A 68494-nucleotide genomic window follows, 5' to 3' on the forward strand; every position below is an offset into this window, starting at 1 on the left:
ATGGCTTGAAAATTAAAATGCATGTATCAGAGAACAGATGGATCCATTGATGAACATAGAAAATATCATGAGATTAAAAAAAAAAGAGAGTTTTGAAAAATGGGTAGATTCAACAACAGATCAATAGATATGTTTTCAAACTGATTAGTTTTACATATTCTCTTGATGGGATACATGTCAATTGGACTTTGAATTGAATGGAATCTAATCATATTGTATAGTATACAAATCAAGAGCCGATTCATATTGATAACTATGATCTCAACTGGATATGTCAATAATATCAATTTACAATTTAAGATAGATATCTCTACCCATGGATGAAATAAGGTCCTTTTTCTATGGATACCATGGCATGTTTTTTTGTCTAAAGATGCAGTTAGTGTACCTGGTTTTGTGGCAACATTCCAGAGTAATGTCTTGAACCGGTGAGTCGCTGGTGTCACCACCATCAAGAGGGAAGAAAAATCATGTTAGCAAATTATCAAGTGGTGGCCAGGTGCTATACAAAATGCCCACGTGGGGAGTTGAGACGGTGTTCGGGCGCATGAAATGGAAGCGACGTCTTGCTCACGTTTTTGTGGTTTAGTTCTTGCATTGTGTGTAGAATGATTATTCACATAAACAACTAATCAATCAAGAAGAAACGAATCCATATATGATTGTTAAACACCGAGATCAATAAATACAGCAGAATTAAAACGTATTTGTATGAGCCATTGCTTTACTTGAAGAAAAATAGACCACTCTGATAATAAGAGATCTATCGGAATGCCAGATCTTCCTCTCTATGACCTATTTTAGTATAGCAGTTTTCAATAGGATTAAAGCAACTGATAGGTATAACTTACCATTTTATAGGCTAGAGAGAGGACCTAGCAAACCCTAATCAACATCGTGTTAACTGGGCTCTTCCCATTATGGGCTTCAATTAAACACAATTGCCTACACTTTACTGCTCAACTAGGCCCGTTATTAATAGATGCCAATACCCAATTCAATTAGATCACTATAAAGTTCAATAAATATTGTAATATCCATTAACCCGATTATTTAAAATAGAAAATCAATTAATTAATATAAGCCCACATTATAGGAAATTTCTAACATTGTGATGAACGATGAAAACGAAGAAAACCGCGATTAAGAAAAAGACCAATAGGTGTATCCATTATACATTAATCGAAGGGACAAGCAATATGGAGGAAAAACGACAAAGCAGCGTCGAGGCACCTCCTCAGTTTCTTCTCATAATTTCTTTGGCTCCCGTGCTTTTCTTTGCAATTTTTCGTGCAGTTAACCATCAAAGGGACCCAAAATGACAAAAGATGAAAACAAGAAACCAAAAGCGACAAAGCAATAGGTGGTCAGAAACGCGAAGCCATGAACCAACCTCACTAGTTTTCCGCCATTCTCTGTAGAATTCCTGTAATACATTCTCCGCTCCAACTGTTCATTTCTTCTTTTGTCTTGACAGTTTCTGTCTACTATTGACTACCCTCTCCTGTGCGTTTGTCTTTATTAACATTTTCTTTTCCTGCAGTTGTCCGGGCGAAAGTGTTTGCTGCAGAAGTTGCCTGAATCTTGAAGTGAGGAGGTTTTCCTTTCTCAAAAAATTTTAATCATTTTGATGATGAGTCACCATTAATTTTTCAGCATGCTAGAACTGCAATAACGAATATTAACAAAATATATGATGCTAAGTGATCGCTAGTAGTATTAGCCGATGAAAAACGAATGTTTTGACAGCACATAAAACAAAATTGTATCATTACCTGTATGTCGTTGTCCATAAATAGCTAGCGGTAGAGAGCGATGATGATGATAATGGTGAGGATGAAGATGATGATCTCATTGAACCCATCCCAGTTTTATTGTTGAACAATAATCATTCTGCATTATAGTTTCCAGTTACTCCTAGAAACAAGTTCCGGCTCAGTCAAGATCAGTAGCTGATCATAAGGAGAGATCTACTTCAGTGGACAGCTCGCTGACTAATACTTGATTTTTGTTTTATCCATTCTGCTTTTTAGTTTGATTTTGTTCAGACAAACGACAAAGTTGCCATTAAGCTTGTGAGTGGCTCTTCTCCCTGTTAAATCGATCGTTTTGTTCTTCTAGCTTTTGCCTATTTTAGTTAAATTTTAGTATTGCTGTGTCAATGGATCAGTGTTTTGTTGATTTAGAATTTTGATGTTTTATCTTTATGTTCTCTCAAGCGACATGGATTGTGCTTTGTTCCGTTTCTTTCTTGGGTTGTGCGACTGGCATAGATATTGATAGTTTCACTTGTTTCCAGCAAGCCAGCGGTGGTAACTTCTTTATTTCAAACATGCTTTGCGAGAGTATGTTTAATGCTGTGATGCGTGAATTGATGTCGTGCTTCTGCTATAATACGATTGTATGCCCAAGTAAATGCCCCTTCATCCCTTGTTGAGTATCGACTTTTTGCCTGAAAGATTACTTATAAGAAGAAAGATCGATTTTTCGCTTGAGACATGTATGTTTTGACTTAGCGAGATCAATGAGGGGCGTGCTAGGGAAACAACTGAGGCAACTATAGTATTCTCTTTTGATGATGTGAAGAAGCTCTGTTTATCAATTACGTAGGGACTAGTGAGCGACTTTACCGGTGGAGGCCGACAGAGAGAGAGAGTGAGGCAACTATAGTATTCTCTTTTGATGACGTGGAGAAGCTCTGTTTACCAATTACTTGGAGTGGTGAGTGACCTTGGCACAGAGAGAGAGAGAGAGAGAGAGCAATTGCAATAGACCTTGTGGTCATGCTACAAGTGCTTTGTGAAGTCTTCACAGCTTCCAATGCCGTGCATTTGGGATTTGAATTTTTAGGGATCTCGAAAGCTTTATAAGTTATGGCAGAAGCTAAATTATGAAATGTGAGGTGTGTGGTTAGACCTAAAATCCTCTTGACCTGGGCTGAAAGCTTTGGGACAACTATTATGTCCATAACAAAATTTCCACACACTTCGAAGATAACAATGTGATAGAGTTCTTCCACATGTCAATCACTCAACGGTAAATGTGTACTTTAATTCTCACACTAATAATGGATCTAATAGAAGTCCAAACCTTCTTTTTGTTTCTTTTAGTACGTATTTTGAACTTACGAAAAGCATGCCTTCTTTATTAATAGGATAACACAACACGTATAAAACACACATTCAGATAAAGTAATTCAATTTTCTTCTTATTTTGTATCTATTTTTTTTTTTTTTTCATGTTATTATATGTGCAAGACCATCAGGTTTATGCAAAACTGACCTGATATAGCTAAGTAATTTCGATTTCTTTTCAATCATTAGAGGTTTTATTTTTGAATGTAGATATTTGTAATCGAAATTTTTACATGCTTATTAGATGGGCGTAATATAATATGTGCAGTTTGCTCAATTAAAACATATTTGAGGCAAACTTATGAGGACAAATTATTGTTCCAATTTTTTTGCACATACTTTTAAGACAATCTCATCATGAGCAAGCTTTTGACAATTTTTTCCCTAATAACAACACATTTAAGGAGCCAGAACCCGGGGACTTCTTTTCCTTCTGGTTTGCAGGTTGAAGGTGCAATTTTCTTTTATAAATAAAAATTGGAGCTTGTGCTTGTAGCTCCAAGAGTTGGCAAGCTTCGAGACCCAATAAGCCTCAAGTCTTGTGTGGGGTGATTTTCTTGCGCATCCGTAAATGTAGAATATGCATTGTCAGTGCAATATGCAACTTTTTAAGTGCTTATTCCTCCTCTCTTCTTAGCAACTTGCAGGCCTATTGGTTCAGAGCTTGTTAACGCGTGAAAAGTGAATTTTCAATTTTCAAGTCATTCTCCATGGTAAGTTCCACTGATCATAGTCAAGTAGTCAATGCCAATGACCAAGTCTGTTTTTTGTCAATGGGCAGGCAATAGGGAAGCTGCTTATCGACGAGGCCAAATTCTTGTGGGTTGTGGAGGGCAAGGTCGAGGACCTGCAAAAGGAGCTGAAGCTGATCCGGTGCTTGCTGAGTGATGCAGACACTGGACAAGAGCACGACCATGCTGTTGGAGAATGTCGCACAACTCCGTGACATTGCTTATGATGCCAAGGACGTCGTAGAGCAACACATCCTCAGAGTCATGTTGAAGAAGGGACAAAACATCATCAAAGCATATGCTTACTTTGTGGTGAAGTGCACATGCGTGTAGGTTCATGTGGTGAGGACAGAAATTGAGGGCTTAAAATCCAGCATCTCCAATCTGAGAATTAGTATGCAGTGTCATAAAATGCACTCTGAATGAGGACAAATGCTATGCCATTCAACGTACTTCCAGTGATCTTCAACATATTGAGGTACGCTTCTTTTTTCTTCTTTTTTCCTGCTTTTTGGTCGATATGTTGAGGTACACTTTATGATGCAAAAAAACTGAGATATGATCTATCCGGTTTCCTTTGTCCCTTGTTCTTCTTAGTTCCCGTCCAAGAACTTGTATTACTAGCTGTCCTTTCTCGACTTCCGCGTGCCAAGCAAGGCCTTGAGGAGACGTTTGTTTTTGCTGAAATGTAGCTCGGTATCGGTTCTTTGATTCCACAACCTGAATAGACATTGAAGTGGATCTTCGGGGTTCTGATGGGAACTGGATGTTCATTTGGGCATAAAAGAGAATCGGTCATAAAGGATCATGTCCTCAAGACATGTCTAACCAAAAAAAAAAAAAAAAAAAAAAGGCTTTATAGCTAATCTGCACTGAAGTTCATTGATGCTTACTCGTCTTTTGGCATTAGAAGGGTTTGGAGAAGTAGATCTATGGACAAGCGAACCCTTACGTGTGAATTGAAATTGTGATGACCCGAGCGGCGGTGCGCGGGAGGAGGGATGGCGGTGCGTCCGCGCCTCAGTCCCCGGACGTGCGCAAGGAAGAGATCCCTCTCCCTCTTGTCCCACATCGCTTAAGGGGGGGAGTCCTGGGAGGGTCCCTCTTAACTTGTGTGACACGTTTTAAAACCGTAAGGGAAAAGACCGTAGCTGGGATGGCGGTTCGTTTGTGCCAGGGCGGGTGACCCAAAGCGGACAATATCACACAGTGGGCCCGGGTCCTTACAAATGGTATCAGAGCCGACTCCCGCAGCGTGTGGGGCCATAGCGAGGATGCTATTCTGTTAAGGGGAGGAGAGTGTAATGACCCGAGCGGCGGTGCGTAGGGAGGAGGGATGGTGGTGCGTCCGCGCCTCAGTCCCCGAACGTGCGCAAGGAAGAGATCCCTCTCCCTCTTGTCCCACATCGCTTAAGGGGGGGAGTCCTGGGAGCCTTTATAAGGCTTGGGTCCCTCTTAACTTATGTGACGCGTTTTAAAATCGTGAGGGAAAAGACCGTGGCTAAGATGGCGGTTCGTTCGTGCCAGGGCGGGTGACCCAAAGCGGACAATATCACACAGTGGGCCCGAGTCCTTACAGAAATCAAAATGGGGAGGCGGGCTTTTCTGGGTAGAAAAAGTGTGGCTTCCATTAGGAGCTTGTCTACATACATGACATGATACAATCAGAGAGAATGAAAACATGATGTAGATGTTATGTATGGCAATTTGGAGCATTTAAGTCGATTGCATCGCTAATGTCCACATCATTCATTTTTGGTCAAAATTGATTGGATGAACCTCAATTAGCAAAAAGCAAAAATGTTTGTAACTCAAATGGTAAAATTGAAAAATTTGATGACTGAATTTGCAAAAACATAATTTGTTCAAGATTTTTTGAATAATTTTTTCAAAAATAAATCCATGAGAACCCAATCTTTTGACGGCAAATAAAGCAAATGCTGAAATGACAAGCACATAAAAGGAATCTGCCCACAAGACTTTTGACGACACATAAAGTAAGAATATGATGCCAAATTATCGCTAGCAGTCGATGTGCTATTATTTAAGAGTATTTGCCCGCAGCTGGTGTGCCATTACTTTAAGAATATGATGCCGAGTTATTGCTAGCAGTCTAAGTGCCATTACTTAGATGCCATTACCTTTATCTAGTTACCGCTAGAAAGTGATGATGATAACGACCATGATGAAGATAATGAGGTCAGTGACCTAAACCCACTGTTATTGTTAAACAATAATGATGCCCAATTATTGTAATGACCGGCACACACTCTCTCTCCTTATCAGTGGCTGCGGTTTGATTACGATGAAGTCTCTCCTATAGTCTTTGGATAAGAGCGTGCATAGCTAGCGCTCCCCCCCTTTTGAAATTTGCTCTCCGTTGGAGCCGCGCGTCGGCAATAAGTTCCCAGCTTGGTTATAATATTGTTCGCTTAAAGGGGTACAGATAAGGTTAGCTCTTCCTACGGTCCATAGTTGTTACTTTCCAAGATCCTCGGGCGGAGATTTTATTGTATTTAAAGAGAATATTAAAGATTGGTTTATAAAGAGATGCATCATATACTCTTGTTGGTGGCATGCAGTGAAGGGGAGTACTGCGCATGTCTATCGAGAAGGCTAATCACGATCATCCAATTCTTTGCCACTAGGAACTTGAAATTACCCACGTGGCTGCATTAACTCTCACTGTACTGCAGTTCGCCAATTTTATTGCATTTCTGCTGTGGAATGCCAGAATCTAGAAACTAAGAAACTTCCTTATGGTTGTTGCTAAGGATACGTTTGGTAACGATTCTGTTTCTGAGGGTAGATTCTGATAAAAAAATGATTTTTTTTATTTTGTTTCCGAGAACTGATTCTAAGCATTTTAAGCTGTATGGTAACTATCCAAAATTTCTGATTCTGAAATAGAATTGCGTTTGGTATCGTGCTTATTGATTTTGTTCCAAATTAATTTCTTTTAATTTTTAAATAATATTTATAATTTTTTTTTTCTTTTTTTTTTTTGTTTTCATTTTTTTCTCCTATTCTTCTTCTTCTTTAGGCCGGTCACTAGTCCGGCGGCTTGCTAGATGAGGGCCGGCGACCTCACCGGAGCGTCGCCGGCCCTTGGCGAGGCCAACCCTCGCCGGCCGAGCCTCGCCGCGGGAGGTGAGGCTCGCCCAGCCCTGGCAAGGCTGAGCCTTGCCGGTGGCCAGGCCGGCCTCACTGGGGCTGGGCAAGGCCCGCCTAACCACCGGCGGGGTTGGGCGAGGCCCGCCTGGCCACCGGTGGGGCTGGGCATCAGGAGCCTCGTCGATGGCCACACGGGCCTCACCGGGGCAAGGCGAGCCTTGCCGAGGCTGGGCGGGGCTCAGCCAACCCCGGCAAGGCCCGCCTGGCCACTGGCGAGGCTCGGCCTCGCCGGTGGTTGGGCTTACCTACGGCAAGCTTGCCGGACCGGTTGTCGGCGATTGGCAACGGCAGACGGTGGTGGATGGGAGCGGATGGCGGCACACGATTGATGAAGAAGAAGAAGAAAAGAGAAGAATAGTAAGAATAGTTAAGTTTGATTCTTTTTTCTGATTCTAGAACAAGAATCATATATATTTTTTTTCATTCTTGATTCTACTCCCATTCTGTTCCCTGGAACAAAAATTTTACCAAACGCGATTCTATTCCCAAATTGATTCCGGAAACAAAGAATCAGAATTTGGCCCTGTTTGGATGGTTACCAAACAGGGCCTAAGTGCAATGCCTGAATCCTACTGTTTCAAGGAAATCCGGCCTTTAAGTTTGTCCCCTTGGTTTGTAAAAAAACAAAAATAAAAAAATAAAAATAAAAATGCGACAACCTCTCATTAATCTTTTGTATGTGAATACACAAATACAAATTACACATCATATATAATTATAAAGTTGTATATGGCGTGTTGCAATCGTGTTCAAGGATTCAAAATCACTTGTTGATGGAGCTTTTAATGGGCATTAAATATATGTGGTTCTCTTTCATCTAGTTAATTACTGAATTTTTGGATTATGATTTCTCATATGATATCGTAGAAAACTACTACACTTTCATTGTAGAGTTAAAACATTTAACTATTAATGCACCACAAAATCGCTGTAACACTTTCTAATCATGCATATATGGAGTTTCCAAATTATACGTGCAGTTCCATCATCGTAACTTATCCTTAACTTTGTGGAGTTGAATTTAATTACGCGAACAAGTCTGATCGGTTTGTGTGTGCATATATATTAAATGGTACAAGCCATGATATATCTTACAGTAGATATGATTTGCGAAGGTATGTATTCCAACTACAAAGAACAAAAATGTTGCTATCAGTATTAGCCCATTTGAAACTGATCTTTCGACGACACATTAAGCAAAAATATGATGCTAAGTTGATGACACGTAAAGCGATTCACCTTGATAAACTCATCTTTTGACAACGCAAAGCAAAGACGTGATGCCGAGTTAGTGCCATTAACCCATGCGAAACCAATATTCTTTCGACGGGGCATAAAGCAAGAATATGATGCTGAATTATTGATCTTTGCCTGTGTGTAACCTATCTTTTGACGGTACATAAAGCAAAAATGCGATGCTGAATTATTACCATTAGCCCATCTGCCATTACTTATATATATGTGCCATAGCCTTTATCCAGTTAGCTGTGCAGAGTGATGACGATGATAATGATGAGGATGAAGATGATGAGCTTATTGACCCAATCCCAGTACCAATAATCATTCTGAGTTATTGTTTCTGGCTCGATCGTAAGATTGGAAGCGGATCGTTCGGAGAGATCTACTTCGATGGACTGCTCGCGAACTGATACACGGTTTTTACTTTATCCGTTCTGCTTTTAGTTTGATTCTGACTGAAGTTTTTCACGAATTACTTTGGATCGTTCGGAGAGATTTACTTCGATGGACTGCTCGCGAACTGATACACGGTTTTTACTTTATCCGTTCTGCTTTTAGTTTGATTCTGACTGAAGTTTTTCACGAATTACTTTTAGGCATCAATATTCAGACAAAAGAGGAAGTCGCGATTGATCTTGTTAGTGGCTCTTTTCCCAGTCGAATTGTCTCCTTTTCTTTTTCTACTTTTTGTGGTTTTAGTTTTCTTTAATATTATCATAATCATTGCATCGGTATTTTGATGATTTAGAATTTTGATGTTTTATTTTTACGTTCTTCGAGGTGAGATGGATTATACCATGTTCCGTTTTTTTCCCTTGGGTCATTTGAATGACATAAATATTAGTTCACTTGCTGCTTCCAGCAAGTCGGCGGTGCTAACTTCTATACTTAGAATGATTATTATAAGCAAGTGGAAGCTTTTCTCAGTATGGGGCTTTCACATGCATGCATGCATATTTTATGTTTAGAGTTGTGATGCATGAATTTATGTTGTGCTTCTCAGCTTCTGGTATAGTACGACTGTAAGCCCAATTTATCTTTGGTGAACTCTTACGTTGTATGTCTCAACATTTGCATCAAGTCTATGCCCCTTGTACATTGTTGAGTATTCACTTTTTGCCTCACATGTTATTTCTAAGAGAAAGATAAATTGATTTTTTGCACGAAACATGTATGTTTTGACTGAGTGAGATCAATGAGGGGGTTGATTGGTAAGCAATTGAGGCAATTTTTGATGACACGAAGAAGCTCTTTTACCAATTAAGTAGTGAGAGTGACTAGTGAGCAACGCACGTATTTTACTAGTGGAGGCCTGGAGAGAGAGAAAGGAGAGAGCCATCATGATAGAGGTGCTTTGTGAAGGCGACGTTCCATTTCTTTCACAGCTTCCATGGTGGTTTGTTAGGGATTTGAATTTCTAAGTATATGAAGAGCTGCGTGAGTGTGTTTGATAGCTAAATAATTTCGAATTCTTTTTCAATTATAGGATGTATTGAGATTTAGCAATTAGTAATCAAAATTTTTACATGCATATTAGATGGGTGTAATTTAATAATTGAATTTTGCTCAATTACAACATAATTGAGGCAAACCCATGATGACAAACTTATATTCTGATTTTTTCCCCAACTCGCAAGACAATCTCACGATGAGCAAGCTTTTGACAAATTTCGCTTTAATTACAACATATTTAACTGGGATCACTGCTAACGAAGTCCATAATCAAATGGGTTCACAGATAAACCCACGATATTGATAGTATGCTTTCTCCATAAATTCCATACTTAACACACTCTAGTCCCATACTAATTTAAGCATCGGAGGATTCTTAATGGGCCATAAGCTGGGAACTTCTTTTCTTGGTGGTGTGCAGGTTCACGGCACAATTTACCAAAAAAATAAAAAATAAAATAAAAAAATCGAAGCTTATGCTTGTTTCAACTCCAAGAGAAAAAGAATAAACATAATTATCAGCTTAGTACACTTCGACGAAACGTTGCCAAGCCTGGACACCTAATTAAGCTCAAGTCTTTCGTGGGGTGATTTTGTTGCATCCGAGGATGTAGAATATGTATTATCAATGCGATACGCAACTTTCTAAGTACTTACTCCTCTTCTTTCTTATTTGCAACTCGCAGGCCTATATGTGCAGAGATTGTTAACGCATAGAAAGTGAATTCTCAAGTCATTCTCTATCATAAGCTCCAACGATCGTAATCAAGTAGTGCAATAACCAATGGCCGAGTCTGTTGTTTCGTCCGTGGGGCAGACAATAGGAAAGCTGCTCATCGAGGAGGCCAAATTCTTGAGGGGCGTGGAGGGCAAGGTCGAGGACCTGTATAGGGAGCTGAGGCTGATCCAGTGCTTGCTGAGGGATGCGGATGCGAGGCGAGAGCACAACCAAGCTGTTGGAGAATGGGTCGCACAACTCCGAGACTTTGCCTATGATGCCGAGGACATCATCGAGAGATACACCCTGAGAGTCGCGCTGAAGAAGGAACAATATATCACCAGAGCATGTGCTTGCCTCGCGGCGAAGTGCACGTGCGTGCAGGTTCATGTGGTGGGCACAGAGATTGAGGGCTTAAAATCCAGCATCTCCAATCTTAGAATGAGCATGCTGGCTTTTGGCGCACAACCTGCGAATGAGGGCGATCGCAAATGGGCGAGAGATTTGACGTCGAAACGTACTTATTCCCATTTTGAGGAAGATTTTGTTGGGAGGGAAGATAGTATTAATGAGTTGGTGAAAGAGCTGTTGAAGGATGGAGAACAGTACAGAGTTATTTCTATATGGGGAATGGGTGGTTTGGGTAAAACCTCACTCGCTAGAAAAGTCCTCGCTCAGGATGACATGAAGAAAAATTTCACTGGTTTCGCTTGGGCTTGCGTGTCTCAAGTATATGACGTGAGAGATATTTTGGTAGGAATTCTCATTAAATTGATCCCTGATCAAATTAAGAAGATTAAGGATATGATAAATCAAGAATTGTTTGAAAAACTATACGAGACCCAAAAAGAAAAAAGATGTATCGTGGTTCTTGATGATATTTGGACCAAAGGGGCATGGGATAGTCTTCAAGATGCATTCCCGGTCGAGAACACAAGAAGCAAGCTATTGATTACAACTCGCAATAGAGATGTAGCTGAGTATATCAATCCTCAAGGGATCCATGAACTTCAATGCTTATCGGACCAAGAGAGCTGGGATCTCTTAAAGAAGAGGGCGTTTCCCAAAACAAAAGGTGAGACTTCTCTAATGTTATTATCCTAACACATAGTAGCTTCAAGATATTATATTGCCTGTTTGATTCTGATGTATGGCACTTCGGTTATCATTGTAGGATTAGTTGTTGAAATTTCTTCTGATGGACCCGGAAGTGGTCAAGATACTATTGCAGGCCAAGCTGTAGAAGGTATCGCAAAACAATCAGAGACAGAGGGACAAATACCAGGTACTTCATTACTCAATTTTTCCTTTCGGAAGCTTAAGCAATTTATGAATAGATAGTTACATTGGAATTCAAATGATCGAAATATCAAGTATTAGGCATCATAATTTCAATATTTGAGGAATCAGATGCCCCTTTTGTTTCTTAATAGCTAACAATTATACCACTAAACCAAGATCCAAAACTTTGTTCCTCCTTTCCTCTAATGAGGTTAAATATCAAAGAGGCTTTTATAAGGCCAACATAATAAGCAATTTTGATTGGATTTATGAAATGATGTGAAGCCTAGCTATGTTACTTCTTCCATAGGCTTCATCCCAAGTCCAATTTTTTTGCATTTGTGAATAGCTGGCTTAACAATAAGAGTAGGGATTGACAAGGAATATCACGAATCATTATGCGGCAAATGAAGATTTCATCAAAATTTGTGCGGGAGATTAGCAACACATTTAACTTACAAGAGATCACACTTGAGTTGTCCCTATGTTGCTTGCATTTTTCTTCATCAAGTAGGATTATTGTTGTTATACATTTGCTCAAGCCACTTAATTCAAGCCATGGATAACAAGGACGATACATTCCATTTATTAATTTAGACTTCTTAGTCTTCCAGGCATAGATGGAGGAATAGATAGGAGCTTTCTTGTGGTCCCTATTTTCCCCCGACAAAAGCATAAATGAACCACAAATTACAAAGAACTATAACATCTTACTTATACATCTAAAAGCATATATTTGTCCTTGAAGTAATCTTCTTATTATAGTTGCATCATCTTATAATTGTTGAGTTGCAATTTGTTGCCTAATATTGTGTAGTAATCACCCAAGACATGAAGAGATTAGGAGATGAACTCCTTAGGAAGTGTGGAGGACTACCCTTGGCTATCATTGTGCTTGGTGGACTTCTGGCAGTCAATGAATGGGAGACGGTTCACAAAAAGATCCCTTTGCATTTTAATGATAAGAGTGATGTACCAAAAGTGTTGGCCTTAAGCTATGACGATCTACCTTGGCATTTAAAGCCATGCTTCCTCTATTTGGGTAGCTTTTTGGAGGATGGCGAAATTCCTGCATCGAAGGTTCTTCATTTGTGGATTGCTGAAGGCTTTGTGTCACTAAATGAATGTGACGAAGAGAGAGAAGTACCGATAGAAGATGTAGCAGAGCAATATTTAGTAGAGTTGGTTAATAGGGGAATGGTTCAAGTACGATTCAACTTGAGTGGAAAGATCAAAACTTGCCACCTCCATGATATGATGCGAGACTTATGCCTATCCAAGGCTAGGCAAGAAAGTTTTCTCAGCATTTTTAATATCCAGCAGAATCATGAAACGGAGGAATGTTCTTCTTCAATGGCAATAAAAGTGAAGTCAACTTGCAAAACACGAAGGCTTTTTCTCAATATGAGTGTTGAAGGAAACGTGATTCCAAGAGCAAAACAAATTGGAAGGACTATGCTCCACCTTCGAACTTTCATGGTCTCCGGATTTGTCGAAGGGAAGTGGAAGCAACTTCAACCAATTTTCATCCATTGTAAGTTTCTCAGAGTTCTGAAACTCGAGGGCCTTCATTACTTGAGAGGAAATTTACCTAAATCAGTGGGAGACCTAGTTCATTTAAGATTCCTAAGTTTAGCAGGAAGTAATTTCAAGGGCTTGCCGCAATCTTTCGGAAACCTTGTATATATGGAATTCTTGGACATTCATATGGCTCCATATATAAAGGTAACCGTGCCAAATGTGTTGTGGAAGATGAGAAGGTTGAGGTATCTTCGTCTTCCTCTCCAATTTGCCGTCAAGAAGATATTTTGTGAGGATCGGAGGAAGTTGCGGTTGGACACTTTAAATAACCTACGGATATTGAAAAACTTTTTTTTGAAGATGTGTGATGTGAACGATCTAAGCAATTTGACTAATCTGCAAAAACTGATTATCATCAGCGAGCAAGGCTCTAATGACTTGAAGACAATTCCACAACTTGCTAAATTTAATTTGAAACATCTGCAGTCCTCGTCTTTCATATTCACAAGCTCTTCATTCACTGAAGGCGAATTAAGTATGATATCAAGCTGTTGTCATTACTGTAAACTATTTCTATGTGGAAAAATAGAGAAGTTTCCAGAGCATAAGAATCTACCCCAACAACTGGGTAAGCTAGTCTTACTGTGGTCCAAACTCGAAGAAGATCCGATGCGAATATTGGAGAAATTGGATCACTTGGTTGTCCTGATGCTGGGGTATAATGCTTTCTTGGGAAAGGAAATGGTTTGCTCTGCAGGAGGGTTTCCTCGACTCAAGCATTTAGAACTTCGTGAGCTAGATAATTTGGAGGAGTGGAGGGTCGCCGAAGGAGCCATGCCTCATCTTTCCCGATTAGGGATCGGCAACTGTCTCAATTTGAGGACTTTACCTCGAGTGGTCCGCCCGTATGACGGATCTGGTGACTTTTATGACCAGCTTACAAAGGTCGGGTGGTTCGGGTGACCTTTATGATCAACTTACGAAGATCGGGTGGCTATAGGGGAAAAAAGGGAGCATCGGCTTGTGTGTTGTCGGGGGGTGGGCCCCCAGATTATAGCAGATGCGGAAAATGAGAAGCACAAAATCAGCTTTTCACTATATTTTAGCTCAAATTGGTTGTATCACAATCCTTTATAGAATTTCTCGAGTATATATCTTATCAAATATATTACATGAAAGTATACATTGTACATTAGATGCATAAATTGAATGGAATGAGTCTCTTCTTTCCCCAAAAAAGAAAAATAATTAAGAGTATTGCCAATAAAGTTAAAATTGGAATAAATGTTTTTAAATCTCATTGTATAAATTACCCGCAAATGTTTCATTGTATTATCCTTTTTATACATGCAATAAAATTGACTGTGTAGAATAATTATGAAATTTAGAAAAAACTTTCATGATGTCTAAATATATCTCTCTTATATGACACGGTATAATCTATTATCATAACTAGAAGATTAGAATGCGTAAAAAGAATGATATAGAATTATAGTAATTAACAAATATTTAAAAAAAATAAAAGGATAAATAAGAAGCATGGACAGAGCACCAATTGCTTCACGCCACGGTACTTGACATGGCCAACCCATCTTCACCGTTCAGTAATCGGACATTAGTTAATCCTAGCTGTCAATTTTTGCTTACGCAAATTGATCACGCAAGATTTCAACGATTCTCTCTTCTTAGTCAAGCACTTTAGCACTTACAAGTGGAGTGCCGCCCTTCTGATTTTGTAGCCGTAATAATTTTTCGTGATATGGCCAATCGACAATTAATTTAAGTAACATACTTTTATTTTCTATGAGAGATATTGGAGCCACTATATGAATCCTATAAATGTAGTTTCCCCATTTGTGCCATGATCAATCATCCATTTTGTCATGTGAGATTTTTCCTGTACAATTTCCTATTCTATTTGTGATCTGGTGGGAACCGCCAGCTAATTTTGCATATCCTATAGACTACATCTACATCTCTAATTTGATTATGTAAAAATGATCTGTATTTTGAGATGCTTCATCTACAACATAAGATTGTGATCAAAGCAAAATACAAGCAAAAACCTTCACTCTGTTGGAGATGTAAATTCTCCTAATGATTTTCAGTGCATTTGCTAAAGGATAGATGATAAAATGTGACCATGATTGTTGGAGATGATAGCCCTAATTTAGCCATCTCTAGACCAAAAAAGAAAAGAAATGTTCACAACTTCATTATACGGCGGCTTTTGCTTTCTTGCTCGAAGGGCGAATCATGAGTTTCCCTGATGTTGCTTGTTAAATTTGATGCTTTCTTCTTAGAGGCTTGCCCGCAGTGAGATTGTCTTAAAAGTACGGTGAGAAAATGGGAACAAAAGTGCCACATAGCCAACCAGAACCATGCGCTTTAAGATCTGGAAGATGAGGAGAAAGTCACGTAAGGGTGGTTACACGATGAGAAGACCGTCCCGGCCTTCGGCCTCATTAGGATTACAAAAAGATAAAAAGAAAAATTATCCAAAAAATCTTTAATTAATTCAATCTTAAATCTTTCAATTTTATCAATTAAGTTCTAAATATTTTCACATTTTACCAATTTAAGCTGGAAATCACTAATGTGAACACATTAGTACCACATAAGACAATCAATTGAAAGATTCTTGACTGAAGTGCATATATTTAAGATTTTTTTGGATAATTTTCCCAAAAAAACCGAATGTTGGCGACTGTCCTAATGCCGCTAAACTCGTTTTGTGCATCACTGGGAGGGAAATCATTGTGAGAAACAATGCCTTTTTCCAATGGTTCCAAAGATGAATCTTTCTTTTCATATTTCTTCTGGATCTTCTCAGCAACTCAAATTTCAGAATACAGCAAATCTTACCACTAGCATAGATCCCATGGAGCCTTATTTGGTCTTGAGCCTTGCCGACTTTCCTTCAAAGTGTGAAAAGCTAGTTAATATACAATAGTACATCATTGACGGTAGGTAGATAGAAACCTGGTCGCGCTCACATTCATAATTTGGTATTCTTGTATTACTTTACAGATGTTAATAATTATATAATATTGAGGACAAAAGAGTGTTTGGGAATTCATTTGTTCAAGTTGTTCCTAAATTCTTGAATTTACATCCTAATTATTATTATCTGATAATACATTCATATTAAGTTGTCTTCACGCTGAACGCTTCGTACATCATTTTTTTTTTTTTATCATTAAGCTGCCCTTTTTTATCTGGTAAAAATATCATGATTACTTTATCTCTAATTATGGAAACTTCACGTTTGCTCTTTTCTAGAATGTCAATATTATGACTAGGCTAAATAGTTTTATTCAAGCCTAACACATTGAAAATAGATTAAGCTGTGTCCTCGTTAAGTAGAGTTAGCTCATGAATCAGGCAATTTGGGCTAAAAGGACTAGGTCCCTTCGAATGAGAATAGTGAGAAGAAGGATGATAACATTGACACGGTATGAAAAGATATGAAAATGAAAATGTCGATAATAGATGGAATACATAGCTTGGGGAGTTAAGTAGAAAAAAAAAATCTCTCACCCTCACAAAGCATCTTTTTCTTATCTGTCGTCTTTTTCATCAGAACAAGCCGACCGTGGCAAGTCCATCTACATTTCTATGATGTAAAATTGTACCGTACATCAAAAACTATTAAGAGTTAGACGACAATGATTGATTAAAAAAAAAGTCAAATAATTAGCAAGTATTAACCAATGAAATTTAAAAATTATTTTGAATTTTAGTGGTGACTCGAAAAAGCACTTTTGGCCCCTCTGAATGGGTATAGAATCCTTGATAGATGTTATGGGAAGATCCAGCGATAAACGAGGGGGAGTCCTGGCTGCGCTTGCTCCCCTCCCACACTCCTTCTCATGGACACACTCTTTTATTATTTAGCAATTCTATTTTCTTTCCTTCAAATACACTTATCTTTATTTCAAATTTCAGCTACATAAAATGACGTTTAAGTCATAATTCATTACTTTATGCTCCTTTCTCCCGCTAGCAGCCGAACACTAATATAACACAATGCGTCTATTTCCTTCACCTTCTTTTGTCTCGTGATTATTTTTGAATAATTTCTTTTCCTTTCTAATTGATTACCTATTCATGAAAGAGTGTAATTGATCTAGTCTTGTTTCCATTCGGCAGATGATTAGAAGGGGAAGAGCATGAGACGTCCGATGAGTGCGAGCTTTCTAATGATGAAGATTCATTTCTTGAAGATTATGAGGAGCACTCAACAACTTTTGCAATAGTCTATTCGTCATTTCCTGCGGAACCTTCTCTGCTGCGGGATGTCATACTCAATTTGCTAATAACTTCATGGGCTGATAGAGAGATCCAAAGGTATGAAAGGATCTATATATTTCATTTAGTAATCAATGGTTTGCAGTTCATGTCTGTCTGGTCGTGTCGTGTGTTGTATTAAGTGTCATGGTCTCTATCTAGAGAGTAGCCAAGTAATGCTCAATCTTATATTTTAACGATGCTGTGCAACCTCCAAAGCCGATCTCCCTTAATTGGTGGTATAAGGCACGGTAATGCTAGTAGTAGAAGTCTTTGTCTTTAAAACAGTCAAATCATGTTACCTTTTGAGTTTTCAGTTGTACTTTGATGTGGTTGGATTTTCGGCAACTGGGGTTTTATGGTGTAACTGATGCTGCTCTAGTGATAAGTTTAAGTTATGTACCATGTGAAGAATTGTTCGGCGCTTCAGAAAGAAGTAATATCTAAATTTAGTTCTCTTTTGTATATGGTCAGTTAGTATCAAGTATGCTGGAGCTAAAACACCTCATTCTCTTGTTTTAAGCAGATGACGAATGTATAAGTTTATGAGCCATCTCGCGTGTGCCTATTGTAAAAGGAAGCTAATGTTTGTCAATCGAAGTTCTTATATTGCAAATTTCACCAGGCAGTTCCTGCGTGATCGGGTTATCAGTTCCGCATTCATCCTTGAGCCCTAGGTTTGCTCAAGTCCACCTTAGCTTCGGGACCATGTTGAACATTTTCCTGATTTTTATAGCTCGTATTGCTACACAAGGCATTTGGTTGTTTTGAGTTTCTTGTAGTTATTACAGTCAGCACCAACCAACTTTGGTCGGTGCATAGGATATGTTTTGTTTGAGGACCACCAATATGTTTGCACATAGAGCCAAATTCTCATGCTGACGATGGGCATCTTAGGCCCCACTTTCCTGGAATTCAATATCTAAGTGAGCACCAACAAAGATTGAACTAAGTTGCTGTCTTACGAAGTTTCTTTCCTGCTCTTAGGCGATTATATTTAGTGTCGTTGCAACAAGCCTAGTATGTCCGCTGGATTTGGCCTTAGGAGAAAATCGGATTGCGGGATTTAGGAGGCGCCACCATCCGTATTATCTCCAACCAATACCTCGAGCACCATACCATTAGTTCAGCTCTCAAAATCAGCATCTCAGCGATTATACAATTCAACGAGCTGCAACACTTGACCCGCATAAACAACTTTCGGATTATTTGTTTGTGTGTCTGACTAGAAGCACGCGTCAAGATGATCTCAAATCAACAAAAACCAATAGATGATTACGTTCCGCTGCGCTGCAGGATCTTGGTCAATTTGACGTAGCCTCAGTGAAATGGCATCTGAATTTGTTTAGGCATGGGTATGAGTTTGGGCTTTGCTAGCATAACAGTTTTTGGATTATTGTGAGAATAATAGCTTGTCATTTGTCACGAATTCTTGAAGGAGTGAGCCTCACAACAAATTGTAATTATCTGTTATTTGATTTTTTGTGGTCCGGAATAAATTATTATTTTAATAGTAGATTAAAAACTGTCACAAAATCATTTCTCTATGAGTTTTCAGATTGAACCGGGGGAAATGTTAAATTGGTGTTAGTTAAGGATGGGATTGGCAACAAACTGGTTAAAAGAAGTTCATAACGGCTTGTCTAAATTGGGACTATATGTTCACTTCTATTGTTCAAATTGATAGATCGGCGCTAGTAACTCAAGGATCACTGTGTATTTGGCTAATGGGTTAAGAATTAGTCTCATGAAATCTATATTGTCGTCCATAGAATTAGAAAATTGCTTCTATTAAACTTCATTTACTAAAATACAACCATCTCAATCCAAGATTAACAATCACCTCATGCTTAATTGGGATTGGAAATCTTCATTAGCACCATAAAGAAAAGTTGATCATAATAAGGTTTTCATGGTACACACACAATGTAATTCCCATCTTGTTACTAAAAGCAAGACGACATATCAAGTTGTGTCAGTTTCAAAATAGTTATATTATTTTGGATTCTGATTTCTTTTAATAAATTTGTATCATTTTTTTCTAGACAATACCCTCTTTTGCTTTCAATAAATTTATGTCTTGCTTGACTCGCTTGAAAGAATCAAAGGCTCCATAGAAGTGGGGCAGGACTTGGAAAATAAGTTCAAGTGAACAGAAGCACCTTGAATGGGTATGTGAGATTTGCTAAGCTTAGACAACTCCAAATATTAATGTAGTTGATTGTACAATTTTTCCCCACGCACGCTAGGAAAAATTAGCCCAATAATGATTTCCGATTCAATCAAGCACCGACTAAACCGCTCATAAAAGTAAAAAGCTGTACATGCACTAAATTAATTCATGTAATTCTTTATTTCATGCTCGGTCTTCTCTTTTGCTTGTTGAGTCACGGACCCTTGCATTTAATATATGATCTTGTTTTTTTTTTTTCTTTTGAGTGATATAAAATGAACAAAGAGAGAGTTTATATGTTTTAAGAATTTAAGTTCACAATAAGATTCAATTATCACAGGTTGAGCGAAAAATCAAATTAATTCGCTCGACATCGCTGTCGGAATTGAAGTGTCGTACTTTTTTATTTTATTTTTTATAAGAGCTTTTGCGAGAAGGGCGTCGTAGAGTGTTTCGAAGCTGACATGACGTATTAATTATCAAAAATTCCATCCATTCTGCAATTTTGCAACATGTTGCTCGTTTCATTTTCCCTCTCATCCTCGTGGGCTTCAATTCGGGGGGAATTTGTCGTTTCGCTCGCTGTGGAGAGGCGAGGAACTCGCGACTTGCTCATGGAAGATTGTGAAGTTCTCCCGAGCGCCGGGAGGGGACAAGGTGAAGGGCGAAGGGCACGCGAGAGGAGGTGGAGCGAATTCCACGCTTCTGCAAAATGACGCTGGATGGGAGGCATATGAAGAAAGGAGAGTCGTCGCCGTGAAAGCTGCAATGGAAAGGGCAGAAGATCCGAGCGTTTCCTAGCGCTGGTCAGATGTCTGACGAAATGCGCGGGCGAGAGTAGAAACTGGGGTGGCTAAAAGCCGAAATCGGCATGTTGCTTGCGGAATGAGTAATTCAATTCTTTGTATATCTAAAGATTCTTTTCTATGTGTGCCTACTTTATTCTTTACCTTTGGATATACAGAGATGAAGTTGCTGGAGGTAGCGAGAAAGCAAATGATTATGTGTCGATTGGTGACGCACGGCAAATGTTGCTGTTTCTCCTGCGATGAGGGAATTTTAGCTTTCTCTACTCGGAATTCTGTTTTTAATTTCACTAATCTACTCAGATGGATAATATACTCTCCAGAATCAGTTCAGACCTTCGGAAGCGTCTCTCATAAATTGACTAATGGACCCTCGCCCCTCGGTGACCGCAATTGTCTTCATTGGTCAAAGAGTCGCAAAGCATTGAAATAGTCGTTGCACAGCCGCGGGCTCATGCTTACTCTTGATTGTTGGTATTCCGAAACCATCTTTTAAGATCGATTCGGACGAGTCGCGTAGGAGAATCGTGTCGGACTTTTCTTTTCCCCTATATTTTCTCCTAGACTCCAGGTTGAGCTCTGTGAACATGAGATTCTGCTTTCTACATTTTCTGCATAAAGCCCCCAGGACAGAGCAGAATTGATTATTCTGGGGTTTGCAATTTCATCGAGTCTTGCATGATAGATGATTTGGCCTCCGCGTGGTTAAATCGTCGCTGAATGCTGTTGCCCGAGTATGATAATTGATGTTCCTCCTATTGGGAAAGAACAATGGAAGTCATTATTGATTGACTCATAGCTGTTGGGTTGCGACAATCATCGACAAATCTCATCATGTAGTACGATGATGTATCATAAAAGTTTGATAAGGAATTCCCAACCACCCAAAATGTTCCAAATTCATGACTTTTTGTATTGTGTTCATTCCATTATTTTCTCAAATGACTTGCTTTTTCTTGTTTCTCTTCAAGTAGGCGCTTTTGCTCCAAAGCGCGCGTTTTGTTTCCATCTTTACCAAGAAATCTTGCTAGTTTCGTTTCCATCTTTACCATGAAATCTTGCTCGATCTTCAAGATGACAATGTTAATAAAAAGTTGATAAATGCAAAGATTTTGCCACCTCACTTTTAATTGCGTTTACAGGATCTTTGGCAAAACCTCACTTTCATTGGATTTGCATGCACAGCTCGAGTAGGCCTATTTTTAGATTAAATGTCATTTGGTAGCTGAATTGAATGTGTAAGCCCCGCATCACCCGATTTCCTAAAAAAGTCCATTGTCTCTTGTACAAATTGATTATATCCAAAAGAAAAAAAGAAAAAAAAAAAGATCACTTTATTGACAACTAAATTAAGCACAACTATCCATTGACAATGCCATTTTACATAATTGGTACCAAATAAATTTTCAGATGAATGCAAATTGAGTTGGGAATTTGACTGAATCCACATTTTAAATGTGACAGATCTGCCCTGTGTAGGCTAATGAATAAGATCAAGCTCATTCTTGAGTTCAAATCGGCCTAACAAATTTGGGTGAAGAATTAAACTGAATTCATCGGTGAGCAAGTTAGGTGGGACTCCAAACAACTTAAATGGCGATGCCATTATCATTTACCAGCTCATCACATGATTTTAATGTAGCCAAAAAGCAAGTTAGTCTTTTATTTTAAGTGAGCGAAGTCTTTTCTATTTTTCAATTTTTTTTCCCTATACTAATTTAGTGTGGCTCAAATGATAAAAAGACTTGAGCTAACAGCACCAGACAGCTGATGCATGTTGGCTCCATAGAGGATCGACTTCTATGTAGTACCAAATGCCAAACTGACATAGCATCATTCACACAAGAAGAATGTTAATGTTTTCAATGGACGAGAGTGAATGAAAATGACAAAATTTCCCACTCCTGAGCAGATATTACACTTGATCTTTGCAAAAGAATAACTTGAAAAACCCCTTCTCACGTCTCATGCCCCGTATAAATATCGGGAGATGAGATAACTAGTAAGCGGAATGAACGGGAGCGGAGATTGGATTCGTGAGAATTTACCTTTATGCTAGATATGTAAAACCTTAGATTATTAGATGGAAGAAAATGCTCATACATGACAGGCTTATGGGCAAAATAGCGATTAAGAATTATTGAATTATTATTGTTATTGGACGTCTCACTTTTGTGGTGTTCAGTTTGGGTGCGCGTTGCTTTCAGTACTTAATCCCAAAAAACTCAGCGCCTTGCTTGTCATTGTTAGGATGGTGCAGCCTTCATCATACCCCAATTATTGCTCTCCCCAACAGAGACACTCAAACAACCTTGTGACAGAAGCAAAAGGCACAAATCACTATGACACTTGATGGTGACCCATTTATGCGAGATGATTTTTCTACTCTCTCTCCCCCTCTCTCAATATCTAAAGGTGAAGATCACTAATTTTGGTTATGGCCTTTTGGATATCTTTCTTTGCTTTTCCTTATCAGAGAATGTTAGGGAGCTGAAAGGAGGCTTGGGACCGTGTTGCAGTAGATAAAAAGGAGGTAATGTCAGCTTCATATTCGTCGCATATGCTTTTTTCTTTCCTACTGAGATTTTTTATCTGGTTCTTTTTGGACCTGCGGTTTGGCAATGTTCTATGTGATCCGTGAATTGACAAAACAAGAAGAATTGCTTCCGTTGGCAATAACTGTTGTCGTCGGCTTATGGAGAACTCTGTGAGCATTGCAATATCTCAGGATTTTAGCCTCGGCTTTGTTGGAAGGAAATGGAAAAGAGATAAGAATAGAGAAAGAACGTCAAGAAGAAGAAAATACGTCGTGGAAATGGATAATGATAGTCAGTGCCCAAGGGTGTGAAGTTGAATCTGATTACTTCATCTTCACTATAACAGGTGAAAATACTCTGAACTTTGGTATGATGGATGCTTGCCAGTCACCTCCTTCATTTTCCTCCCCTCAGGGTGCTTCGCATTATGATGAGCTCCCCATGAAAGAGAGTTTGATCTTTTCAGATAGCCTGAAGGTACATAACTACTAGTTACTTTTTCTGGGTTTACCTTAAAATTCGATTGATGTTCCTCTATTTTTTTTTTTTTTGCCTATTAGATGATCAAATTCCTCATGATCTAGTTTACATCATGTTCGAATTTCAGGGTGAAAGGGTTTGGATTTGTCTTGCATGCTAATCATAAGCTTTTCTCTAATCGGACTTGAAGGATCTTAGGAAGCAGTTATACTCAGCAGCTGAATATTTTGAATTATCTTACAACGGACAAGATCATAAACAAATGTGAGATGCATAGGTTTTCAATTCATCATAGTGTACCGGCTTGAGCATTTATTCATGTTGTGCATCTCTTAGTTGACCTTGTCAATACTGTAGAGTGGTGAACACGCTAAGAGATTATACAACTAAAGCTTTCATCAACACTATGGATCACTTGGGCTCCATGACTTATTAGGTCAATTGTCTCCTGGATGACAAGATTGGGGAAGCTTCCGCAATTGAGCTTAGATTCTCGTGTTCAACAGGTGTGCTATATAATTAGGTGTGCTTAGATTCTCCTGGATGACAAGAATGGGAAGGGCTTGCATACCCTATGATCTACCATGTGCGCGGTCTAATAAATTGCAACTTAACAAGAAAAATTAAGTTCTTGATACCGTGAAATTACTCCAAATAAACTACATGACTTGCCAGATTATATTACGTTGTAACAAACTAAATGGCAGAGCAAAATATATTCTAAATAGTATAATATATCTTGCTTCAACAATAATATGGAAAATGGCATAGAGAACAACTATCTCTCTTACTATCGACTCATTTGTCACATATAACGAATATAATCTTCAACCCTATTTTTGTGTTTTAGAGACTACGAATGTGTGAGATGTCCGTAGACCACGGAGGCCTATCTCAACAGTAGCTAGCGATAAGGACTCCAAAGCACCACATGTGATATATCTTACCAGGCATGCTTCCCTTCACAACATTTGTCATTGGTTTATTAAGACCAAAAGATCGAAGTCGGTTCATGCTTAAGAATTTTCTTTCAGTTTCAAAAGCTAAAGACGGTGGAGACAACAAAAATCTGCGATATTGCGTGACAAATGAAGTAAATGGCGAAATATCAGCAGGTTAACATTGTATGACTCTTTTTCTAGTTTAGCTTCCACTATGCACATTTCACGGAACAAGATTTGGCCTATTAGATGTAAAAAGTTCATGAGTCATAGAAGTAGCTGTTCTCTCGCTCATCATTTGCAAGTGTTCAACTTATTCCATCAAAAAGCAGAATATCAAATGCTACTACTGACGTACTAATAACTTTTTTTGCTTTCCAAAGAAGTATATCCGAGAAATATAGAGACTTCTGCATCAATCGTCAGGTAACTTTTGACTGAATTTGTGCTAATCATCCTAGCTCCGGAAAGACCTGATGCTGACAATGGAACCCTGATGCAGGAGACGGCATTTGGCAACCCAATTTCCACAATCCTCCCGAACGGGCCCCTTTTCATTCGCAAGTACCTTGTCCAACAAAAAAGCAGGTCGGTATTGAATACTCCAAATTGGGGGTAAGAGCATAGAGTGCCCAAACTTTCGTATGTGCTTATCCGAGTGCCAAAACTTTATTTTTTGCTCACTTCAGTGTCACAAATTTGAAAAATTAATCATTTGAGTACCGATTCCGAATTATCTCCCCAAAAAATTTGACATAGATGCTGATTGTTTAACGTGGCTTTGCCAACACTAACGTGGACAATTTTTAAAATACTTTTTTTATTTTTGCTTTTTTATTTTGGGCAGGCAAGAGTCACCAACCGCAAAATCCGCGCCCACTATGGGCAAGGGCTGCCTTGCCCTTGGCCACGAAGGCCCTAAGCAAGGTTGCGAAGGCCCTAAGCAAGTTCGTGAAGGCCCTAAGCGAGGTCGCCGAGGCCTCACTAGCCACTACACTGGTGAAGTTATGAGGGCCCTCGCCTAGGGCCTTCGTGGCTAGATCTATGTGAGGGCTGCCTCGCCCCCGAAGTGAAGGCCCTATGCGAGGGCATCACGTCCTCATCGGCCACTGGCAACGTTGCCCAAAGTTGGCGGGGGCTCTCGCAGCTTCGCCCAGGACTTCACACCCAAGGGCGAGGTTTCGCAACCAACAAGGGTCACCGGTGACCCTCGTAGCAAAAAATTAAAAAAAAAGCAAAACAAAAGTAAAAACACAAACTTTAAAATAAATAAATTCCATGTAGGATGATTTGCTAGAATTGACACTCAAATAATTGATTTTATTCTAATGTGGCACTCAAGTGAACAAAAGAATTTTTTGACACTCCTAATGTTCTTACCCCCTCCAGATTGCCATACATAGCGTTTACATCATGTTTTCATGCCCTATGATTGTATCACATATCATGTAGCCAGACAAGCTACTAATGCAAGCCGCACTTTTTCTAAACAGTAAAACGCACCTCCCCATTTCTATTTCAACTCACACGTTCAAGTTCTCTGGCCGATAAATCCACATCTCCAAACCCTTCTAACGCCAAAAAACGAGTAAGCATCAATGAAATTCAGTGCAGCTTAGCTATTAAGCTTCATTTTTTGTTGGACATGTCTTGCGGACATGACCTCTCATGGCCGAGTCTCTTATATGCCCATATGAACATCCAGTACCCATCGGAACCCCGAAGATCCACTTCAATGTCTACTCATGTTGAGAGGAACAGAAGAACTGATATCGAGCTATGTTCCAGCAAAAACAAAAGTCTCTTCAAGGCCTTGCTTAGCATGCGGAAGTCAAGAAAGGACAGCAAGTTGTACAAGTTCCTGGACGAGAAATAAGAAGGGATAAAGGAAACCGGATAGACCCACATATGAGTTTCTTTGCATCAAACGTGTACCTAAATATGTTGAAGATCACTGGAAATACTTTGATTATGTCATATAACTAAAATCTTTTCAGATCAGACAGCTGCAAATGAATTTGGCACCAGAACGCTCCACATAAAAACAGGAGGTCAACTGTACAGATTTCATATGTGACAGGCAGAAGATTCTTGCGCACTCCATCCAGATGCTTGACAGTAGCAATATTGTTGATTGAGCAATGGATATGGTTCAAAATCCAAGATCAAAACTGGGACACTCAGCCTTCACTTCCAATGGATCTCTATATCCTTCAGGGTCCATTCTTTTATCACTAGCATCGCTGTGAGAACCATGTGAAAGCGATGCTTCAGAAACAAGATTATCGCGGCAGCACTTGGGGTCAGCTTGCCCATGAGAAGGCTGCAAACGTTAATTGCAGCAGATGTACATGCTAGTCAAACAAAGCTCAGTGAAATTGAGAATATCCTCAAGGTAAATAAAAGAACTAGATTTTGGACTGGGATGCATTAGAGAATTCAAGCAGGTCCTCATGCATCTAGTTTGAACATTCCCTGCAAGCAGTTGCTACCTGCTGCTAATTTAATTCAGCTTGTCCAGTAGTTTGGACGAAAGAGTTACATCAAACATCAAAACTCATTAAGTTCTGATGGAATTTCCAGATGCTTAGAGTCACAATCTTGCCACAGACGGATCAAAATAGAGCTGAAAGAATCAATTACCGAAAATAGAGCAGGACAAGTAGCTGTGAAATACCTGTGAGTTGCCAATTGCAAAGTCGCCCATCAAGTAAGATTCATTGAATTCAGAGGCTAATTCTGATGATATTTTACAATGTCAGATGACGAAACATGTATTGCGACAAAGCTAACACTAAAAATAAAAGAATGCTGGAGTGAGTGAGATAGCACTAAACCAACCTTTAGACTTCATTAGACCAGGTAACTTTTCATTGTTGGTAGTATCAGTCAGATTTCCAGTGTCCACATTCTCTACCGAAGCCAGCTCAGCAGCTGGTGCTCTTTGTCTTTGAGCTCCATCACAAAACTTATCCAGATCCTGAAGCTCCTTCGTTAGGGAAGCAAAAGTTGCCTTCCTTTCATTTGAATTTTCAGCAATGGCAACTTGATCTAATGGTTTTCGGAGTACAGATAGTATTTGACAGGCTGCATCGATTTGATTACAAGAGATCATTTGCAAGGTAACGCACATAGGTTCCTCCAATAAACATGAGAATTAACTTTCAAAGAAATGCAAAATGAAGTGAGTGATGCATCAAAATCAATAAAACCAATCCCAAGCTTAATTGATGACATTCTCTTTCTAGAGCAGGTCCAAGAAACAATCTATCAATTTTGTGGGCTTTACAAAGCTTACTGTAAATTACTTGACGCGCCTGAATAAGATAAAAAATTATTTTCATTGTGCCTAAATCTAACTACACATGCGAAAGATAGTAACATCAAAAGGCAGAAGATAATTCTCATATAGAGAAATTTCTCCATAGAGTAATCACCATCACGTAGAGGCTTGGTCTCGGAAACTCTCCTGATGCAATCTGTCCTTTTCATACCAGATATTCCACTGTTTGAATCCGAATCTCTCACTGGATGAACCTTCCCCGAAGTTTTGTCTCCATGTTTATGCCAGGGTACTGTAATATCCAAAGGTCAAGCATTAGGCATCAAATAATTGAGGCACATAGAATTAATATCTATGAAAGAAAGAATTAGATGTTCCAATTCTGAATCATCTTTAGGTGACCATATCAGGTGTACAATCCTCCTCGTATAAGTGCCCCTACTTAGTAAGGAAGGTAGCAACTTTCTCTTAACATGTTCTTTCAACGTATTCATTTCCAATTGTATCTTAACACCCACAGATCCACTTAAATAACCTCCTCAGTACCTCACTAGGACATAGCTAGTCAAACAGGATGCATCAAGGAAAACTACATCTACAATGAAGTTATTGAAACATCTAAATAGCATTGGATGAATAAAAAATGCTGCAAACCTCCCAGGATTGATTGATCAACTTTAGCACCATCCACCTCCTCACGGCCTGTCCTCATTTCTCCGGCAGCGCGACATGTTTCACGATCATTCAAACCCATTGGCCCCTTTTCTTTTACCACATGCTCCCCAATATCAACCAAGTGAGAATCGAACACCAGAGATTTTCCAGTTCCCAGCACTTCATCTCTCCTAAGAAATTTATTCACCAAGATTTTCCTACTAGCATCATACAGTGTGACCTGAATGATCCAAGGGGAAGAAAACAATTAGCAGAAAAGTGATTCCAGGACCTATAAAAAGACCTTTGAACTTTTTTGGGTAATGAAAAGCACTTGAATTAGTGTGATACTTGGGGCACATAATGAACCACTATTTAAAAACAGAAGTGATTCATGTTGGATCAGCAAACAAAGTGGCCAGCCCAGTTTAATGAAAAAAAAAAAAAGTGGCTTAATGAAAAATCCATGAAAGTGCCTCAAATGACCTGCCTCCCTAGGGATCCGTGAACTTCAAGCTGCAGAAAACCATCATGGTATTTCTTGGCCTTTTGAGTTACTTGTGTTGTGTACAAAACCTGCCATTCTACATGACAGGAAAATGTCAATCTCCAAGGACATGCTCAGAATAATACAAAACAGCGGGAGCACATAGCCCACAAAAAGAACATTCACATGCTCATGGGTGTAAAAAATGGCGAAGGACAATAGTGGACCTGTTATTGATTTCATTATTTCAGTAACCTCAAGCTAAAAGGAGGCAGTAAATACAAAGTCATATCAAGACAATAACTGGCTACTTAATGAAAACTTTATTAGAAAATCTATCGGGAAGTAGAATGAGCAACCAGCTCATTAATGAAAACTTCAATAGAAAATGTAAAAACCATAAAGAAATACACAGAGAATTCCTGTAACTTAGCCAATATGCCCTCCTCTTTTGCATGGGGTTCTCTTAAATGGGACTCATTTTTCAATACCTAAAGCATGGCGCTTGAGCTAGGAAAATACCAAGAACATAACCTGACAAGGTAAATTGTGGATTTTCCAAGTGAAAGGACAACCTTAAACCACCTCTAAAGCACAAATTTGGCAGCTTTATACATAGTTTTTAATTTGGTGAATCTTCTATCTACTGTACATTTTTTTCCATTTTAACTCAAGTGCGATATCTGTCATATGTAAGGAATTTCAAAAATCCATCTCATTAAGCAGTATAGAGGAAAAAATGTTTCCTAACGGGCAACTTTCATTTCACCGAGGAAAAAAATGTGAGTTCATAATCACATAAGAACGTGCAACAAATGTAGAGACAAGGCAACTAGCAAACACTCTTAGCAAACTGAACATGCATACAAGCAAAATCTGACCTGTGACGCCTGATTTTCCAGCATCTAATATACTCCCCTTTGCCCCATTCTGATGCATCTGGCCATTTTTTTCTTCTGAAAGAGTACTAATGAATACATGTTTCAGTGCATCACAATCAGAATCAGGTAATTATCATAGATCATGCAAAACATGAAGAGAAGGGAATCTCGCTCCTTAACAGAAAAGGAGAAGATGATATAAATAACAGAGATGATTTTCAATTGTGATCTCTCTATATTTGGTCAATGAAGAAAGTGTAACTACATATAAAAACAATGAACTGACTCTTGGCATCTGCAAGTTACAGAATTTGCGGAAATCATCCCACGATCATAAACATCCAATGAATTTGTGTCTGTAAAGCTCCGAATCACATTGTTTAAAATATCAGTTTGGTGAGTACGGAGCATCCCCTAGTTACATAAATTTGCAGAGCAGCTGAATGATAGGATCAATGGGAATATAAACAATCAGGGAGAAAATGTTGACAATCAATTGACAGTTCAAGACTTTAGGAGAGGACGTAAGGCAAATTACCTCCAAAGAAAGAATCAACTGGGAAAAAACAGCTATTTATAGGACACAGCTAGCAAATCAAATTGAACTCTATTCCAGGGTACCTTCTACAGCAGATTTAACAGTAGTAACATTACACTGCTGCTTTTGCATATATAATTTGTGAAGAGAATTGAAGCTGTTTCCGCTTGCATTTAGATTTAGTTCCCTCAAAGATTCATGGTTTGCTTCACAATTGCCAACTTCAACCAAATGACCAGGAAATTCCATCATCTCCCCAGGGCTTACTTCTTCAGCTTTGCTCAGGAACCTACTATCTAAAAGTTTCCAGCTCGTATCATACAAGAAAACCTGGTAAAGGCCCCAAAAAGGTTTCAATGATCTGAGCCCTGTTTATCCTGATAAAAAATTTTCACTAATCTGTAGAGAAAGGTATACACCATGAAGAAGAAAACTAACTAATTAAGGAAGGAAGACCTGAAATATGATTCAGCAACAAGACAGCTGGTATTATCTAAGGTTAATGATCAGTAGAGATGTAGACTGTAGAGCTTGACCTGTCTAGTGATAGATCCACTGCTTGTACAACGCAAGAAGCCATCATGATATTTCTTCGACTTTTGAGATAATTGTGTTGTATACAAGACATGCCAATCTATATCAAAAAGAATATCACATCAGCTGCAGTGCTAAGACAACAATAACAAACTTATGAATGTAACTACATAGAGAATATAGAGACCAGTTTTCTGAGGGAAAGTCTGGAAATATGCTAGGAAGCTCCAATTTTCTTCAAGAGAAGCGATTTAAATATGTGAACATAATACTGCTGTGACTGAGAAGATTTGATATACAAAGCATCAAATTTGAGTAAATATTTTTTGAATGGATGCCGCATGTAGTGTAACAACATGCAGCAATCATACACCCCGAGAAAATCGAGAACAGATTCACAATCCAGGAGATACATCAAGAGATAGACACGGCCTGGCATGGGCATAGAGGAGTCAGTAAAAGTCCAAACTCACCTGTCGTACTTGATGTCCTTGAGTTCGGACTTGCCTGCAATATGCCATACTTGTTCATTTCATTCTTCTTGAATTCTGTAAATCAAAAGAGCAAAAGAACACACGTGCTAAGTTTTGTACCCAGCATTTACTTGCAATTAAGAGAGAATTAGATTATGTAGAAATTCATTGCCAACCTCTAATAATCTTCTGAGATGGGCTTAGACTGATCGTCTGCTGTTTATGCTTCTCCACTGTGGTCTTCTCATCTCCTTGAAGAGAAAGCCAAGTCGATAATATGATAATACAGGTAGATGATGGGCACAAATTTGCAAACGTACAAGCACGAGTCATCGATTTTCAAACCAACGGAGACACCAGCATTAAGAAAGACAAACACGTAAGAACAGACTATACCGGCACAATCAGATATGTTGACGAACTTGTTTCTGTGAAGCAGATTCGTTCGCTTAGGAACTTTATTTTCTCGGCTGCGAGCATAAGTATCATCGAGAGGCTTTTGCCCTCCTTCAGGCTCTCCAACATCAACCAAATAAGCATTGAACGTCAGCGTCTCACCGGAGCAAACAACTTCGTCATTCTTCAAGAGCCTGCATTCCAACAGCTGGTCGCTGTCGTCATACAGCATTACCTGTCGAAAAATCCGATCATCAATCACGGCATGGCCTAATCCACTCAGAACAAGCTCAATCGCGGGAAGCACAACGACCGAAACCACAGAACAGAACAATCCGCGAGGACGGTCAAAATCGAAATCCTTAGCAGCATCGAGCTGTTGCTATCTAGCCTGAGCGAGCGAGCTGAATTCAGGGAATCGATCGCCACTGCACTTTCGACATGGACTCCTAGCCGATCAAAACCGAATGATATCCCAGCCCAATCGGAGGTAACTAAAAATTCGCCGATGGAGTTGAGCTGGACATCAATGGCGGAGATGAGTAGCGAGTGAGAGAGAGGGAACGCACCTTGGCGGAGGAGGAGTGGAGAGAGAGGAAGCCGTCGCGGTAGACCTTGCGCTTCTGCTTGAGGTGCTTCGTGAAGGTGACGTTCCATTTCGTCGGAACCTCATCCATGGCGGTTTCTGCATCTGCAGGATGATGATGAAGAAGAAGAAGAAGAATAATTTCTAGGGATTTCGGAGAGCTGCGAGTGAGGTGATACCGCTTTCGAGAGCTGAAATGTTATGGCGGGAAACGAGGTGGGTGCATTCAATTCAGTATTTTGAAAGTCGATTGATAAAATATAAAATAGTTTAACTTAAAGAATTAGATAAATAAAAAGGCCAATGGTAAAACAGATTTTCAGAACTAATTTTGAGATAAATATTGTTCGGTAGAAAACATATTTATAAAGCTTTTTAAGAGAGTAATATAATTTTTTAAAAATTTTATTTGTTTAAAATTAAAAATAATATATGCAACTTTTTAAATATAAATTTTTTTATTATAATGCTAAAAATCAAATACATCTAATTAAAAAAAAAAAAAAGACCATAATCAATTCAGCAAAAGGCTACGGCTGCCAACAAGCGAGATTTAGCGCCGATGGCCATCAATGGCGACCCTCACCGAAGGTCACTGACCGGTGAGGGCGACCTCGAGCGACCTCAACCAATGACCGTGGCCCTGTGGCACTAGATCTAGCTCGTCGGCGACCGTAACCTTCGTCGGACCAGTGAATGATGCATTTGGTTCAATCTTTAATCTTCATTTTACAACAAAGAATCTTATCTCGGGTAAATAAAAATGAAACATAAGTGAAAGTTTGGATGAGTTTCCAACCATAGGAACCATTTGTACTTGGCGAAGTGAAGATTAAACTTATATCATGCATCTAATCATAGACAGACTTTCCGATCAGAAAAAGAAAAAAAAATCATACACAAACTATGTTCTTTGCCAAACCAGCAACCTACTAAATGAGTTAACATCCAATTCTAACTTATAAACACGACCCAAAAAGGCTAGAAGGAAATCGACCTCGTATATTTCAAAGAGAGGAAAAAACGAATGTAAAGACATTAAATTTTGCCATCCCGATGACTACTTCACATTATGTTAAAGCTCCTTCACCTTTAACAAAGATGAAAAGAATGAAGATAGATATTGTTTTTTTTTTTTTTTTGGTCATCAATCGAAATTGTAAGCAAGAACAAGAACTTCTAAACCTATGTTTTCCATATTTGAATGGATCTAACATATCAATTGGGTCTATTTGTTATATCTCAACTCATAACATACTACATTAAAGTAGATCTCATGTTGTTTCCATTAATGACGGATCTCCTATGGGAGGTTGCAATACAAAACTGACACCACATCTCTCCTAACTACAATGCCATTTGTTGATATCGGCAAAAGGGATCCCAATTTCGAACCTTTTTAAAATATTGGCCCAAAAAAACTCAAATCAATAAGTTGAGAGTTAATTATAAGATATCAACAACCACACGGTCGACATGAACTTTGGGGAAGATTAGCCTGTTATGCCTAGAGTAATTTTTATCCGTTGAGTAATGGCCTTCCACTTAACATCGTTGGATCACTAAGGCCAACTTTCATCCCTACTCAGCAGTGGGTCTTTCAATCAAGCCAAGGGACAATCTCCATTCGACCCAAAGAAACCTTTGCACGCCTTCATTACCTTTTAGGAGGCTTACACCCATAGAAACTGTCTACCTAAACTGTCCCTTAGCTCGTAGATCCTAACACATCTGTTCTCTGACATAAGACTATTCTAATAAAACTTACTCGTATGTCTCGACAAAGATATACTTACAATATCATCACATAGTTAAATTAATTTTCCTTAAATGATCGTCGTCGTCGTCGTCGTCATTCTTTCAGCTAAGAATGTCAAACGAGTTTACCTGAGAATAAGTACCTGTGGACAATCCATGGTGGTTGGCTGCTGTAGAGAATCACTTCCCTGTTATTTCTCAGGTAAACTCGTTTGACATTCTTAGCTGAAAGAATGACGACGACGAGGATGATCATTTAAGGAAAATTAATTTAACTATGTGATGATATTGTAAGTATACCTTTGTCGACAATCCTCGTGGCGCAGCCGGTCCAACTGCTTGGCTTCCACTAAAGAAGAGAACCGGAAAAATAAATGAATAAGAATCGCCCTTTCCCTCTCTCTTAACCATCCTCCTCTCCTTCTCCTACCCTCGCGAACTCTCCCGGTCCCGTCCTTTCCCGAGAAAATGCCCGAGCTGGAGGACGACGGCCCCGGCCGCACCCGCCGCGACAGCCCGTCGGCGGCAGCGGCGGCCCGGGGGAGTCCATCATGGACCTCGACCTCGACGTCTACAGTCCCTGGCCAACGATGGATCAGCAGCTCCCCTTCGGCGCTTTCCTGTCCGCCTCCGACCAGCCCAGCTCCCCTCTCTGGGCCTTATCCTGCGGGTTCGAGGACAAGCTAGCCGCCGCACCCCGCCGCCGCCGGCGGGGTCCGCCTCTCCGATTGCTCTCGGTGCGTCGCATGTCAGTCTTGAGTTCGTCTGAATTCGTTCGCTTTTGGTTTCGAGTCGGGTTTGTGCGGATCGCATCGATTGAGCTGGATTTGGGTCGTTGAAAAGCTCTGTTTTTTCGGCCATCTGAGACTTGAGAATTGAGGGTTGACTATTTCTCCACCCGCGTTTACTTGCTTGGCTTTCGTCTTCTCTGGTTTTACGATTTTTGGAAAGTCGAAATTTTTCCTCGTTTGGAACTAATCTGAATTTGTTGCATGTTATTTTGACTGTTTTTTCCTCTTTGACTAATCGAGAAATTTGGTCTGATGATACGGTACTGTTTTCTATCGCTTCAAAAAGCTTGGGAATCAAAGCAAGGAGTTTGAATTAATTGTTGGGATTGCTCCTTCCTCCACCTCCCATTGCACCTGATTTCCTATATATATATTGTGTGAGAATTATGAATTCTGAGAGTCCTGAACTATGAAGTTGCCTCTTGCTTGAAGTTTGATTTGTTCCAACTGTCCGCAATGGCCTATGAAGCCGCGGCTACTGAGTTTTGACTGAGAAGTTGTTTCCAAATATATAGATCGTCACAATTCAGAAACCAAAGTCCCTGCTGAGGAGAGTGATCGTAAAAAGCTGCCATCGCCATATTTGGGGCTGACGGCATCTGTATCATCAAGGTAAGGATGACCCAGGCTCTTCGTTACTTAAAAGAATCCACTGAGCAGCTTGATCTGGCTCAGGTTTGGGCTCCAGTAAAGAATGGTGATCGGTACATCCTCACGACTTCAGGGCAACCCTTTGTTCTTGGTGCAGATACTAATGGGCTTCACCCGCACAGAACGGTGTCTATGATGTATTTGTTTTCTGCGGACGGGGGGAATGATGGAGAACTGGGACTTCCTGGTCCTGTTTTCTGGCGAAAGCTGCCTGAATGGACTTTTAATGTACAATACTACACCAGCAAAGAATATTTAAGGCTCGATCATGCTCTTCATTATAATGTTCAGGGAACCTTGGCTTTGCCCGTCTTTGAACCATCGGGCCAATCTTGTGTGGGTGTTCTTGAACTCATTATGACTTCACAGAAGATTAACTACGCACCGGCGGTCGATAATCTGCAAAGCACTTGAGGTTGGGTTTCTTTAAAAATCATGCTTTTCTTTCTTCTGCAAAGCACTAGAAATTTTTTATCTAGAAATAAAAACAAAGAATTGGCTCTTGGCATCTGCATGTTCAAGAATTTGTGGAAATCGTATAAATATCCCATGAACATGTGCCCTTTGAGCTTCGAATCACACTGTCGAAATATCATTTTGGCGAGTAAGCACCTGAATGATAAGACCTAGGGAAATTTAAACAATCTGGGAGAAAATATTGACATTATATTGACAGTTCAAGATTCTAGGCCAGGAGGTAAGGCAAATTACCTCTACAGAAAGACTAAACAGGAAAAAAAAAAAAGAAGAAGAAGAAAAAAATTAGAACACCAGGGAATGGATCAAATTGAACTGTATTCCAGGTACCTTCTACACCAGATTCAATGGTAGTAAAGTTATGTTGCTGCTTCTGCATATTTAATACGTGAAGAGAATTGAAGCCGTTTCCACATGCATTGAGATCCCTCAAAGATTCATGGTTTGCTTCACGATTGCAAACTTCAACCAAATGACCAGGAAATTCCATCATCTCCCCTGGGCATACTTTTCAGCTTTGTTCAGGAACCTGCTATCTAGAAGTTTCCAGCTCATATCATACAAGAACACCTGGTAATCTAAGCCATATTTGTCATATTTTTGCTAATCCGCTGAGAAAGGTATGCGTCATGAAGAAGAAAACAAACTATTAAAGGAAGGAAGAGATGACATTTAATTCAGGAACAAGATAGCTGGAATTATCTAAGGGTGAAAATCCGAAGGAGATGTTGACTGTAGAGCTTGACCTGCCTAGTCATAGATCCACTGCTCATACAACACAAGAAGCCATCATGATATTTCTTCGACTTTTGAGTTAAAGTATGTTGTATACAAGGCATACCAATCTACATCAAAAGGAATATCATGTCAATTGCCGTGCTGAGACAACAGTAACACACTCGAATATAACTGCATAGAGAATATGCAGACCAGTTTTCTGAGAGATGTTTGCATAGAGATAAGCCATGAAAATATATGAAACCGTTGTGATTGCAAAGATTTGATATACAAAGCATCAGAGTTGAGAGAATCCTTATTGACCTTGAAAAGACTATATGTTGTGTAAAGATGTGCAGAAACTGTACCTCAGAGAAAATCAAGAACGGATTTACAATCCAGGAGATACATGAAGAGAAAGACACGGCCTGGCATGGGCATAGATGAGTCAGCAGGAGTCCAAACTCACCTGCGGTACTTGATGTCCTTGAGTTTGGACTCGCCTGCAATATGCCGTACTTGTTCATTTCATTCTTCTTGAATTCTGGGAATCAAAAAAAAAAAAAAAACACGCGTGCTAAGTTTTTTATCCAGCATTTACTTGCAATTAAGAGAGAGTTAGATTATGTAGGATTTTATCATCAACCTCTAATAATTTTCTGCGATGGGCTCAGGCGGATTCTCTGCTGTTTATCCTTCTCCACTTTGGTCTTCTCATCTCCTTAAAAAGAAAGCCAAGTGTATTATACGATTACACAGGTAGATGATGAGCACAACATTGCGAAGGTACAAGCACGAGTTGTCAAATTTTAAACCAATGGAGACACCAGCATTAAGAAAGACAAATATGCAAGAACAGACAATACCGGTGCAATTGGACACGTCGACGAACTTGTTCCTGTGAAGCAAAGCCGTTCACTTAGGAACTTTCTTTTCTCGGTTATGAATATAAGTATCATCCAGGGGCTTCTGCCCTCCTTCAGGCTCTCCAACATCAACCAAATAAGCATGAACGTCAGCGTCTCACCAGAACAAACAACTTCATCATTCTCCGAGATCCTGCATTCCAACAGCTGCTCGCTGTCATCATACAGCATTACCTGTCAAACATCCGACCATCAATCATGCAACGACCGAATCTACTCGGAACAAGCTCAATCCTGGAGAGCCTAACGACCAGGACAGAGCAATCGGCGATGACTGACAAGATCGAGATCCCAAGCAGCATCCAGACGTTGCCATCTAGTTCGAGCGAGCAAGCTAAATTCAGGGAAAGAACATTCACATATCGATTGCGGAGGAGTGGAGAGAGAGGAAGCCGCTGCGGTAGAGCTTGCGCTTCTGCTTGAGGTGCTTCGTGAAGGTGACGTTCCACTTCGTCGGAGCCTCATCCATGGCGGTTTCTACATTTGGGGGATGAAGAAGAAAGATCTTCTAGGGATTTGCGAGAGCTGCGAGTGATTTACTGCGAGAGTGATACCGCTTCTGAGAACTTAAACGGTCGTGGCGGGAGATGAATTATTAATATGAGCGCGAAACGAGCTTAAAAGACTCTTGTGGAAGACTGATGATGACAGCATTTTTGTTCCGCTTTTTCTTTTTTCTTTTTTGCACTTTGGTCCTAACCTATTCTATAATTATTTGATTCTATCTAATCAAGACCTGATTCAGCTAGGTTTGATTATTCGGCTTTTTTTTTAATCTATTATACGAACTAAACCAAAACTACACGAAATTTTGGTTAATTTTAACACCCTGTATGCACAAGTTGCGGGACCCTACTCCCTCACTAACACGTCCTCGCCCCAATCCTAATTGATTCGCTTTTTTTTCAACATGACATTCAAAGATACAAAAGCATCGTATTCACGATTGCTGTCAAGCAAGTTCTTTACCCTTTTGAGAAGTTTAATTACATTCCGTTGGGGTGCTTTTCTTGCGCCGGTGGATGTAGAATATGTAACTATCGATGCAATATGCAGCTTTCTAAGTAGTTATTCCTTTCCTCTCTTCTTGGCAACCCGCGGGCCTATGTGTATGTTCTCAGCTTGTTAACGCATCGGAAGTGAACTCTCAAAGTCATTCTCTACTAGAAAACTCCACTGATCATAGTCTAAGTAGCGCTGCAATAACAATGGCCGAGTTTGCTGTTTCGTCGGTTGTGAAGACAATAGGAAATCTGCTCACCCACGAGGCCAGATTCTTGCGGGGCGTGGAGGGCAAGATGGAGGACTTGCAAAAGGAGCTGAAGCTGATCCAGGGCCTGCTGAGGGATGCGGACGCGAGAGTTGAGAACGACCAAGCTGTTGGAGAATGGGTCGCACAACTCCGAGACGTTGCCTGGCATGCCGAGGACATCATCGAGGAATACATCCTCAGAGTCGCGCCGAAGAAGGAACAATACATCGTCAAAGCGTACCGTGGCCTCGTGGCAAAGTGCTCGTGCTTGCAGGTTCATGCGGTGGAAACGGAGATCGATAGCTTAAAATCCAAAATCTCCAATCTGAGAATGAGTATGCTGAATCATGGCATACAAATGGTGAATGAGGGCGAACGCAAACGCACGAGAGCTTCAGCGTCGAAACCGATCTATGCCTATTTCGAGGAGTATTTTGTCGGGAGGGAAGATAGTGTTCAGGAGTTGGTGAAAGAGCTGTTGAAGGATGGAGAACAACACAGAGTTATTACTATATGGGGAATGAGTGGTTTGGGTAAAACTTCACTCGCTAAGAAAGTCCTCGCTCATGACAAACTGAAGAACAATTTCGACGGTTTTGCTTGGGCTTGTGTATCTCAAGTATACCACTCGAAAGATATCTTGGTGAAAATTCTTATTGAGTTGATCCCTAATCAAAGAGAGAATGTTAAGGAGATGATGGATGATGAATTGTTCAAAGCCCTATATGAGATCCAATTAAAGAAAAGATGCATTGTGGTTCTTGATAATATTTGGGCCAAAGAGGCATGGGATAGTCTTCAAGCTGCATTCCCGGTCAAGGGCACAAGAAGCAAGCTATTGATAACAACTCACAATAGAGAAGTAGCAGAGCATATTGATCCTCACGGTCTTTTCCATAAACCTCGATTCTTATCGAATGAGGAGAGCTGGGATCTGCTGAAGAAGAGGGCGTCTCTTGAAACGAAAGGTAAGGCTTTTTTAAGGTTATAATTATTATAGTGGTTCGAGAGGTTATTATAGTCAGAGACCGTGTAATACAAAGTACTTCATTGCACAGTCTGGCCTTTTACAAGGTTTAACAATTTGTGAATCAATAGTTAATAGGGAGTTCAAAAAATTGACTTGTGAAGTAGCCATCGGTATTTTGATATTTGGGGGATGAGATTCTTCTTTTGTTGCTTAGAAGCTAGCGATTATACCCCTAAACACAAATCCAGAACTTTATTCTTCCTTTCCTCCGATGATGGAAAATGTGGAAGAGGATTTTATATAGCCAACAATTTAAGCTATTTTGATGGGAATTCATGAAACGATGGAGAGCCAAGCTATGTTCCTTCTTCATAGGCTTCATCTGAGGTAAACCCCTTTTGGAATTGTGAATAGTTGGTCCAATAATAAGAGTTGGGATTGTTAAGAAAATCATGAATCATGTAACAAAGGGGGTCCTTAACATAAAGATTTTACTATTATATCATGAATCATCATGTAACAAAAGAGGTCGTTAACATTAAGATTTTACTATTATTTCCGTTGTAATGGAGATTACTAACACATTCAAATTATGAGAGATTACTAGTACACTCAAGTTATCCCTTCCATTGTTTCGTTTGTCTTCATCAAGTAGATTATTGTCGTCATACATTTGCTTGAGTTACTTAATTCAAGCCACTGATGGCAAAGAAAATGCATTCCACTAGTTAATTTAGGATTCTTGATCTTCTAGATGGAGGCATTTATAGGAGCTTTGTTGTAATCCCTAAAGGCTATCCCCTTACAAATGCATAAATGAACCACATATTATAAAGAACTATAGCATTGTACTTATATATCTAAAAGTAGATATCCGTCCTTGAAGTTATCTTCTTATTACAATTGCATTTTCCTATGATTACTAAGTTCCAATTTGTTGCTTGATATTGTGTAGTGATGGATGAAAACATGAAGATGTTAGGATATAAGCTCCTTGAGAAGTGTGGAGGATTACCCTTGGCTGTCAACGTGCTTGGTGGACTTCTGGCGGACACCGAATGGGAGACGATTTACAAAGACATCAATTCGCATTTTGGTGATAAGAGTGATATATTTAGAGTGTTGGCCTTAAGCTATGACAATTTACCACAACATCTAAAGCCATATTTCCTCTATTTGGGTAGCTTTCCGGAGAATACGGAAATCCCTGCAACGAAAGTTCTTCAAATGTGGATTGCTGAAGGCTTTGTGTCGCCCAATCCATATGATGAAGATGTCGCAGAGCAATATCTAATGAAGTTTGCAAATAGGGGAATGGTTCAAGTACGATTCACCTTGAGTGGAAAGATCAAAAGTTGCTGCCTCCACAATTTGATGCGAGACATATGCATATGCAAAGCTAGGCAGGAGAAGTTTCTAACCATTCTTGAAAATCAGCAGGACAATGAAATAGAGGATTATTTTTCTTCTTCTTCAATGGCAATTGGAGACAAGTCAACTTGGAAAACACGAAGGCTTTCTCTCAATATGCTTATGAGTGACTCACGAGTAAGACAAAAAGAAAACAATGTGCTTCACCTTCGAGCTATTATGTTCTTCAATTCTAGGGAATGGGTGTGGAAGCAATTTGAAGATATTATTATCAATTGTAAGTTTCTCAGAGTTCTGAAGTTAGAAGGTATGATAGGAAATTTACCTGAATCAGTGGGAGACCTAGTCCGTTTAAGGTACTTAAGTTTAGAAGGATGTATGCTTGAGGACTTGCCACAATCCATGGGAAACCTTGTTTGCATGGAATACTTGGACCTGCAAGGACTAGAACATTCCAAGGTGAATGTGCCAAATGTGTTGTGGAAGATGAGAAGGTTGAGGCATCTTCACCTTCCCAAATATTTTGCCGAGAATGGCCAGAAGAATTTGCGGTTGGACTCTTTAGAGAATCTACAGACATTGAGGAACTTTAATCCAGAACACTGCAATGTAAATGATTTAGGCAAACTGACAAATTTGCGAAAAATTATTGTCTCCCTCCAGTATGGTTCTTATCAATTGAAGATAATTCCACAACTTGCTCATTTCACTTTCAAACATCTTCAATCCTCATCTTTTGAAATCTTAAACCAAATTCGTTCATTCACTGAAAATGAATTGAGTAATTTGTCTAGTTATCACCTTTCTTGTAAACTGTTCATTAAAGGAGGAATAGAGAAGTTACCAGAGTATAAGAATCTACCCCAACAACTAAGAAAGCTGGTCTTATTGGATTCCCAACTCAAAGAAGATCCAATGCCAACGCTAGAGAAATTGAATGACATGGTTGTTCTCCAACTGATGAATAGGGCTTTTGTGGGAAAGGAAATGATTTGCTCTGCAGGAGGCTTCCCTCAACTCAAGCATCTAGTTCTTCATGATCTGCCAAATTTGGAGGAGTGGAGGGTCGCTGAAGGAGCCATGCCTCATCTTTCTAAATTAGGGGTCAGCGGTTGTCCCAAATTGAAGACGGTACCTGGAGGAGTCTATAAATATGACAGTTCTATAGGTGACCATTTTTCGCGAGATGAACATTTGTTTCAGCAAGACGAGCATTGGCAGCAAATTGTCATGACGAGGAGTTTTCTTATCAATGTGAGTATCGCTCCACTTCTTGCTAGAAGAATTAATGTGAGGGATTTAGTATAATGACTGAAAATGGAAACTTGATGTGAAAGAGTGATGTGTCACCGAATATTGTTAGGTGTTGGAATAGGACTCACTTTGTTAAAACATAATTATGGTTTATGTTATTACTTTGTATAGATTCGGTATAGGAAAACCATAACTTACGTAACATTACTCCTAATTAATATATAGGGAAAATGTCATAAATGGTCCCTATACTATTACTTAATGTGCAATTTAGTCTCTAAACTTTCAATCAGCTCAATTTGGTCCTTGAACTATTGATAAATGTCCGATTTGGTCCCCGAACTTTCAATCGCCTCAATTTGGTCCTTTAACTATTTGATAAATGTCGATTTAGTCCCCGAACTTTCGATCGGCTCAATTTGGTCCCCGAACTATTGATAAATGTTCGATTTAGTCCTTAGTTACTGTTTTCCTTCTTCTCTCTTCCCTTCGTCGGCTCCGGCGAAAGGAAGCCGGCTCGCGCGGGGTCCCTCGCCGGCTGGCCCTCGCCGGACGCAGGCGAGGGCGGCCCTCACCGGCCTCGAGCGAGGGAGCCCCTCCCTGGCGTCGGGAGAGGGAGCCCCTCGCCCAACGCTGGGCTGCGAGGGAGCCCCTCGCCCGACGCCGGGCTACGAGGGAGCCCCTCGTCGGCGTCGGGCGAGGAGCACCCCTCCCCGGCGTCGGGCGACCCTCGCCGAGCCGGCGGAGGGAAGAGAGAAGAAGTAAAAACAATTAAAAGATTAAAAATTAAAAAATTAAAAAAATTAAAAAGGAAAACAAGAACTAAGGACTAAATCGAACATTTATCAATAGTTCATGGACCAAATTGAGTCGATCGAAAGTTCGAGGATCAAATCGACATTTATCAAATAGTTCGGGACCAAATTGAGCTGATGGAAAGTTCGGGGACCAAATCGGACATTTATCAATAGTTTAGGGACCAAATTGAGCCGATTGAAAGTTCGGGACCAAATTGCACATTAAGTAATAGTATATGGATCATTTGTGACATTTTCCCTTAATATATATTTAGATCGTTTTTCAAAATTTTATTCATAACATTAATTTATGAAGAAATGATATGAGTTTTTGTGATCGAGCCAACTTGAACTATTTTCCATTAAGACCCATAAAAATTTGCTTGAAATTAGGGTCACTTGCATAGATTAACCACTAAACTTAACCATAGGGGTCTTGTGCGTATCTCATGTCTATACCCCTAGATTATCAATATATATCAATAACAAATGTTGCGAGTAAAATGTTTAAATGTGCCGCACATGTGACCCTGGATTATAGTAATGATTCATAATAAATTACCTCCAAAATTTACTTAGAAAGGAACAATAATTATTCTGAAAGGCCCTGCAGGGCACCTCCTCTATAATATGAAGTATCTTAATTTTTCTGAACAGAATTTTTAATTAGGTAATCGGTGATCATGGCATTTTGGATCCAATCTATATCTATGCAAGTGGAGCAATCCGAGATTTTCTACTCTCTTTTTTTCGGTCGATTTACATAGTTGGCAATGTGCTGTCTATTCTCTGTTCCACCATAACACTGCTATTTATTGCTCGTTCCCGCCCTCCTTTCTCTATTTATCGTTTCTCTAGTTTAATCATAACTCCCTTTATGTGGCAAAATAAATTTGTTTCACTTCAGAAATATTGATTAATTATATGAAATAATGAAATTCAAGTTTATATCATAATTATAATCATCTAATAATATGTTGATATCAAGTTGCATTTATGCTTATATATATCATACACCAATTTTTTTTTTGGTAAAGTATCATACACCATTTTTCATCAAATAATTCATGAATTACATCCAGTTAATTATAATCATTGGTATGGGACATGAATATTGCTCAATCGTTTTTCATGCCTAATTAATTGAAACTTTTGACTGCAGGAGATCCAAGAGTTAAGAGAGTATTATGGAGATTTTCCTACAGGTAAACTATATAGATCACTGAGTAATTAGCATTGTTTAGAATGTATAAGCAATTGATATATAAATGTCTTAGCATTTCTTTTGTAAGAAAATCTCTCTCTCTCTCTCTCTCTCTCTCTCTTTCTCATGCAGCGGAGGAAAAGAAGATGAAGAGCAAGCGAAGAGCACTAGACTTCATACTGGGGAGAACTCTCTGTTAATGCGAGTTTCAATCTATAGTTACTTGGGTCGGGGTACGATAATTTATTATAAATACTTCAAGTTTCCTCTTTTTAGAATTTTAATATTATGATTGAGCTTAAATATATTTATTTAGGCCAAACTAGTTAAAAAAAAAAATAGATTAACACCATAAAAAATCTCATTAGTTTAGAGTAAATTTATTACAAGTGTATTAGTTTGGAATTTTTGTGGTATTAATCCTTAAAAAAAATCAATCCAGGTTATCCTTAAGTTGACAAAGTCACGAATAGCCTAAGGAGTTAAGAAGAAAAAGATATCTCGCTCTCACAAAGCATCTTCTTCTTGTCTTCGTCATTTTCTGTGCCTGAACAGACCAACGATTATAAATCGAGTCTTTCTGACGAATATTTATATAGTATAAAATTGTACCGTACATCATCTAACTATCAACAGTTAGACAACAATAATTGATAGAAAATGTCAGCCAATTAACCAATATCAAACGGGAAATTTGAATAGTACTTTGACCTTTAATGGCAAAGTATTCTCATGGATGTGATACAAAGATCCATCAATAATACAAACGGAAGTTCTAGGTGCACTTGCTCCCCTCCACACTCTCTCACGGACACACTCTTTAATTCTTTGACAATTCTTTCTTCTTTCCACCATATACCCTTATCTTATCTCAAGTTGTAGCAACATAAAAAGACATTTAAGGCATAATTCATTATTTTATATTCCTTTCTCTCTCTAGCATCCAAACAATTCTATAAGCTAATGCCTCTATCTCCTTTACCTTCTTTTCTCTCACGATTATTTGAAAATTTTCTTTTTCTTTTTTTAATTAATCACTTCTATCATGACATGATCTAATCGGTCTTGTCTTGTTTCCATTCAGCGGAAGAACAGGAAGGGAGAAAAATGAGACATCTGAGTAGGGAGAACTCTCTAATAATGAAGCTCCAATGCCTGAAACTTCTGAGGAGTCCTCAATAAATTGTGAAACCTTATCTGTTACGAGATGATACATTGAATTTGCCAGCAACTTCATGGGATGACAGAGATCCAAAGGCTTGAAACTTATCCATTTTCCATGTGGAATGGAACACGAGTTGCTCAAATTACAACTCAAATTCACGGGGAACTGTCGAGTAATAGTAGTAGTCATCGTCTATGAAATAGTCAGATTATGTTATTGTACTCTGAGCAACTTGTGTTTCATTCTGTAACTAATGCTGCTTTCCTGTAAGTTTTGTCATGTGCCTCTCGAGAATTGTTTGGGGCTCCTGAAGTAAGTAATATCAAGAGTCAATTCTCATTCTTGTCTTTGGCTACTTAACATCGAGAATGTGATGGTCGATATATGACCATCCTGCTGGAGATAAAAACACCCTGTCATCTTGTTTTCGGTAGATCATGAATGTATTGGTTTAGGAGCCATCTCGTCCATGCCTACTGTAGGAGGAAGCTGATTTTTAGGAGAAAATCGAGAGATTGTCGGGCCGAGCAAAGTCCATAGGGCAAAGCGTCATGACGTACGTTGTCGCTCGAGCTGGCACAATGAGCCTGAAATGTAACATATCTCGATTGCTAGAAATCGCAACATGCAAATTAGCGTCAGCTAAGGACATGATCAGCAGTAATCTGGTTAAGAGAAGCTCATAAAAGGTTTATATAAATCGGGTTATCTATTCACTTCTGTTTTTAAACTGATAGACAGGTGCTAGTAATTCAAGGATTACAAGTGTACTAATGGAAGAAAGTCAATGAAAATAAGGTTTCATGCCACGAGCGCGCTCTATGACCCTCGTTTTGTTATTACAAGGAGCGCAACGTATCAAGTCGTGTCAGTTTCGAATTAGTTATATCATTTCGGATTCAGAATTCTCTCGATGAATTTGTACCTTTTTCTTTCTTGTTCCACACTCTTTTGCTTTCAATACATTCGGATTTTCTCTAGCTCCCTTTAAAGAATTATGAGGCTCCAGAGAAGTTGGATAGAACTTGGAAAATAAGTTCGAGTGCACAGCTACATCGTGAATTGAAAATTCGTCTGGTCTGTTTTGCTTAAACGACTCCTATAATAAATGCAGTTGACTTTACAATTCTTTTTCTCCTCAATGAAATATTAGCGCAATTTGTAATGATTTCTGACTCGATCAAACCCTGACTAAACCACTACTAAAAAGCTGTACATTCACTAATTGAATTGATCCGGTTCTTCATTTTATGCTTAGTCTTCTCTGTTAAATTGCGGACCCTTGTATTATATATATAATAAATTTATGAAGTCGAGAACATCCTGCTAGTGAAAGATAAATATATATATATATATTTACACTAAAAGATAGGGATAAATATATTGAAAGTCCCAAAATTTGTTAAGAAAGAGTAATTAAGTCATAAAATCAAAATATGCATTTACTTATCACGAAAGTGTAATTGAATCCTAAAATTTTCAAAATGTGTCATCAAGTCATAAAACTTGTCCAATTAGTCCAATCAAGTTCTTCCATTGATTACGTTTTTTGAAAGTTTTAGAAGTAATTATATTTTCATAAAAAGTTTTGAAAGATATAACTTAAAGATTTTTTTATGTGTGCTCACATTAGTCTTTGTCTTTGAACAATGGCGATGAAATTGCTGGATGTAGCAAGAAAGCATATGACCATATGATCGACGCACGGCAAATATTGCTCTATTCCTATGACCAAGAACTCGCGGTATATATCAGGGAGGTGAATATTATGAGAGGATTTTGGCTTTCTCTACCTGGAATTCTGTTCTCGTTTGACTAATTAAGTCAAAAAGACAATATCCGCTCCAGTATCAATTCTTTCTTTGAAGGATCTCATAAAATCTCTTCTATCGAGTTGCCAATCTATGTCCTCTTCAACTATTATGATTGTTTTTTTTCTTCTAGAATCTGAGTTCACAATTTGCAAGGTGTGCTCAGTATAGAAACCTCATGCTTGAAGAAGTGCTTCAAAGTGTGAAGAATTTATCCACATAAAAGTTGTATTGTGGAGCCTGAACAATTACATATGTTCAAATGCAGGAGCATCTCAATTGGCAAATCAAGAGCAGCTTCGTATAATTTCAAAAGCGAAGAAATCTATATCTTTGAAGGAAATTCCTTCCTGGCAGCTCATCAATCAGACATTGAGTTACACAAGAGAGTTGGAGCGGATTTTGTAGGACCTGCCACAGTGCGTAGTGATTTGCACTAGTATTTACACACTTCGAAGATTACTTATTTTGCCCTAATGGCATCTCATCCCTTTTGCCCATTTCGAGGAATTTGATATTTATTTTTTAAGTCTATAACTTTATTTGATCATTGTGATGGATTTTATCTCAGCAATCATGCTAGTACTCATATCCATCATATTGTTGAGCCCAATTATGTATTTGTTCGGTAGGATATTTTCCTTGTCTAACCAGCTCGAAGCAGAAACTTGAATCAATGTTGTGACATGGAGAATGTGTAGTTTCTCGTAATCAATCTAATACCGTGAATAGACCTAGATATAATTAGGTTTTAATATGTTGTTATGGTAGAATCGAATCTGTGCACACTTGGTGACATCAATTGTCTTCGTTGGTCAAAGAGTTGCAAATCATTGACGTGGGAAGGCCAACTAGGGCTGCTCGTGTCCAGTTCAGTTTTTAGTTCAGTAAGTTGAAACAGCCACCAGCTGTGGGCATGTGCTTGCTCTTGATTGATGATATTTCAATGAGACGGCGTAGCAAAATCGTATCAGAAATTTCTTTTCCCCTTATATTTTCCTAACTTCCAGATTGGGCTCTGTGAGCATGTGTGATCTCGCTTTCTACATTTGCTGCATAAGCTCTCAAGACTGAGCAGAATCAATGAATCTGGGGTTTGCAATTTGGTAGAGTCTTCCGTGATCCATGATGTAGCCTTTGCATGAAAGTCGTCGTCAATTTGCTTAATTGATACTTCTGGCGGATCCGGAAAGAACGAGAGGAAGAATTTAATGGGTGGGTATCCAACAGTGGTCCCCCTCTTCTAAATCATGGTTTTATGATGAATTGACTCCTTGCCGTTGGGATGTGACCATGATTGAGGACCTCATCATACCGTATGATGATGTAATAACGAACGTCTGATAAGGAATTCCCAACCACCCAATGTTTCCAATTTCTGTGACTTATTTTCTTGTTTATTCCATTCCATTTTATTTCAAATTATCGTAGGCTTTTCTTGTTTCTTTTCAAGTAGGCCCTTCTACTCCACAGTGCACGTTTTGTTTCCATCTTTCCATACAGTCCTACTCGATCTTCAAGGAGACGATATTAATGAAAAGTTGACAAGTGCAAAGATTTCTCCACCTCATTTTGAATTTTGGGAAACTGCACTTTCAATGGATTTGCATGCACAATGGACCACCAGCGAATGCTTGAGACCTATATAGAGGATGTACGACATAAGTTAAGAGTTGGTTTATGGGGAGAAAGATTAAATTTCATTCAGTTGCTGAATTGAATGTGTAAGCCCCACATCACCTGACTTCCTAAAAAAGTCGATTGTATCTTAATGCAGTGGGCCTCAATAGATGAAAATACTCGAGCTAACAGAAACAGACAGCTGATATATGTCGGCTCTGTAGAGGATCGACTCCTGTGTAGCACCAAATGCCAAACCGACAGGGCATCTTTCACACAAGGAGATCAGTTTTTTCGGTGGATGACAGTGAGTGAAAATGATTGCATTACCCATCATCAAGAAAAGATTTTACACTTGATCTTCACATAAGAAAAACTCATAAAACCTCCTCTTGCATCATACTACGAATAGATATGGAGGAATGGGATAACTCTGAGCCAAATGAATGGGAGCAGCAATTGGATCAGCAGGAATCTACCTTTTATGATGGATATGTAAAACCTTAAGACGAAGAATCATTGGGATTTTACCATTATTAGACGTCTCACTTTGGCAGTTTTCTGTTTAGGTGTGCGTTGCTTTCAACACTTATTCTCAAAGAACTTAGCGTCTTTCTTTTCCTTGTTAGTACAGAGTAGTCTTCATCATACCCCAATTATTACTCTCCCCAACAGAGACACTCAAACAATCTTGTTTCAGAAGCAAAGGCACAAATTGCACAAAAATTATCTATAGCCATCTTCAGCAAGAGTCATCACTGTCGCTCTATGACACTTGCTGGCGACACATCTCTGCAAGATGATTTTTCTGATCTCTCTCTCGCCCTCTTCAATATCTAAGGTGAAGATCACTAATTCTGGTTATGGCCTTTTGGATATCTTTCTTTTCTTTTCCTTGCTGAGTTAAAAAGGAGGTAATGTCAGCTTTGTATTCGTCGCATGTGCTTTTTGTTCTCCTGCTGAGATTTTTTCTCTAGTTCTTTTTGGACCTGCGGTTTGGCAATGCTCTACGTGATCTGTGATTGACAAAACAAGAAGAAAAGTTTGCTTGCATTGGTAATAACTGTTGTCATTAGCAGATGAAAAACTCTCCGACCTTTGCAATATCTCAGCATTTTAGCCTCGACTTTGTTGGATGGAAATGGTTGAGATCAGAATAGAGGAGGAACATCAAGGAGAAGAAAATAGGTCTTCATAATTTGTCAGGACGGTGAAAGAGAAGGGAGAAAGAAAATGTTCTCTCGGTTAGAAGGAAAAATAGAACTAGGATGAGATGGTGTCTTGGAGATGGATAATGACAATTAGTGCCCGAGGGTGTGAAGTTGAATCTAATTGCTTCATCTTCATTGTAACAGATGAAGATACTTTGAACTTGGGTATGATGGATGCTTCCCAGTTGCCTTTTTTAGTTTCCGCTCCTCAGGAAGCTTTGCATTATGATGAGCTCTCCATGAAAGAGAGTTTGAACTTTTCAGATAGCCTAAAGGTACATAACTACTGGTTATTTTTTCTGGATTTACCTTAAAATTCGATTGATGTTCCGTTGTATCCACATCTATCCATTTCTTATTTGTCTACGTTCACGAACAAGTTACTTTCGTCTATTTCTTTTCACCTATTAGATGATCAAATTCCTCACAATCTAGTTTACATCATGTTCGAATTTCAGGGTGAAAAGGTTTGGAGTTGTCTTGCATGCTAATTGTAATCTTTTTCTCTAATCAGGATTTGAAGGATCTTAGGAAGCAGTTATACTCAGCAGCTGAGTATTTTGAATTATCTTACAACAAACAAGATCAAAAACAAATGTGAGACACATAGGTTTTCACTTCATTATAATGTACCAGCTCGAGCATTTATTTATGTTGCACACCTCGTTATTGGCTTTGACAATACTGCAGAGTGGTGAACACACTGAGAGATTATGCAACTAAAGCTTTCATCAGCACTGTGGATCACTTGGGCTCCATGACTTATAAGGTCAACTGTCTCCTAGATGACAAGATTGAGGAAGCATCTGCAATTGAGCTCAGATTCTCTTGTCTTCAACAGGTGTGCCATATAATTAGGTTTTCCTTGTTTTATAACATTAAGGATGCAAAGAGCTTGCATACCCTCTGATTTACCGTGTGCAGGGTCTAACAAATTGCAACTTACCAGGAAGAATTAAGTTCTTGAAAATTTGAAAGTACTCCAGATAAACTCCATGACTTGTTGGATTATATTACATTGTAACAAACTAAGTTGCAGAGAAAAATATATTCTGAATAACAGAACAAATCCTGCTTCAACAATAATATGGAAATTGGCATTGAGAACAACCATCTTTCATTCTGTTGACTTATTTATCACAGATAACGAATATAATTTTCAACCCCATTTTTGTGTTTTAGAGACTCCAAATGTGTGACGTGTTCATAGACCATGGAGGCCTATCTCAGCAGTCACTAGCAATAAGAACTCCGAAGCACCACATGCGATATATCTTACCAGGCACGCTTCCCTTCACAAGATTTGTCATTGGCTTATTAAGACCAAAAGATCAGAGTTGGCTCATGCTTAAGAACTTTCTTTCAGTTTCACAAGCTAAAGACGGTGGAGTCAGCAAGAACTTGCAATACTGCATGAAAAATGAAGTAAACAGCGACATGTCGGCAGGTGAACATTGTATGACTTTAGCTACCACTACGCACATTTCCAAGAACAAGATTGGTCTATTAGATGTAAAAATTCATGAGTCACAAAACTAGCTGATCTCTCCCTCATCATTTGCATGTGCTCAACTTATTCCATCAAAGAGCACAATATCAAATGCTACTACTGACGTGCTAATAACTTTTTTTTTTCCTTTCCGAAGACATGTATTCAAGAAATATAGAGACTTCTGCACCATTTGTCAGGTAACTTTCGGTAGAATCTATGCTGATCATCCTAGTTTGGAAAAGACTCGATGCTGACAGTGGAACACTGATGCAGGAGACGGCATTTGACAACACAGTTTCCACGGTCCACCCCAACCAGCATCTTTTCATTCGCAAGTACTTCGTCCAACCAAAAAGCAGGTCCGTACACCCGACTTGAATGCCCCTGATTGCCATACGTAGCGCTTATTTACATAATGTTTTCATAACCCCCCTGTTATTGTATCATATATCGTGTAGTTAGACAAGCTACTAATCCAAGCCGCACTTTTTCTAACCAGAAAAACGCACCTCCCCATTTCTATTTCAACTCACACGTTTGGGTTCTCTCGTCGATAGATCTACATCTTCAAATCAGTCTAGTGCCAAAAAGCGAGTAAGCATCAATGAACTTCAATGCAGCTTAGCTAGTAAGCTTTATTTTTTGTTGGACATGTCTTGCGGACATGACCTCTTATGACTGAGTGTCTTATATGCCCACATGAACATCCAGTACCCACTGGAACCCCGAAGATCCACTTCAATGTCTGCTCATGTTGAGAGGAACAGAAGAACTGATATCGAGCTATATTCCAGCGAGAACAACCGTCTCTTCAAGTCCTTGGTTAGCATGCGGAAGTCAAGAAAGGACAGCAGGTTATACAAGTTCTTGGACGAAAACTAAGAAGAACAGGGAATAAAGGAAACCGGATAGACCCATATATCAGTTACTGTGCATCAAGTGTACCTCAATATGTTGAAGATCGCTGGAAATACTTTGATTATGTCATATAACTAAAAACATTTCAGATCAGACAGCTACAAATGAACTTGGCACTAGAACACCCCACATAAAAACAAGAGCTCGACTGTACAGATTTCACGTGGGATAGGCAGAATATTCCTGTGCACTCCATCCAGATGCTTGACAGTAACAATATATTTGATTGTGCAATAAATATGGTTCAAAATCCAAGATCAAAACTGGGACACTCAGCCTTCACTTTCAATGGATCTCTATTCCCCTCAGGGGTCATCTTTTCATCGTTAGCATCGCCGTGAGAACCATGTGAAAGTGATGCTTCGGAAACAAGATTGTTGCTGCAGCATTTGGCGTCAGCTTGCCCATGAGAAGGCTGCTAACGTTAATTGCAGCAGATGTACACGCTTAGGTCAAACTCTCCCACCATAACACTACCGATTTATTACTCATTTCCCTCATTCCTTTCTCTATCCGTTGTTTCTCCACTTTATTTATAACTCCTTTGCGTGAAAAAAATATTTATGTTAAAATATTTATGTTTTACTTCACAAATTCTATAAAGTGTATAAATATTTCATTGATTCAAATTGTTCGCAAATTCTTTTAAGTTTATATCATAATTATTATCATCTAATTATACATTAATATTGAGTTGTCTTTAGGCTAAAGTTCGTCATCCATCATCTTTTATCATAAATTTGTCAAACAGTTCTTGGATTACGTCTAGTTAATTACATTATGGGTATGACCCATGAATACTGCTCGGTCATTCCACACATTAATTAATTCAAACCTTTTGACCGCAGGAGATACAGGAGTTAAGAGAGTATAATGAAAGTTTGCTTTGAGGTAAAGAACAAATTATCGAGTAATTAGCATTTTTTGAGAAATCGAGATATATTAATGTCTTAGCATTTATTTTTTAAGAAAATTCATCTTTTATCTTTTTCTCATGCAGTGGATTAAAAGAAGACGAAGAGCAAGGAAAGAGCACAAGCCTTCATGCTAGGGAGAACTCTCTGGTAATGTAGCTTAATGCGATGTTTACTTGGATCGCGGTTTGATAATAAATAACGGGCACTTCATGTTTTCGCTTTTCTAAAATTTCAATGTCACCATAAGATATTATCGTTCAGAGTCAACTAGTTAAAAGATCAAGCTGGATCATCTTTAACTTGAGCTAGGTTATTAATCAGGCAATTTAGGGTTGGAAGGATTTGGCATTTGGAGCAATGACCATGGTTCAAAATCCAAGATCGAAATTAAAACACGCGGCGTTCACAGATTTTCACCACAGCATTTGGGGTCAGCTTGTTCGCGAGTAGGCTGCGAATGGTAATTGCAACAGATGTATCTGCTGGTCATACAAAAGCTCAGTGCAATTTGAGAATCTCCACTAGGTAAATAAAGAACTAGACTGTGGACTGGAAGTATTAGAGAATTCAATCAGGTCCTGATGCATCTAGTTGGAAAATTCCCTCCAAGCAGTTGCTATCTGCTGCTAATTTGCTTCAGCTGGTTTGGTATCGTAGTTTGCACCACACATCAAAACTCAAGAAGTTCTAATGGAATTTCAAGATGTTAAGGGTGCGTTTGGTAACGTTTGCGTTCAAAAAATTGTTCCAGGGGAACTAAAATAGAAAAAACTATTTCTATTCCGGAGAACAATTTTTATCGAAAACGTGCTTGGTAAACTTGTTCCTGAAATAAAATAAAATAAAAAAGAACAAAAACACGTTTGGTAAATTTATGTTCTTTTTTTATTCTTTTAATTTTTTAATATTTTTATTTTTATTTTCTTTTTTTCTTTCTTTTTTCTTTTTATTTTTTTCTTCTTTTGGCCGTGACCGACCTCGGCCATGGCCGGCGACCAGCCGATGAGGGCCAACGGCCTCACCTTGGCCGGGCGAGCTCTGGCTCGCCCATGCGCGAGACCGAGCTCGCCCAACCACCGATCGCCGGGCGGTGGCCCCATGAGGCCGAGCCTCGCTAGTGGTCTGGGCAAGCTCGGCCTCACCGAGGGCCGGCAAGGTCACGGCCCTCGATGGCCGGTCGCCAGTCATGGTCGAGACCGACGAACGGCCAAAGAAAAAAGAAGAAGAAAAGAAAAAGAAAAGAAAGAGAAGAAGAGAGAGAAGAGAGAGAAAATTTGTTTCTCCAAATTAACAAGTTTTTTTGTTTCTTGTTTCTGTTCCAAATTTATTCCCGGGAACAAAAAAATAGATTTGGAACAAAAACACAAAAAAACACGTTTCTATTCTTTTTTTGTTCCCCAGGAACATAAAAACAAGAATTCTATTCATGAACAAAAAATAAGAACACAAACAAACATTGCCTAAAAGTCACATCTTGGCCACCGACGGGTCAAATGGAGTTGAAAGAATTAATTACTAATGTAAATAGAAGAGGACAAGTAGTCGTGAAATATATGCGGGTCATGGAGACTGATGAGATATTACAATGTCAAATAAAGAAACACAAATTACAAATGTTGCGGAAATAAGTGATTGAACAATAAAATAAATTAAGTAAGAAAATAAATTGGACATCAGATTTACGTGGTTCGGTTACTGCAACTTTGTTGTCGGGAAAAATAGAAAAGTAGTTCGCTACTAATCAAGCAATACAACAAAGATCACAACCATATTTGAGTCACTCGAATACTCTCGATGTTTGTCACCTCTCGATTACACTCAACGACTCACCCAATATTTAGTCAACACAAACTCTCGCAATATAATCTCTTGCTTTCATGAAAAAATTCAGACATAATCAATTTTTTTTAGTCTCAAACTTGAGACATAATTTCTAACAATGTCCACATTGGCTCGATGTTTATGTCAAATCATAATCATTTTACTAGATTTTGAAATTTGCTGCTACTCTTTCACAACCCCTCATGGGCTCATCTGCCACAAACATATTCCAAATCCAAGTTGCGCTTGAACTTCATCATAACCATGGACCTCATCAGAACACTAACTCCACTTGCCCCTTTAGTTACTTCACAAGGGTTCGCCGTTACATCCATATTATTGTTAGAAGACGAAAATGCACTCTGTAAAATTCAACAATTACAACAAATGTTGGCTTGTCGGACTTGACCTCATTATAAGCACCATCTGTGTCGATTACTACATAAATACACTATACCTCATGAATTTTTAGTTGCAACTCCACTTTCAGATGAACATTGTCTAGATCTGTCTAGCAATACCACAATTACTCTTACTCAAAAGCACCAAAGATTCGTCAAATATAACTTTTTTGCTAATAATAGGCAAATTTAATCCCGCACACAATTGATAGCATAGTTTACCGTGTGTATGGTCTAAGAATATGCATTTATATCCTTCTCATTAAGCTTACCATCACTCACTTAAATATATCTAACAATTGAATAATCAACAATGTCACACTACGATGTCATGTGGTAGCGGATTTAGTGGAAAATATGTTAAAGTAGAAGAACTTTAGTAAACAAATTAAAAATACATGGACTAAATTAAACAAAGAGTAGAAAAATAAGGGTGTGCATGATGACCATTTTATTTCTAGTCAAGTCTATTTTTCTATTCCGAGAACAGATTTGGAACAAACATCTACTTGGTAATGCAATTTCATTTTTTTTATTTCTTGAGCACATCGTCCAAAAATAGGTTTAAAACAAAAAAAAAAGAAGTAAAAATTTTATACTTTCCTATTTCAGGAATATGAATGAGAAATAAAAACTCTTCACATTACTCGCCCTCGCCAATAGTCAGGCACTTGCCCTTGGCTGGCCATTGCTGCCCCCCTGTTGTCCTCCATTGCCCGCCTTCCTCCACCATCAACCTCTTGCCGCCACTTGCTAACTACGAAGAAGGAGAAATGTTGTGTCGACGCATCTTTTTTGCTCAAAAACTCGTCCAGGAAAAGAAATAGCAAAATCTATTTCTGGCGAGAAATTGTGTTAAAAAATAGAGTGGTTATCATTCGTGCCTTGAACAAGAACTCAATTTTTTTCATTTTTTTTTTCTTGACTATCAAGAAACGAATGATGATACTTGAAAAATTGTGGATAAAAAATACAGTTTGTTTGTAGTTCCTAGATCTATGTGCTTCGAGATGGAAAAATAGTAAATTATGGATTTTGTGCAACTTGTGGAGTAAATGAATGAATATGATAACAGGGCAGTGGTGAATTGGGTGAATCTAGGACAAGGGAGGCACGATTCATCTTGCATTAATCATATCGCTAGCTCGTGGTCTTTCTTGGGTAATCTTTTAATCCTTCAACAACTCTATCCTAAAGTTCCTATTTATTGCCATGACTTTACCCATTGTGCCTTTTGGGTACAAGTTCACGGTCTCCTTTAGTTAGAACTACTAAGAATGTGATGTTAGAAGTGACTTCTAAGTTGGGGATGGTGCTAGAATTAAAATTAGAGGGGAAAAGGGAAAGCCCATGTAAAGTAGGAAGAGCTATAGTCCTCATTGATCTTGCAAACCCATTGTTACCAGGGGCAATGGTGAGATTTGAGGATAACCAATTGTGAATTGATTTCAAGTGTGAACGACTCCCACTTTTTTGCTACTCATGCAGGAAAATCGGTCACTACACAACTAGTTGTAAGGAAGTTCCATACGAAAAATCAAGCTTAGACGAAAATTTTGCTGAAAATTTTAGCTATTGACTAAAAGCTTAAGTGTGAAAGGCAAGCCCATTTTGGAAGCTATTCTATGGGACTGATTTTCCAAAGATAGAGAAGGATGAGTTTATACCAGAAACTCAACTGCAGCCCGGATATTCCAGAGTACACAACTAGCTGAGGTTGAAATGGTACAAGAACCAAACCCCATGGACATTCGGCAAGTTGACAAATTGAATCGAAGGGGGAAAGGAGAAGCTAATGAGGTCAAGGCCACTAGGGGTAAAAGAAATAAAGAAACACAGCTACTGCTTACTGATTCCCCATGGACCGAGATGATGAATGGGGGCTTATCGAATCCTTCAAGAAAAGCCGGAAGGACAAAAAACTCTAGCATCGAAAAAATGAGACAATACAAGCCTCACGACTCCCAAGGGGCTGAACCATTTGTTCTCAATGAATCCGAGTTACTTGAGACTCCCATTATGGTTGAGAGTGGAATGAAGGAATAGGATTTGGTAGCTAGCCCTAATAAGTGACCAAAGAATATACGAATATTGTGAGTTAGAATTGTTAGGGGTTTAGGCACAATTAACATTCCAAGCAATTCAAGCCCTTATGGCTCGAGAAAGACCCGATGTGATGTTTCTAATGGAAACGAAGAATAAGGAGAAAGTAGTGACTCGTATGAGACATCGTCTCAATTTATCACATTCAATAGAAGTTAATCCAATAGGTAGTAATGGATGATTAGCAATTTTTTGGAATGGGGAGTCACTAAGAGAGGCAATGTCCACGAGCCAGATTTCATTGATTTTGTTTGCACTTGCCAAAGTAGTGGCACGGTTATGAGGCTCGCCTTTATACATGCTTCGACAAATTTTCGAGAGAAGAGGATGCTATGGGAGAAAATGAGAAACATTCATTAATCAAATTCCCTCTCTTGGGTTTGTATAGGAGATTTTAATGAGATATTATACCATTGGGAGAGTCAGGAAATGACCGCTACAGGTCAACTACTTTTTGAGAAGTCTTAAACAAATGCTCCTTGGTGGATATTGAAAATAAAGGATGAAACGGCTTGATAAAGCACTTTGCATTAAAGAATGGAAAGTCTTGTTTCCAAATGCCGAAGCTTTTGCCTTGCCAGCCATAGGCTCCAACCATAGCCCGATTCTTCTATCCTTAGAACCCATAATTAGGAAAAGAAGCAAAGCCTTCAAATTTGAAGCTTTTTGGTTAGAAAATGAGGTGTACATGGAGTTGGTAGAAAAGGTGTGGCATGATCTACTGTTGAAGAATGAGGGCTTGGTGCACAAGCTTAAAGTAATAATTGGGAACTACAAGCTTAGAGCAAAAGGAGCACATCCCGCCAAATTGAATCTTTGAAAAGAGACATGATTGAACAATAAACAAGGTCTTGGAAAACTCAAGTGGTGAATTGAGAAACTATGGAGACAAGAGGATGTACTGGGATATGAGATCACGGATTCAGTGGCTAAAGTGGGGCATAGAAACACAAAGTTTTTTTGATGCAGCAACTGTCCAAAGACGACAAAGGAACATAATTTCTATGTTGAACATTAATGAACAAGAATGGAACTATGATCCGACCCTCTTAAAGCGACACACAACTCAATTTTTCTAGCTCCTCTATACCTCCGATGGGCCAAGAAACTTTCAGCTAGTTCTAGACCAATGCCCGTGTGTGATAAGGGAGCATATGAATGAAGAGTTAGTGGGTCCAGTTACTAAGAAAGAAGTGGAAACTACAGTTTTTTAATTGGGAGCAACAAAGGCACTAAGACTCGACGGATTTAACGGCCAATTCTTCCACCACCATTGGAAGGATATGAAACAAGATGTGATCCAAGAAGTCCAGCAATTCTTCAATTCAGGTATTATTAGTCCTGAACTAAATAGGACCTATATTTCCTTAATTCCCAAAGTTCCAAATCTAGAATGCTTATCGCAGTTCATACCTATTAGCTTATGTAATTTTGCCTACAAAATCATTTTCAAGGTCTTGGCCAATCACCTTAAACCCTAGCTCTCAAAGATAATTGCAATAAAAGCAAAGTGCTTTTATGAATGGAAGACAAATTTAGGACAATATCATGGTTGTCCAGGAAGTATTGCACCAATTAAAGGTAAGGAATTGGAAAGAAAGGTTCCAAATGATTTTGAAACTTGAAATGCGAAAGATGTATTGATCAAGTGGATGGGATTTTTTGGAAGTTTGGGTGAAGAAAATGGGCTTTTGTGAGAAATGGGTGTCTTTGATCATGGCATACATAAAATCGGTCACTTTTAGCGTAAAATTCAATGTTGATCCATTGAATTTCTTCCAACCTTCAAGGGGCATTAGACAATGAAACCCACTATCTCCCTATATATTTATTATTATGGCTAATGGCCGTCCTTCGGACGAGCACCATCATATCCTTGAACCTGCCCCAAGATTGGTTACCTGGGGATCGGCTTCACGAGGATCAGGCATGCTAGCCGTGCACCTTCGTAAGAAGGGCATTGTGGCCGGTCCAGTAGTGGGTTGGGAATCTTTTTCGAGGCCCCAACCTACCTTTACGGGAGACAGCACGGGGTCTCTCACCCCAGAGCGAATCTCCCGCTTGTTTCTTCCCTTGAGCAGTTTAAGGACCTACTCAGGTCTGGCTAATGGACTTTCTTTACTCATGAACAAAGGGTGAAAAATGATAGCATTACAAGAATCAAGCTAAACAATTTTGTCCAACCTTATCTCACCCGTTGTTTGCAGACAATTGCAATATTCTTTCTAAATTGGAAGATTAAAGAGTGTCAAAACCTAACAGCGGTGTTGAACTAACATTGTTTTGCTTTGGGCAAAGTTATTAATTTGAACAAGTCAAGGACTTTTTTTCAGTACGAGATGTTCAGAAAGCTTAAGTAGAAAAATGGCTTCCAAGCTCAGAGTCCTAGTGATAAAAAGAAACTGGAAAGCATTTGGGCATTCCCTCATATTTGGGACAAACAAAAAAAGACACGTTTACCTGGATTTTGGTTACACTAAACATGAAACTTGAGGGTTTGAAGGAGGAGCAAATATCTAAAGCAAGCAAGCAAATTCTTATCAAAATTGTTCTGTAAGTCTTGCATCAATATGTAATGTCCATATTTAAAATCCCAATTTCAGTTTGCAACGTCATTGAACATAGAATTGCCTCTTTCTGGTGGAAACAAAATGAAGTGAAGATGGGGCTGCACTGGAAAAAAAAAATGGAATGTCCTTAAAAGAAGAAATAATACTGGAGGGATCCATTTTCAAAATCTTGTCTCTTTTAATAAGGTAGTGTTGGGTAAACAGGCATGGAGACTTTCATAATTATCATTAGCCCTTTGGTGTCAATTGTTGAAAGGAATATACTTTTCGGACAGAGACTTTTGGAAGGTAGGGAAAGGTTCGAGACTCTCTTGGGGATGGCAAAGTTTACTTATTGGAAGAGACGCTATTAGTGGAAAAGTGAGATGGACAGTGGGTAATGACAAATTGATCAAGATTCAAAAGGATAGATAGCTAGAAAGAGGTATCATTGGTGATCCGGCTAACCGAGACGAACCACAAAAAGTAGAGGACCTGATTAATCAGGAAACCAGAACATTTAATTAAAACAGTTTGTGGACAGCGTTCGATAAGGAGCCAACGAAATTCTGGCCATTCCTATCAACAGAAATCCAATGGAGGATCACATGATTTGGACAGGAAATAGAAGCGGCAACTGCACGGTTAAGAGCGCCCACAACAAACTAAACCATCCAAGCCTACTACAACAAACAACCACAACATCATCCTCTAATGCCTAAATCCTTCCGGACAAAGTTATGGCAACTAGATACACTCCCAAAAATTTGAAACTTCCTTTGGACTGCATGCCAAAAGGCTTTACCCACCAGAGAGAATCTTTATAAAAGAAAATATCACACTTGATCCCATATGCCTTCCGTGCCACCAAGCGCCAGAGACAGTTGACCACATATTCCTAATCTGTAGCTGGGCAGCAATCATTTTGGACCCATGGCTAGGCCTACAAAACTCAGATAAACCCATTACTCGAATGGACAAATGGGTGGCAAAATACTTCGAGACAGACGAAAAATTGATGGCAAATGAGGTGCTTGAAGGCCATTCTATGGCTAATTTGGAAGGAGTGCAACTCTTATATATTCCAGTTACACTGGTCGAACCCAAACTTGGTCATTGACTGTGCAAGTACAGAGACGACATGCTTCCGGAGGTGGAACTCGAGTAAGAAAAGAGAAGTTGAGAGTCAGAAAGCCTTATCTCCAAGTTGGCAGCAACCAGCGAAGGACTTTCTGAAAATCAACGTCGATGGATCGAAAACAGAGGACTCGCCGGAAGGTGTTGTTGTTGTTGGTGTGGTCCAGGACTGCGGTTGCGAGGCTTGTCAACACGGCGACGCCAAACTGCATGTGAAACCCAAGTAATCTTAAGCGGTCTACAGTTTCCAAAAGAAGCTTTTTGCAGGGGCTCCTTTCGTGCAGTAGAAGTACAGATGGAAGCTGATTGTAGAAAGGCGGTCAACGCTGTAATGGGAATAGAGGAAACCCCGTGGAATATTACGCCTCGGGCTGAAGAATGCAAGGCTTTGCTGGCCCGATTGAGCTTTGTTCACCTAGAGCTCTATCCAAGAGGAGCAAATAACACTGCTGATTGGGTGGCCAAGGCTAAAAGGAAAAATCAACTCCCTTCAAACCGGTTGCTCTATCCCCGCAATCTTTGTTAGATATGTTATGTCCGGATGTAAACAAACTTGGTTTGAATTAATGATGTACTTAGCTTATCAATAAAAAAAATATTGCTGCTCAAACGGAGGATTTGGTTTAATCTTTTCCCAATTTGGAGGGAGACCCAACTTAATGTATAAAAGTTACTAGTGGGCAGCTCGAATGGACACTTTCATATAAAAATTCCCAAAGAAAAAGAAAAATAATAAAAAGAAATTCACGACAGGTTAATCAACGTGAAGGTACTCATTGGTGCTCATTCTAATATCAATAGTGATTTGATTAAAGATGTTTAATCCTTTAAATTATAAATTTATATATATAAATTTTTTATATGTATATAGAATCAAAGGATCGAAAGGAATGGAGCAACTTGACAAATGGGCGTATTCGGTTATGTATGCCGTCATCGTCTGACAGAGAAAGGCCTTTGTATATTTTTTTAAAATTTGCTCCCCACTTGGTCTTTTCGACAACTGAGGAAGCTCGGAACCTGGGGAGTCTTTCCTTCTTTTTTCTCTTTTTATATTCCAAGTCAATATTGATGAAATTCAATATCGTAATCACGATGTCGAAATCGAATCGAAACCAGGGAGATTCAGGTTCTCCATTTCCCCAAATTTCCAAAAATTCCCCTCCTTGCCCCAGCTTTAAGGATTCCTTTCAATCGAGTCCCAACTTTCCTTCCTGCAGAACTTCGCTGGAGTACCAATCTAAATGAGAGTACGCGATATTATTACTCGGAGAAACAATTCAAAAGAATAGTCAAAATAAAATAAACGGAAGTCTACATAATTTTTGAAAAAGAAAAACCTCATAATGATCTTTCATGACAAGAATCTAAGAGTCTCCTTAATTTTATAAAACTAAAATAGTCAGAATAAAATAACAGGAACCACATCAATGACAAGGAACCAAAATAGTTCTGCCCCCTGCTTCCACTTATTAAGGGTTTATAATGATTGCCCCTAATGTACTTGTTAGATATATGTAACGAGGAATTATTCTATTTATAATACATTAGTTATGTATATCTCAGCGCATTAAAAATTATAACATTTCCTTATTTGGTTACTTAACAAGTGTCCAATTGTACTTTTAAACCAAACCATTCAATTAGCAAAACTAAAATCGTGGGAACAAATATAATAAATGAAAAATAAATGACAAGGTACCAAAATAGTATTTCGCCCCTTGATTATTGTCTTTGATAAAATCAGAACAAGTTTTTTTATAGGGTGCTTCTTCTTCTTATTCTTCTTATTGTACCTTTTAACTAGCAAGTCGCAATCTATTCACTCACACGAATCAAAAGCCTCGGATTTGAATTGGCTAAGACACCTAGCCAAATCGAACTAGAACGAGCCAGAGTCGTTTATTTAATTGAGAGGTGGTAACTCATAGTTTCAAGGAGGGGACATTTTTATTAATCTGGGATGAGGCAAACCGTCCAAGATGTCACTACTCAATTGTCCCCAAGCCTCAATAAAAAGTTGCAACACCCTCTCGTTCAAGTAAAGCGAAAGGATCTTAATCATATTCTATCAAATTTATATAATAATCTCCTCCTCCATCAGCATCCACTATCAGCCATTGTCATATTTATATTACAAATGAGAATATGATTATTACTAATCATGAAAATCCCTCTGGTGTCACATATATAAATACACACAAACTTTTTTGAGTTGGGACTATGTCATATCAAGGACACGAATAAGAATTTAAATCCTCTCTCTCTCTCAATCGAAAGCAATTCATCGGGCGTAAATTCAAAAGGAATTTCATTTATTATTTTATTCTCAGTATCTACGGATTTACTACTTTTTAAAGGCGATTTCATTCGATCATAATTTTATCTACATATTAAATATAATCAAGCTTCTCGAAACACAAAATTCCTATCATTTTACCAATCCCGTCAACTTTTTTCACTTAACTAGAGGAATAACATGACTCAGCAATGCAATCGAAATACATTTATTTACAATTTTATATCTTTATATGACTCTAGCAATGACAATAAAGCTTTCACCTTTCTTTCACCTTTCTAGCTAGTCGAAACTCCACTATTAAAAAGTTGGGTCCTCCATTAGTTGGTAGATTAATTTGTCGATTTAATAAGCGAATTCGTGGCTAATTCGTCGACGTGCTTGTCTTTATTTAACGAGGACCATTCTCCTCGGGATCATGCCATAGTTTTCCTTAAAAAGGGACATGCTGGGAGAGTATCTTTGTTATGGTGCATTTTAATGAAGCTCCTCCCATTGGATGAGACCCGAAGTCTCATGCAGGGCTGCTACACATGAGGCAAACTTGTCTTGTTTCTCCTCTTCCATAGTTGCTTGCGTCCATATGCAATTGTGCATATCTTTTTTATTAAAAATTGTATGATTACAATATATAAGGAAGCCGAAAGATGAACTTCCTTTTTAAGGAGTGTAGTGGATCTCCAAGCAAGCGCTGTACATAAAAATTGTGGGTTTTGCTTACCATATGGGAAAAAAAAAGCACACATCTTTATCATTAGGTTAATATGATGAAAAATCCAAAATTGATAAATCTATGAAAAATGTATCCCAAATTAATTGTTTTACTACAACAAACTCCGAACCGGTACATTCATAACAAATTTAATATTCATTAATTTCCATCAAATTATAATGTTAAATTACTGAGTTAGATGACATGTAACGTTGATAGGTGTAGTAGCTAAGGATTTTTTACCCTCCATTTGTCATGGGTATATTAATTTGTAGTTTTTTTTGTGATATTAATTTAATTTAATGGAAAGGTCATTTAATAAAGACAAAAGGAATGAAGATAGTGTTTTTCTTTTTTTCCTTTTTTTCATCAATCAAAATTGTTAGCAAGAACAAGAACTTAAGAGCGCGTTTGGCAACAATTACATTCCGGGAGCTGATTTCGATTAGAAATAATTATTTTTTATTCTGTTCCGGAAACCGATTTTGAGTAAAAACGCGTTTGGTAATCTGTTCAAAATTTTTTATTCGGGAATAGAATTACGTTTGGTACCGTATTAATTGATAATGTTCCAAATTAATTTTTTTTTATTTTAAATAAATTTTAAATAATTTCTTTACTTTTTACTTTTTTCTTCCCTTTTTTTTTTTTCCTATTCTTCTTCTTCTTCATTTCGGCCAGACAAGGGTCGGCGATGCTCACCGGCGTCGCCGGCCCTCGGCGAGGCCGGCTGGCCATCGTAGGGCTGGGCGAGCCTCGACGGTGGCTAGGCGAGGCTCGCCCAGCTGCCGGCGAGCTCGCCGGACCTCGCCCGGCTCGGGCGAGCCTCCGGCGTCCAACGGACCGACGGACCGGCAGCGAACCGGTGAGCGGCGAGCGGCAGGGTAGTGGCGGACGGTGGCAAGCGATGGCGGATGGCAGGCGAGATGATGAAAGAGAAGAACAAGGGTTTTATCATTTTGATTCTTTTTTTTTATTCTCGGACGTAGAATCAAATTTTTTTATTCTCAAATCTTGTCCAAAATTGTTAACAAAAATTTTACCAAACGCGATTCCGTCCCAAAGGCGATTTTAACAAAATCGGAATCTGATACTGTTTTAAGATTCGTTGCCAAACAGGCCCTAAGCCTATGCACCAAAGGAGATCGCATGTTGTTTTCATAAACGACGGATCTTTTATGGGAGGGCGCAATGAATAATTGATACCACATCTCTCTCGACAATAATACCATTTGTTGAGATCCATGAGAGAGCCCAATTCTGAACATATTAAACCATTAACTTATCTTCATTGAAAAACTCAAATCGACGAATTATAAACCAATTACAATGTATTAACAGCCTCGCAATGCACAAATTCTCCAAAGCTCACATGGACATCTCGAGAGATGTGTACTTATTATATTACCTCCTAGTTAAAATAAATTTCTTTTTTTACTAAATAAATTATCATCATCATTATTATTATTATTATTCTTTCTCTGTGCTAACTAAAATCCCCAGAGAATAAGTACTCGCGGACAATCCATGGCGGTTGGCCGCTGTAGAGAGTCGCTTCCCCCGTTATTTTATCCCCTCCTCTTGGCGGAAATGGTCCGCCTGCTTGGATTCCACTTAAGAAAGAGAAACCACCGGAAAGGAAGGGAAAAAAATGAATAAGAATCGCCCTCTCTTTCTCCCTCTCCTCCGCTCGTGAATTCTCCCGGAAAATCCCGTCGTTTCCCGAGAAAATGCCCGAGCTGGAGGACGCCGCCGCCCCCGCCGCACCGGCCGCGGCGGCCCGACGAGTCCGCCGCCCGACGACGCGGCGGCGGCGGCGGCGGCCGGGGCGGGGGGCCCGGGGGAGTCCATCATGGACCTGGACCTCGACGTCTACAGTCCCTGGCCACTGATGGATCATCAGCTCCACTTCGCCGCGTCTCCCCTCTTTCTGTCCGTCTCCGACCAGCCCGGCTCGCCTCTCTGCGCCTTCTCCTGCGGATCCGAGGACAAGCTCGCCGCCGCCGCCGCAGGGGTCCGCCTCTCCGATTGCTCCCGGTTTGTCGCATGTCAGTCTTGAGTCCGTTCGAATTCGTTCGCCTTCGGTTTCGAGTCGGGTTCTTGCGGATCGCGATTGATTGAGCTGGAGTTGGGTCGTTGAAAAGCTCTGTCTTTTTTGGCCATCTGAGACTTGAGAATTAAGGGTTGACTTTCTCCACCCGCGTTCGCTTGCTTGGTTTTGGTCTTCTCTGGTTTTACGATTTTTGGAAAGTTGAAATTTTTCCTTGTTTGGAACTAATCTTAATTCGTTGCATGTTATTTTGACTTCTTTTTTCCCTCTTTGACTAATCGAGAAATTTGGTCTGATGGTACGGTTTTTGTTTTCTATCGCTTCAAAAAGCTTGGGAATCAAAGCAAAGAGAAATTTGCTCCTTCTCCAAAAATCAGTGACTCTTTGCCACTTTCACCTCCCATTTCACCTGATTTCCTATATATATTGTGTGAGAATTATGAATTCTGAGGGTCCTGAACTATGAAGTTGCCTCTTGCTTGAAGTTTAATTTGTTCCAACTGTCTGCAATGGCCTGTGAAGCCGCGGCTACTGAGTTTTTACTGAGAAGTTGTTTCCGAATATATAGATCATCACAATTCAGAGACCGAAGCCTCCGCTGAAGATAGCCATCGCGAAAAGCTGCCATCACCATATTTGGGGCTGACGGCATTTGAAAATCCTGATGGATACTTTATCATCAAAGAAAGGATGACCCAGGCTCTTCGTGACTTCAGAGAATCAACTGAACAGCTCGTTCTTGCTCAGGTTTGGGCACCAGTAAAGAATGGTGGTCGGTACGTCCTTACGACTTCAGGGCAGCCCTTCGTTCTTGGTCCAAATACTAATGGGCTTCACCAGTACAGAATGGTGTCTATGATGTATTTGTTTTCTGCGGATTGGGTGAATGATGGAGAACTGGGACTTCCTGGTCGTGTTTTCCGGCAAAAGCTGCCTGAATGGACTCCTAATGTACAATACTACACCAGGAAAGAATATTTGAGGCATGATCATGCTCTTCATAATAATGTTCAGGGAACCTTGGCTTTGCCCGTCTTTGAACCATCAGGCCAATCTTGTGTTGCTGTTCTTGAACTCATTATGACTTCACAGCGGATTAACTATGCACCGGTGGTTGATAAAGTCTGCAAAGCACTTGAGGTTGGGTTTGTTTAAAAATCATGCTTTTCTTTCTTCGGAAAGTCTCCTATTTGGCATTGGTGACAGTTTCGTTCTTTATTGCATTAATTGTTGGTTGTCAGTTTCTAATATTATTTAATCATTTATCAAAATGTGGAGATAGCATTTCAAGAATTTAGCAGTGATACTATCAGAGTTTTTTGCAGGCAGTGAACTTGAAAAGTTCTGAAATCCTGGATCATCCAAGCACACAGGTAACATGCGCCAAGTTTTCACCACATCCCCAACTTAATGCTGGATATCAAGATATTACAGTGGTTTGCTTTTTCACTTTTCTTACATCAGTTTTTGAACCAGATATGCAATGAAGGGCGGCATAATGCATTGGCTGAAATTTTGGAGATACTGACAGTCACATGCGAAACCCACAAGCTACCTCTGGCTCAAACCTGGGTCCCATGTCAGCATCGCAGTGTTCTGGCTAATGGCGGTGGCCTGAAAAAGAGTTGTTCTAGTATTGATGGTAGCTGCATGGCACAAGTCTGCATGTCCACAACTGATGTGGCATTTTATGTTGTAGATGCTCATATGTGGGGCTTTCGGGAAGCTTGTGTTGAGCATCACTTACAAAAGGGTCAGGGGGTCGCTGGGAGGGCTTTCTTGTCCCAGAGCTCTTGCTTCTCCAAAGACAT

The 68494-nt window shown here is 39.2% G+C and overlaps 7 protein-coding genes, 2 long non-coding RNA genes and 1 other non-coding gene across 19 annotated transcripts in view; 7 read left to right on the plus strand and 3 right to left on the minus strand.

Moving 5' to 3' along the window:
- The first annotated feature begins 10196 nt into the window (after window positions 1-10196).
- On the plus strand, window positions 10197-14264 carry LOC104446049 (probable disease resistance RPP8-like protein 2). Its single transcript, XM_010059961.3, has 3 exons — window positions 10197-11523; window positions 11623-11733; window positions 12547-14264. The coding sequence occupies exons 1-3, from the start codon at window positions 10515-10517 to the stop codon at window positions 14211-14213; spliced, it is 2787 nt and encodes a 928-aa protein (XP_010058263.2). The 5' UTR covers window positions 10197-10514; the 3' UTR covers window positions 14214-14264.
- Window positions 14265-23716: 9452 nt separating this feature from the next.
- On the plus strand, window positions 23717-24483 carry LOC104443902. 2 transcript variants are annotated; one of them, XR_005547512.1, is made up of 3 exons: window positions 23717-23800; window positions 23894-24042; window positions 24387-24483. It is a non-coding gene; the product is annotated as an uncharacterized LOC104443902 (transcript). The 2 variants fall into 2 exon arrangements; XR_005547511.1 differs by lacking the exon at window positions 24387-24483 and having other exon boundaries at window positions 23894-24171.
- Window positions 24484-24492: 9 nt separating this feature from the next.
- Window positions 24493-26378, plus strand: LOC104444042 (protein ABIL2). 4 transcript variants are annotated; one of them, XM_039304464.1, is made up of 5 exons: window positions 24493-24651; window positions 24861-24903; window positions 24980-25065; window positions 25971-26065; window positions 26183-26378. In XM_039304464.1, exons 1-5 carry the CDS (start codon window positions 24549-24551, stop codon window positions 26351-26353), a joined length of 498 nt encoding a protein of 165 aa, XP_039160398.1. In that variant the 5' UTR covers window positions 24493-24548; the 3' UTR covers window positions 26354-26378. The 4 variants fall into 4 exon arrangements, with proteins under 4 accessions (XP_039160398.1, XP_039160396.1, XP_039160399.1 ...); XM_039304462.1 differs by having other exon boundaries at window positions 25971-26378; XM_039304465.1 differs by lacking the exon at window positions 25971-26065.
- Window positions 26379-26608: 230 nt separating this feature from the next.
- LOC104444040 lies at window positions 26609-29033 on the minus strand. Its single transcript, XM_039304461.1, has 6 exons — window positions 28901-29033; window positions 28415-28655; window positions 27915-28052; window positions 27319-27564; window positions 27155-27216; window positions 26609-26800 (listed from the first exon to the last, which is right to left on the minus strand). The coding sequence occupies exons 2-6, from the start codon at window positions 28512-28514 to the stop codon at window positions 26630-26632; spliced, it is 717 nt and encodes a 238-aa protein (XP_039160395.1). The 5' UTR covers window positions 28515-28655; window positions 28901-29033; the 3' UTR covers window positions 26609-26629.
- Window positions 29034-30389: 1356 nt separating this feature from the next.
- On the minus strand, window positions 30390-32428 carry LOC104446160. The gene is made up of 6 exons (XM_039305327.1): window positions 32293-32428; window positions 31673-31958; window positions 31504-31578; window positions 31328-31402; window positions 30857-30954; window positions 30390-30650 (listed from the first exon to the last, which is right to left on the minus strand). Exons 1-6 carry the CDS (start codon window positions 32398-32400, stop codon window positions 30390-30392), a joined length of 903 nt encoding a protein of 300 aa, XP_039161261.1. The 5' UTR covers window positions 32401-32428.
- A 1992-nt stretch (window positions 32429-34420) lies between these two features.
- LOC108959457 lies at window positions 34421-35942 on the plus strand. Its single transcript, XR_005547794.1, has 2 exons — window positions 34421-34804; window positions 35374-35942. It is a non-coding gene; the product is annotated as an uncharacterized LOC108959457 (long non-coding RNA).
- Window positions 35943-36601: 659 nt separating this feature from the next.
- LOC120289991 lies at window positions 36602-38133 on the minus strand. 2 transcript variants are annotated; one of them, XR_005547796.1, is made up of 4 exons: window positions 37989-38133; window positions 37570-37803; window positions 37350-37424; window positions 36602-37247 (listed from the first exon to the last, which is right to left on the minus strand). It is a non-coding gene; the product is annotated as an uncharacterized LOC120289991 (long non-coding RNA). The 2 variants fall into 2 exon arrangements; XR_005547795.1 differs by having other exon boundaries at window positions 37350-37803.
- A 704-nt stretch (window positions 38134-38837) lies between these two features.
- LOC104446161 (disease resistance protein RPP8-like) lies at window positions 38838-42530 on the plus strand. The gene is made up of 2 exons (XM_018873181.2): window positions 38838-39849; window positions 40807-42530. Exons 1-2 carry the CDS (start codon window positions 38838-38840, stop codon window positions 42528-42530), a joined length of 2736 nt encoding a protein of 911 aa, XP_018728726.2.
- A 7090-nt stretch (window positions 42531-49620) lies between these two features.
- On the plus strand, window positions 49621-52957 carry LOC104444083 (protein ABIL2). Of its 3 annotated transcripts, XM_039305438.1 has the most exons (10): window positions 49621-49914; window positions 50429-50559; window positions 50799-50881; window positions 50975-51125; window positions 51467-51566; window positions 51651-51740; window positions 51931-51973; window positions 52050-52135; window positions 52276-52370; window positions 52488-52957. In XM_039305438.1, the coding sequence occupies exons 2-10, from the start codon at window positions 50452-50454 to the stop codon at window positions 52656-52658; spliced, it is 927 nt and encodes a 308-aa protein (XP_039161372.1). In that variant the 5' UTR covers window positions 49621-49914; window positions 50429-50451; the 3' UTR covers window positions 52659-52957. The 3 variants fall into 3 exon arrangements, with proteins under 3 accessions (XP_039161372.1, XP_039161370.1, XP_039161371.1); XM_039305436.1 differs by lacking the exon at window positions 49621-49914 and having other exon boundaries at window positions 49981-50559; XM_039305437.1 differs by lacking the exon at window positions 49621-49914 and having other exon boundaries at window positions 49983-50559; window positions 51651-51731.
- Window positions 52958-66168: 13211 nt separating this feature from the next.
- The window catches only part of LOC104444084 (protein NLP7), a 4405-nt gene continuing 2079 nt past the window's right edge, over window positions 66169-68494 (plus strand). Inside the window, exons 1-4 of one of the 3 annotated variants that reach the window (XM_010057681.3) lie at window positions 66169-66681; window positions 67252-67823; window positions 68009-68056; window positions 68160-68494. The exon at window positions 68160-68494 is cut by the window's right edge and continues 608 nt beyond it. In XM_010057681.3, coding sequence (XP_010055983.2) covers window positions 66486-66681; window positions 67252-67823; window positions 68009-68056; window positions 68160-68494 — 1151 coding nt within the window. In that variant the 5' untranslated portion in view covers window positions 66169-66485. The remainder of the gene's footprint in view (window positions 66682-67251; window positions 67824-68008; window positions 68057-68159) is intronic. The other 2 variants (XM_039305434.1, XM_039305435.1) reach the window with 2 other exon arrangements.

Source organism: Eucalyptus grandis, chromosome 11 (assembly GCF_016545825.1).
Source record: "Eucalyptus grandis isolate ANBG69807.140 chromosome 11, ASM1654582v1, whole genome shotgun sequence".
Classification (NCBI taxonomy): Eukaryota; Viridiplantae; Streptophyta; class Magnoliopsida; order Myrtales; family Myrtaceae; genus Eucalyptus; species Eucalyptus grandis.

Excerpts from the sequence above, each read along its gene's own strand:
- LOC104446049 (XM_010059961.3), top strand. The coding sequence starts at position 10,515 with ATGGCCGAGTCTGTTGTTTCGTCCGTGGGGCAGACAATAGGAAAGCTG. Across the intron at positions 11,524-11,622 it reads GGCGTTTCCCAAAACAAAAG|GATTAGTTGTTGAAATTTCT; the intron begins GTGAGACTTCTC and ends TTATCATTGTAG. Across the intron at positions 11,734-12,546 it reads GACAGAGGGACAAATACCAG|TAATCACCCAAGACATGAAG; the intron begins GTACTTCATTAC and ends AATATTGTGTAG.
- LOC104444042 (XM_039304462.1), top strand. The coding sequence starts at position 24,549 with ATGCTTAAGAATTTTCTTTCAGTTTCAAAAGCTAAAGACGGTGGAGAC. Across the intron at positions 24,652-24,860 it reads AAATGGCGAAATATCAGCAG|AAGTATATCCGAGAAATATA; the intron begins GTTAACATTGTA and ends TGCTTTCCAAAG. Across the intron at positions 25,066-25,970 it reads CTTGTCCAACAAAAAAGCAG|TAAAACGCACCTCCCCATTT; the intron begins GTCGGTATTGAA and ends TTTTCTAAACAG.
- LOC104444040 (XM_039304461.1), bottom strand. The coding sequence starts at position 28,514 with ATGGGTTTGAATGATCGTGAAACATGTCGCGCTGCCGGAGAAATGAGG. Across the intron at positions 27,565-27,914 it reads GACCAAGCCTCTACGTGATG|CCTGTCAAATACTATCTGTA; the intron begins GTGATTACTCTA and ends AAATCGATGCAG. Across the intron at positions 27,217-27,318 it reads TGGTCTAATGAAGTCTAAAG|AATTAGCCTCTGAATTCAAT; the intron begins GTTGGTTTAGTG and ends AAATATCATCAG.
- LOC104446160 (XM_039305327.1), bottom strand. The coding sequence starts at position 32,400 with ATGGATGAGGTTCCGACGAAATGGAACGTCACCTTCACGAAGCACCTC. Across the intron at positions 31,579-31,672 it reads TAATGCTGGTGTCTCCGTTG|GAGATGAGAAGACCACAGTG; the intron begins GTTTGAAAATCG and ends TTTCTCTTCAAG. Across the intron at positions 30,651-30,856 it reads GTGGATCTATCACTAGACAG|GTTTTCTTGTATGATACGAG; the intron begins GTCAAGCTCTAC and ends GGCCTTTACCAG.
- LOC104446161 (XM_018873181.2), top strand. The coding sequence starts at position 38,838 with ATGGCCGAGTTTGCTGTTTCGTCGGTTGTGAAGACAATAGGAAATCTG. Across the intron at positions 39,850-40,806 it reads GGCGTCTCTTGAAACGAAAG|TGATGGATGAAAACATGAAG; the intron begins GTAAGGCTTTTT and ends GATATTGTGTAG.
- LOC104444083 (XM_039305436.1), top strand. The coding sequence starts at position 50,347 with ATGGTGTCTTGGAGATGGATAATGACAATTAGTGCCCGAGGGTGTGAA. Across the intron at positions 51,567-51,650 it reads CATGCGATATATCTTACCAG|TTTCACAAGCTAAAGACGGT; the intron begins GCACGCTTCCCT and ends ACTTTCTTTCAG. Across the intron at positions 52,371-52,487 it reads AGTCTAGTGCCAAAAAGCGA|TACCCACTGGAACCCCGAAG; the intron begins GTAAGCATCAAT and ends ATGAACATCCAG.